Genomic DNA, 70,503 nt, shown 5'->3' on the forward strand with positions numbered 1-70,503 from the left:
TACACACAAACACAGATTCAAACATACCATACACACACACACACACACACACACTGACTTTTTCCATATTAAACCTATAGAGGGCACTGTACAACTACATTATACTGAGTCACAGGATTATGTATCAAAAATGATCAGTCATGGCACATTTGCACCACAGTAGTTTGATGACTTATGCCTGCATTTCTGTTTAGACAAAGACTTTTATAAGGACATCCATCCTCAGGTGTAATGCTGACTGAAAATTACTGCATAGTAATTTATTTATTCTCCACCAGAGGGCAGGACTCATCTCAAAATCAGATGCAGAAACTTCAAAACAGCTTTTGAAGCATCAGTCTTTCCTCATCTCCTACATTTTCTGCCACTTTTGATCCAGCTAAAACATTTTTTCCCACACACACAAAACAGCTTGTCAAATGAATACCTGAAACATGAGTTAACTATACTCTAGGTTTTCTGCTCTGGCATTAAGTGATCGAACAGAACAAGCTTTTGTTTAAGAATGTAATGCTTGATAAACACTGTTGGTGTATATACAATACCATCACCACTTTGAAGGATGGAAATGTAGTTCATAAACTTTGCATTTAAATGTTAATGCTACATACACATTCAAGCATCACCCAACCAGACCTTTTTCCATATCAAAGTTTATTGCTGACATGCATGTAGAGATTTTATGAAGTACAAAAATATGTCTTTTATACAAATTTGTCTTTATCTCTGTACAATTACCCAGTTTCTTCTTTGATATCAATCCAGCCAAGCAGCTTACACCACCAAGTTTTACGCTTTAAACAAATTTTCCCATCATCTCTTTCTATACCAATTTTATTTTCCAGTTAGTAAAATATGCAAATGTCTATATGACAGGACAAGAAAATCAAATTTTCCTAACAAAAATAATTGACTTCAAAACGAAATCTCCCAATTTAATCGCCGCCGAGTTTTCTTTTTAGTGTGTTATCAGTTGGACTACGAATTTCGTCTTTGCAACACCAACAGCCATCCAAATGTTCTGGTATGTTAATTGCAAAGATCTTGTGGCACATCTTGCAAGTCTGACTCATGCATTAATTACTTTTAAGTGTACAAACAACATAGCTCAACAACATACACATCTCATGCTGCCAATACAGCTTGGCCATCTGTTGCCAAGGGCAAAAAAGGAAAAAAAAAAGTGGGAAAAAAAAATAGGGAGAGAGTGTCTATGCAGGGAGCGATCCTGTTCAGACATTTAAATGGGGCATTGAACAGCAATAAAGACCTTAATGTATTTCTTCTAGGTTAGGGTACCGACTACACAATCACACCATCAACGGTCACATTGTAAACCTACAGATTTACGATGAGAAGATGGCGCTAAATCACTACTTCACCCTGCTGCTAATGAACAATGGGGTACTCGTGTTTTAAGAGAGGGATTTAGTACTTACAATTCTCTCTCAAATAATTCTCTCATACAAGCACACAAGCATTTTTCTCACACATGCCACCTACTACAATACTGCATTATACCCAAAAAATATTCACATTGAGGTGGGAGTAGACTAATGCTTACAATGGTGGCAGGCAACGTTACTCTGAGAAGTACTCATCTCGTGTTAAAGCACTGATGTACTCTAAGATGACAGCTTACTCATTTTTGCACTACAGATACAACACTCGCCATCAAGATGGTATTTACACACTGGCCAGTGTGGTGTTGTATTAAACTTGTAGGATAAACTCTACATTTCTAAATGTCATTTTAATGTTTGATATAATTTAGTCTGCTTAAAAATAGAGCTATGCAAAGTCAGTCTTGTTATTAATGTAGCTTAATCAACCATCAGGATTGTGTCAACAATTGCTAAAGAAAGAAAAATAAATCAAAAATAATCAAATGAAAGAAAAAACCTTCACTAGGGGTTCAAGGGGAAAGAGATCCCAGCGATATCCTTTAGAGCAGTGATGATCTCAGGACACTTCACACCTTAAGAGGACAGAGTTGGAGTTCATATAACAGATGAAAGCAAGACAATTTATACACAGCGAATAAATAAAATGGGGGGGGGGTCAGAAAGTACAAATGAGACAAGCCAGGCAGAATCACTCATGCGGTCAGGGTGCTTAGCCTTTAAGCTGAGAGCGGGGATATTCCAGAATGAGGAGGACAGAGGTGAGAAGATCCGAGAGTACAGTACTGGATTACGTTTCTAAGATTAGTGGGACCAGCCGGGTCCTCACAGACTACGTGTCTGGTTCAGATGCTGAAACAAGACAACCACCTGTTTACTAAGATACACTGGAGCATCGAAGGTTCACCGCTCACTATTAAAATCTCTCAATCTAAGGCAGGACATCAGCTAAGATTTACACAAGTAGCTTAAAAGGGATCAGAACAGAAACAAGATCATAAATGCGTATTTATGACAGTCTAAAATCAACAGAGATGGAGAAATCTACATAAAGAAATTACCTAAATGTTTTGAGAGGGTTATACTAAAATTATTTTTAAATATATGATAAATAATGATAACTCCGTTAAATAAAATGGGGAAACTGGGATTAGGGTTGGTTATACATTCCTGGTCAATGCTGACTGCATCCTGGGTTTTAGTTCTTTAGCGGACGTTGCCTCCTGGACTGAAGTGCAGATGTCATGGCTGCGCTGGTGCGTGTCAGGACGCCCGCAGGCTCCTGGAGGTGCCTGGCCTGGGTCCTGAGACTGGGCCGGCGCCCCACGACAGGCTGCACTCAGCAGGGGCTAAACGCAGCTCGGGAGCCGGCAGGACCGAGGCCTGGGTGGAGCTGCTCCACCACAGCCACACCTGTCGGTGGGCCAAAGCCATGACCTCAAGCTAACAGCCCAAGGAACTTTCACACAAGGAGCTGCACTCAGGAGGCATCGATCTAATGGTGGAGGGTGGGGTGGGGGGTACAGGTGCTTGCCATGAGAGAGATCTTCAACTGGGGTCAGATGTAGATTTTTGGGCCTGTTCAAAAAAAGGGGGGGGGGGGGGGATTCATCGTACCTCACAGGACAGCAGGATGGAAAGAGGTGCCTTTTGCGACGTTCTTGGCAATAAGACTTTTCAGCGCTAGCTGCCTATGAATGCCCTCTGAAGGGAGGAAGGAAAACAGAGTTGTGTTGTAGTATGACTTCAAGTGAGGTTATAGCTGACGAGACTGAACAAACATGAAACAGGGACACAAAATAAAAAAAATGTAAAGTAAAATGCTACCTTTCTAACAGGAGGGGAGGGAGAAAGCTTATTCAGATAATGAGGAAAACCAAGAACTGCTTTTGACATGCCAAAGAGTTCAGCACACTAAATAATGCTCTTCGCCTGTGCTTGTGGCACTACACCCCCCACACTTGGATTCTTGTTTTCAAAAGGATTGAGAGCATAGTTCTAAAATGGACTGAGCGACAGAAACAGAGAGTGTAAGAGGTAGATTTGCATTCATGGATGCAGATGGGACCGACCGAGATCGGTCTGGTTGAGGGGAAAAGGACTGAGGGACAGATGGAGGGGTGACTGTTAAGGTCAGATGATCTGAGATGTTCCCATGGAAAGTGCTGAGGAACAGAAAGGGAGAATGATAGGTTTATGTATGCGTGGGGGTGTGTGTGTGTCCATTTGCTACATGATTCCATCCCGGTATTGCTGATAATGTCTGTAGGTCGAAGGAAGAGGGAGGTGGTGTGGGAGGGGCCAGAGTCCACTTCCTCAGCCAATGAGAGGAGCAGATGGGCTAAAACTGCTCGATACGCCATTTCTGCCTACCCAAGTGCACGCGCGCACACACACACACTCTTCTTACACACACACACACACACACACACACACACACACACACACACACACACACACACACACACACACACACACACACACACACACACACACACACACACACACACACACGGCCGGCTCCATGGTGCATCCCGCTCACAGTGAGCCGCTGGAGGTGGACGGCGGGCCCGGGACGCTACTTCCTCAGGAAGCGCTGGGCCAGTATGGCGGCATCCAGAGGGCTGACGGGCTGGGCGTCCTGGCCCAGGCGCCGCACCGGCGGGACGCTGCCAAACGGCCTCTTGCTCAGGAAGTTCTTGGCCTCGTGGATAGTGTTCTTCTCCTCGGCCAGGAGCAGCTGCTGCCGCATGTAGTTCTCAAACTCGTACTGCGATGACTCCTCCGTCACTTTGGCCTGAAGGGCGTGGAGGGAGAGAGAGAGAGAGAGAGAGAGAGAATGAGAGAGAGAGAGAGAGAGAACGAGAGAGATTACCTCATACAGCAACATGTGCAGGCAGAAAACAGAAAACAGGACGCTCCCATGTTTCTGTGATTCATAATTAGCCCAACTGTTATTAATAGAGCGTGTTCATGCATTTAGAAGAACACTGGTACATGAGCAGTGATGATGTCATTTTCACGTTGAGCAGGTATCTAGGCGCTGACCTCCTGCAGAAGCTCCGGCTGGTTGAGCTGGTCGTCGATGTCCGGCACCACCTGCAGGGGTCCGCTCATGGACGACACCGTTTGCCTAGAAAGCAGAACTCATGAGAGACGGAGGGCGACGTGCCACGTTGAGTCGCATTCGCGCGCCAGTTCCAAGAACACTGCGGGAAGGAGCAGGTCACGAACGTCGGGGCGGGACTCACCAGGACGCGATGATGCCGCTGAGGGCCTCCAGAACCTCGGCCGCCGTCAGCCTCTGCTGGGGATCCAGCACCAACAGCTTCCGGATCAAACACACCGTGTTCTCCGACACGCGGCCGTCCCTGCGCGGGTGCACAAGGCGAGAGGAAGCGTCAGGACCGTCTCCGCTCAGGAGGCGGGAGCAGGACACGCCCTGCGGATGTTTACGAGGGGAAAGCCACGAGGCAAAGGGGCGTGCCTCACTCACTCGGGGATGGTGTACTCTGCAGCTTTGATCTTGCGGAAGAGCTCTTGAGGTATGCTGTCGTAGAAGGGGAACTGGCCGTAGAGCATGGTGAACAGAACCACGCCGAGCGCCCACATGTCGCTGGGCTTGCCACGGTAGGGGCGGCCTGCAACACAGCACCCACATCGGGTCAGATTCCCAGCAGAGCAGCATGGCTCAGCTCCACTGTGGCTCGTGTTCTCCTAGCTAGGAAACGCAAGCAGGTCGACGTGCTTTCAGGAGCACAACGAGAAATCATCAATTGGTTCCTGACATTCAACACAAACACAAATATACAGTTTCATACTCTGCTAGTACCCGGTACATCTAAAATCACTCTCTGCCACAATGGTTAAGAATGAGGTTTTATACTTATATAAGCATAAATATTAACAACAATGACTGAAGGGAGGATACAGTACAGTAGACACACACCAAATCTCTGACTCATCTCATCAGAAAGCTACAGCTATACCGACGTCCACGTGTACCGTGGGCTACACACACAGGCATTATAGGGGCTTGGCCAGCGCAGTACGGGCAGGGCGACTGCAAGATTCCTCCATAAACATAAATCCAAGTCAAATCCAAACAAGAAACACAGAGCAAAAAATGAAAGACAAATAAAGAAGTGGGAAGAGAGACAAAAGGAGGAGGGGCCGTGTCTCTGCGCACCTCACGCTGATGACTCATCCACACTTCACTGCTCTATTGTCACGTTCCGCTAATCTGGCTCCAAGTTTTGGTTTTTTTTTTTTTTTTTTTTTTTGCTTTTACGAGAACGAAGAGCAAACAAATGCTGAGCCAATCCGTTCCCAGACACATACCACACGACTAATCTGCCTCGAGATCTGCCTCGAAACACAGAGGGAAGAATGAAACCCCGTCTGGTTCGTCTGTGTCTCTGGAAGTGGAAGGTGTTCTTAACCATTTTTGATCGGTTACAAAATGGAAGACAGAGGGCAGGACATATTTACTGCTCTGTGACCTTAGTGTTCCCCGTGACTCACAGGAGACACACACAACGCATGCGACACTCCACAGGCAGCAACAGGGCTTTACGCCCAACTCTGCCACACTGTCGTTCCTCACTGCTGTCGTAATTAGAGCAACATGGGTGGTCGAGTTCATGGGGTTTGATTACAGTGGTGACATGAACGGTGAGTCATAGGCGCATGCATGCACACACACACACACACACTTACCACTGAGGACGTCTGGGCTAATGTAGGCTGGGCTGCCTCTCTGATCTTTCAGAAAATCCTCTTCACTCACCAAATGCTTGCCAAGGCAGAAATTGGTGATGGTGATCCGATGAGTCCTGTAACACACACACACACACACACACACACACACACACGGCACTTCCTTAACAACCACCACTTGTATTTAAAAACCAGATGAGCTCAACTGCTAAACAACACAGCGGATAAAACTGGAAGTTTGGACTGCTACTGAACAAAATAATAATTAAAACACTAATGACTGTAGCAGCAGAACGGAGAGAGAACAGGGGAACAGAAACACACGCACCCACTGCCATGCTGAAACTTTACCCACTGCTGTTAGGTAATCGGTGTTTGTATCTGTATGAACATGTCTGATATTTTAGTATGTGTAATCACAACTAAACTGTCGTAGGTGGCAGTGATCCATAGAGTGCAGCCGCAGTGCCTTCAGAAGGAACAGAACTAAACATGACAGCACACACACAGGCCACACTTTGACAAACAAGTGAGTCAACCTGTGGCTTGGCACCAGAGCTCCGATGACTAACTTCTCACAGTGAAGAGGAGTGATGGGAGATATTCTCACTGCAAGCCACGCACGCATACACAACCACTACTGCTCCCGAAAGCTGCACGCACCAACACGCAGCGCCGCCCTGCTGGACGAGACGTGCGTGGCGAGGGAAAACAGGGTAGTGTGCCTCCAACTGGCTTCCTACCCCCAGGACCCCTCAGCTCAGTCACATGTTTTCTGCTACGGTTTCTCCCATTCTATTTTACTCTCGTGCCTGGACGGTAAGACCAGGATCAGGGCCGTTCCACCAGCCTTCATGGCCTCGCGGGCAGTCCCAGCACGGAGCTCACGAGAGACGACCTCGCCACCCCAGCCACCCCAGCCCCCCCCCCCCCCCGGCAGTCCCAGCCCCCCCCCCACGCGGTCACTCTGCAACTCCTCTTCCTGCACACGGGAGGAAGCCGGACGCACCCTCGCCTATCCCGGAGTCTAAAAACAGCCCCACTGATGGGAAGAGCGGAGGATTTAAAGTCAAGGGGGAAGTGCAGTGGCTGAAATCCTGACACATCTGTCTCTATTCGAAAGTCAACATGGGACTTTCACACAGTATTTCAAATAAAGGAGTTCCTCATCTTGGGCAACCGGGCTGAAACAGGAACCAGACTCGGAGCAATAAACACTACACAAGAGCTTCGCTGGGATGAAATGAGGATGTGTGTGTAGCTGTTGCACACTTTCCCCCTAAAACAAAAACCCCTGAAGTCTAATGAATCGATGAAGCACACACACACACCTTTGCACTACTGTATACAGCGTAGCGCGCGTTGCCTGCACCGTGGGTTGCCACGGCTGCGACAGTGCCAGAAACGAGCCTGCCATTTGCAGTAACTCCTGATTAGAGCTTTACAGCCCCTCCACACCCCGCTCCCTTTGTTGTAGCAGCTCCAAGGACCCCCGGTGACAGGGGAAGTGTGCACGCCCAGCAGGGCGCCAGCGAGGTGTGAAGGGGCGGAGGTAGCCGTGCGAGAGGCGCGAGTGTATCTCCAGCTCCGCGGGGCGCTGGGTCTCCCACAGGGCCGCCGCTGACCCCAAACACCACTTGTTAACCTCTCACTTAGAGCCGAGCTGATGGGCTGGCCAAGCCCATTATTACGTGGACACCGTAACAGCTGTGTTCGACGCCAAACGGGTTTCTTTAGAGACGCTTTACTCAACTGGGCCATCAACGCCGCATGACGTGTTGTGAAAGGACATTTTGCAGAGGATGAACTCAAGTGTGACCGTCATCCGCCGCATCTCAAGTCAACTAAAGCGACCGCTCACGTAACAAAATTCTAACCCCCCCGAAGTAAACACTTCAATATGAAAGTTTTAATCTGGAGAGGATGTCACTACCTGCGAACCAAACCTCCCTTTCAGAGAAGAGGGCTTGGTTCCAGACGGAGCTGCTGATTTTAAAGGACGTCTGTTATGAAGTTCTTCTCTCGTAGATTCCGGTAAGCGCGCAATTTACAATCAGCAGAAAGAACGGGCTGAAAAGACACAAGGGCGGGAGAGGTATGTGGAAAAACTGCAGAGGGACAGTCCTGCCGGGGTGACGTCTGTGCGTGTGTGTGACTCATCTCTCAACTATGGATCCTTTGGCAACGCTGTGTATTGTCTCCAGCTGGGACAGAGTGTTCTGCTCGCCTGCCCAACTGAGCTCGTCTCACCAGAACCCTCCCGTTTCTCACCACCAGGGACATGTGAGTGTGTGCATATGAGAGGGTGAGGGGGGGGGGGGGGGGGGCACAGTGGGCCCATCACTCTTTTACCCTCTCATACTAGAAATGTTTCTGCAGAGTGCTTTTTCATTTAGTGCTGCAAAAAGGACACCTTTTCATAACCTGCATTAAGAACAATTGGTGCCCGAACTTAAAACAACCCCCCCCTCCCAAAAATTTATAAAATAATAAGCAGAAATCTTGCTGCACTCTATGCCTAAAGCTGGCTTTACTCCACACACTCTAGGCATACTCGCATACTACAGACAAAGGCAGAGCAGGTTTGGCCACACACCATGCCAACAACAAGGTCTCCAAACCACGTCATGGATGCATGTCATTCAATGGCCCGATCCGTTCGGCTCTAAAGGCCTGGCGAGCCCGGCATGCTGGGAGAGCCTCTCTGAGCTCGAGCTGCTGCAGTGTGTGAGCGTGCCATCAGACTCACACGCTACAGCTGTGCCACGTCCAGGGTTAGAGTAATGAAGGACAAAGTGCCCAAGAGCAACATGTCCAGAGCTTTACATTTCCATGATTCAATCTACACCTCATTATGTGAAGCCCTGTGACTGTCCCAACACGCACGGTGTTCAGATAACACGGTTCAATGATCTTTCTATTCAGTGCCACATACATCATACTTGAATAAATAGATTTTTTTTTTTAAACACTCAACATGCACACACAGCCGCACCGAGCCATCTGTAGACAGAGAAGTTTGAAATTGCACAGGGCCTATCCAATTCACTGCACTCCCTGACCCCAAAGAACCTCAACCCCCCCACACCCCCCCCCCACCAAACCGCCCTCCACCAAACCGCCTCGACCTGCGGTTTCTCCGCGCGCTCTCCCTCTTCCAGAGAACAAAGCAGGGCACGTTCCACGCCAAATTATTTTCACTGGAAACAGCTCCCTCCTGGCTGGCTAAGGCCGACCACAGGGCTGAATCACACTCCCCCCCCCCTGCAGGGCCCGGGGTGAGCCGCCCTGCGTGAGCAAACACCTGCCCTCCCTGCAGCAGCAGGTCCACGGCCAAAAGGAACCGGCGGCGTGAGTCTCACCTTTTATTCAGCACCATGTTCCCGAGCTTCAAGTCTCTGTGCACGATGTTCTTCTGCGGGAGGGAAGCGTACACAAAACGTTGAGTGGCGGGCACGGCGACGCCCTTCGACCCCGTCACGTTTTATTGCTTCTTACGCTGTGCAGTCACGTGTGATACTAAGTAATAATCGACTAGCTCATGCACGGATGTATGGCGTCCCCAGAGGGGGGGGGGAGTGAGCCAGCGCTGACCTTGTGCAACGCCTCCACCACCCGCACCACGTCGTAGAAGATGACGATGGCCTCCCGCTCGCTCAGTCTCTTCTCCTTGATGACGTAGTGTTGCAGGTTGATGAGGTCGGCCGTCTTGTCGCTGAAGTCGTGGGCACACAGGCAGTCCAGCACCAGGCAGATGCGCTTCTTCAGCCTGCGCACCCGGTTGGCCTCGGCGTCCTCCACCACCTCGTAGGAGCGGTCCTGCCAGGGAGCAGCTTCGTTAGGGGGAAGCAGTGCAGAGAGGCCCGAAGGGGTTCGCACGGAGATCCACGCAAAACGTCCGCTACTTCCTCCGTCTAAAGGACGACCTTTACAAAGCACTGCTCTGCCGGTCTCCGTCGCCGAGCTCTGAAGGGTCAGCGGACCAATTACGCGGCCCACGCCTTCCAGACATCAAACGAGGCGCCGGCTGACTAGCGCGAGCAATACAAACGAGGACGTGGCCGAACTGAAGTGAGATGACTGTTTCTGGGCTTGTGAAGCATTTATGGTGGCATCAGTGAGAAAGGCTCTCGGGTCATTAGAACCGTTTGCACGCTTGGCCTTTCCATCATTAGCACCGTCAGCGTGGGTCAGCGGTGCACACCACGGCGGATCCACTGGGACGGGCCTGCGGTCAAATGGACTCCGTCAGGCCCATCCGTGGCGCTCGTGTGGTAGCGAGGCTCCGCAGAGGGAGGGGGCGGAGCTTGGGTGGCAGCGTCTGTGGCCATGGGGCAGACGAGAGCGTGGGAGAAAAACGCCTGGTTCAAACCGAAACTAAACGAACTCATGACTCATGTCGAGAGTTGCATAGTGACATGCTTCTGTAGAAGTAATGTCAACCCAAAAGAAAGAAAAAAAAGAAAGAAAAATTTGAATAATAAAATTATTAATTCACACAGGAGGAGCCCAATAACTGAACAACCAACAAGTCGAATCCTGTAGCTAAATAAATAAATGACTGTAAGAGAAACATGACAAGACAGACTAATATGCCATTAAAGTCTGAGATGGTTTAGAGCACAAAACGGAGGAGATCTGTCTAGCAAGACCAACACCGGTGACATTTCCACCTTGGGTGTGGCGGTGCGGGTCTTGGCCCTACCTGAATGAGGCCGTGGTGATGGACCACTCCGTCCTGGTTGTGAAGCAGAGACAGCAGGGAGTACTCCGTGTGCAGGAGCATCTTCCCTTGCCTCTCTTCCTGAGTCTCCGAGCCCGCGTCCACACGCTCCTCTAGGGTCAGGATCTAAAAAAGCAGGCCAGAGCTCAGAGGGCACGACCCCAACTGATAGTATTATACGGCGTCCTGAGCTCTTTAATTAACATCCTTATCTTCTCAGGGGTGAGAATTAAGACAATGTCTGATCCTGAGACAACACAGATGACCTGATAAAAACATCTGCTGTGAAGAAAACAAGTTCCTCGCCCTCCATACAAAGTGGTATTAGACCCTCTGCAGAAGAAAAGGGTTGAAAAGGTCACATTCTAGATTCTGAAGTAAGAGTTTAGACTAATTATGTAATGGCACCCCATAAATGAGTGGAATTGCCTGCAGTTGTCAGAACTGATCTGGATCAGGTGAAGCTTTTGTATAAGGTCATAAATGAACAATATGAACATGGTCTGTTCAAGGAAGGTCAAAGGTTCACTCCGAGAAACATATTAGGTCTTTTGCTGTTGTCTGATTGGCTGGGATCACAAGCTAGATGATGTTTTAATAAAACAGGGAGCAAAGGGAAAGCTGACTCACTTTCAGCTGGTAGAAATCATCTGTGCCGTCTTTCCTGGCCAGACACTGCACTATGCTCTGCACAGGAGAGTTGCCCAGCCGGGGCCCTGGTAAACACAGAGGTGGTGGAGGTGAACAGCTGCTAATACACCAAAAGGTTTGGTTTGTGCAATGAGTTGCACTTTCCCCCAGACTTTTTCCCCCCAAACGGTCCTTTAACACCCTGCTCTACTTTATCCTACAGCTCCAGGTGCAACCTAAAGGTGCAAAACAGTCCTTGTGCCAAGAAACACCTTGCTAGTGTCAAATATGAATCACCTAAGTGACAAAGACCATATATATAAAAAATGTGGCATTTCTACTAGGCGACCGAGCAAACACTGCCTACACTAGCATGCACGGATGAAAACAACTCAACTTGCAGGCAGTGCTCTTGGGTCTCTTACCTAAAACAAAAGGACCAGCTCTCTTAGCATTGTTGCCAGATATTCCAGAACAAAGGAGTTTGCTGGCCCTGCCCGAAGACTCCCCTGCCCCTCTGTCTGAAAGACGGCGCTTAGACATTCTAGAAATCTGGAGAAAAAAAAAAGCCAGGTTAGAACAGATTAATAAAATTAATGATTTTTAAGGCATTTGTGGAGACCAACAGACCTCCACTGCAAATAATACACAATGGAGGGCAAAAACAAACAGATACACTGAACACCTCTGCAGAACTGACAAGGGCAGACCGGCTCAGTGCATTCCAAATCTGAAAGAAAACATTGAGTCCAGTGCTACTGAGGACTTCCAGTAGACTGGCAGCAAAGGGTGAGTCACAGGGAAGGGAAAAAAGACATTTATGTGGGGGGATGGGGGTTGGTTTCAGTAAGAGATAGCCTAACCCCTCCCCACCACTTTACGACAATCAGATGATCCGCCAACAGTGCTGGTCCTGAATGAATGGCAGGCCATCACAGATCCATTTGCATCAGCAGAGGATCGCCGCTGGTGTCAATTCTCCTGAGGTGACCTCAGCAACATGATGGGAACACTTGCATAAGTTACACAGTGGACACCAGCACATTCTAAATCAGCAAACACGGGTTCGGCACAGAATGTCCATGCAGAGCGGACGGACCATCATGCAAACATGCACATGCAAGGAAAACGATGCAAAAATTGCCAACAGCTTAATATTGACTTCTGCAGTTTCAATTCACCCCTCCCTGAATGCATAAAGCTCCTAAATCTTCAAAGCTGTGTAGTACAAATAAAATGATTCACAATTCACTGTTTCTTAAAAAACAAAGTCCAACAAATTACTCAAGCATTTTTTTTATATCAGACTAAGGTCAAATACATAAATGCATTTCAAAATGAGAGCATTATAGGATCACACTGTAGTTAATTAATATGCAAATATCTACAGTCATCCATATCAAAGTGAACAGAACCATGCCTTTTTGTTCTGTCTGTAAATTGGTTCTCATAATTTGATGAAACAAACTGTCTAGTTCCTGAAAGAAGGAAGTAAATGTCCAACACTAAAACAAACGTGAATCACAGAGAAGCCCCAGGGTTCTCACTTGGCTGTGATTAGTCAGAAACAGGAAATATTTTTGATACCAATACAGGCATCACACAAATATATCAAAAAACCTGCCACAATGTGGGAAGTGAGAGAACACTTAAGAGAATTTTCAGAGCTTTGGCCAACACCAAGTCACAAATCGATTCAAGATTACCCAGGGCAAGCAAAACAGACAGATTTCGGTCTGTTAAACGTGACTAGCTTCCGATGTAAACTCTAATTAAACAATACGAGGAAGGCAGAAAACAGTCTACGTAAAGCCATTCCACATTAGACATTTAGATCAGTTACGCATTCATATAGCAATAAGGTACCTGGGGCATTCAGCACATGAGGCACAGACAACATTCATGGTTTGTAGCTACTTCTGAATGACAAGGATTTGCATGAAAACATCATTTGATGCCATTCTGCAACTGAACACACAGCTTGTTTAGAGGGAGTAGGAGTTCAATTGGCTGCTACGATACATAAATTCTCACATTCAATGGGGATTCTTTTCTCCAGCTCCAGACTGATGACAGTGCGACAGACTGGAGTGACAGACATGATCACATGGTCATCACCCTTTGAGATGTATTAACAGATTTTCACTCGACAGCTTTGCACAGTGACACCACGTCCGTGCTTAATCTAGCAAGGGTTGGACACTTTTGTAAATCTCTTCTAAATAGGACCTATAGTTTATACCAAGCACAAACAGGAGTAAACTGTACAACGAATTCAATCAGGAGACGCACTGCGCGGGCTGCATCATTAACTGTAGCCTGTGCTTCGTGTTACAGTTTCAGAAAAAGTGCATGTTGTAGTCCACTCAGACATTACACAGAGGATTTGGTGCATCAGACAGGTGCTTGGTCAGTATGTCTTGCAAAGAAACATGGAGCATCTTATTTAATTAGAAAGTCTCATTAGGAAACTAGAAATTCCCATCGCTGTAATCAATAGCATTTCACATCATAAAATGTAAAGATGTCCATTTGTTCTGATGCAAAAGCCTTCAAACTGTGAGTTCAATGAGTGGAAACGTGGAACGGACTTGTAGATAAGATCATGAAGTATATATACATTTCCACTCACCCAGGAATCATGCATTTGTTAATCTACAACAACTAGGTGCTGGGAGTGCGTGTGCACCGCTGCCACAGATAGAGATGATGTGATGCCTGTGTAACGGGTTGTGTCAACAAGCCCATATTATTGTCCAGGCAGCAAGTTTCAGCAATCCGTGTAGTTACTGGGGAACGAGGTCAAAGCCCATGTAGATAGTTTCGTACGTTTTAAACGTTCATCCACTCCCTACATACAGTTAACTGGACAGCATTTAAAGCAGGACCTCGTCCCAGACCAACTGCACGACCTGCAGACGGCCCAAATCCCGAGGTCAAAGGACCGATCCGTGTCCAGCGAGCCTGGCAGACTCGTTCACTTGATCTGCTGCGGAGTGAAAACGGTGAATGTCAAACTCACAGCAGGAACATCAAGACTGAAATCACATCAGTCAAGCAGCCACTGCTCGAGATGAGATTCTTCAGCTGGCTCGTGTCCTGGGTTCGGTTCGGGTGCAGGATTAGGGGGACACACGCCTGTTATTTTAGTAACAAAACCCTTGACAGTTTGGTGGGAACACGCTACGCCCCAAACACACCGACCAAACCAGCCAGCTGGTCGGCTAACGAGCTCCATGACCGAGCGGTCTGTACGTGTGAACACCGGTTCTTCCTCCAGCCAGCGAGCGGACGTGTGCTGGGTCCAGCTACCGCCAGTGGGGACCCGATACGCCCGAGTCTGGCGGACTAGCGCGACTGGAAACAACAACGATGTTATCCTTGCAAAAAAAGTGAATTAGCACAGCAAGCTACCTGCTCACCGGATATAATGGAGTAGCCGACTCTCCAGCTAGCTAGTCGGCTAACTCGGCTAGCCCGGCTAACTCGGCTAGCCCGGCTAACTCGGCTAGCCCGGCTAACTCGGCTAGCCCGGCTAACTCGGCTAGCCCGGCTAACTCGGCTAGCCCGGCTAACTCGGCTAACTCTGCTAGCTCGGCTAGTCCGGCTAGCTCTGCTAGCTTGGCTCTTTAACGGGGGGCTCACAACCTACTGACTGACGTGCCGTTTAACAACTTACCCCGAGCTAAAACCGCTGAGTGGGGGAATATCCTCCGTTGTCTACAAAATTGCCGACATCGTCCACGTATCCGCTCGGGAGTTCCTCCTGGCCGTGAACCGCTCCACCTCTCCAAACGCGAGTTATTTCACAATTACCGAGACGGGCGAGCAGGGAAAAGCCTTCTCGGGACTACTGATCACATCTTTCCATAGCAGCGCCACCTGACAACGGAAATGACGCACGTAGGATGATTGACAGTCCGTCCCAGCCAATAAAACTCGGATGCACGTCCAGGCTTTTGTCTCTTGTTTGAGAGAAAAGAAACAATGTCCCACCTTATCCCAAATGTAGTTTCAATTTGTTAATCTGACATTTTTTCTTAAAATTTAAAATAAGTAGAGCAGTTAAATATCTCAATTTTCCGCTGAATTCCTATATTGGTAAGAATGCCTTAAAAGTTCCTAAATTTGCATTCGTATAACCGGAATAAAGACGAGAAAATTATATAATATCAACTCGTTATTGGAGTATGCCTACTACAGCTCGACTCCTGTTATTAGAGAGCTACTGTACTGAACCAAGCGTTGTCACCATCATTTCACTCTTATACATACACAAGACCCACAGATTGCACCACAAGACCCTATTTCAGTGCACCACCTCTAAACTCCACCCACGCCAGCAGGTTCCCCTTCACAGCAGTGGGCAGGTGAGGAACAGCTTGTCAAACAGAAGTCTTCTTTTAAAGGGACATGACTGAGTTTCCAGCCTTGACTCAGCATAGCTCTTACCTTCAGCCACATGAAACGCTTCATAAGCCTGTGCCTTAACGTTGGCCAGCCCACAGTTTTCGGTGTGGAAACTAACTGAATCATATTTTGAGAGCAGGCTACTCAAGATGATGTAAGCAAAGACCAAATGTTAATAGAATGTGTGACTGAAAAAAAACTTACACTGTTTCATGGTGTTATACAAAATGACTACCAACTTTATTTATTGACATTTCTATAAACAATTAGTCGAAATAAATGTTCCACATTAAAACCTGACACGTGGAATCACAATTTAAAGACCATTGTTTATTTCTGTACACAGGAGTACTACACAGAAGACACCCTACAGCAGCACAGTAAAGAGAAGTACTAAAGTATCTAGTTATATCACCTATTGCCTCAGCATGTTTTGACAGCTTTTTTTCCCATGGCTATTATGAGAGTGCGTGACTGGAAGCTGTGCTGTGGGGGTCTGAAACGTGCCCAGACTGTTCTCGTTTCTCTTTGATGCAATTGCAGGCTGCCCCCCCCCCCCCCCACCCACCACCACCACCATGTCACCTAGTTACAGTCACCATGGTGATTTGAATTGCTGGTCTGTACTACCATTGTAAGTGGACACAGAATAACTGAATGGGAATACTGAAACACTGAGGTTAACAGAGAAACAGAAATGCTGAAACAGCCCTTCATGTCATGGAAGTCAAGGATTATGAGGACTCAGGAGCAGATACACATCCCTGGTACATGACCGGCACTACGGACACACAATTCTTAAGATTAAATGCCATTAGTTGACAGCGATGCTGTGATAAACAGGGAGTGACAAGGTAAAGTGTGATCCCAGTAGAGAATAAATGTGACAGCAATTCATTCATTCATGTGTGGGAGCAGGATACCTCTCCCACGACTATGCGATTGAATAGAGGGGGGTTTCAGAATTGCTTACAAGAAAAAGACATCAAAAGACCAACTGTCTGAGCGCTGAGCAGCGTAGGTGAATGAGAGACTGAGTGGGCAGCAGGACATGATGACTAGCCTTAGCGGTTAGCCAATGATTTGTGTGCACTGTTACACAAATCAACACAATCAGCAGATTGTGCTGTCTGTTGCTCAAGATGGGAGATGACAGGATTGTCAAGAAGAAATTAAAGCAGCAAAGCACATATTTCTGAAGCTGTTAAGCAGTGTTACAACAGCTTACTGTTGTACGAAGACGAATGGTGAAATCATCACAAATATTTGATACATTTAAGAAATACATTACATGAATATATAATACTTAAATGCTTAAAACATTAATAAAAAGCTATTAACTGAATGCATGGTTGGTTACATTTACATATTTCAAGTGAATATTCTTAAACAAAATATTTATATTACTTAGAAGTAGTAAATACATTTAAGAAACTCCCCCACAGGTAATGTTTCGAATACAGATGCAGTTACAAAATAATGGAATGGGTATGCTTAGAACTTCTGATGCTTAGAACTTCTGATGACTTAACTTAACAAAATACAGCCTGCACATGTAGCAGTATGCAGTATTAACCAGCCACCCAAGCCATTCAGGTCCTACTATGAGCGTATCTTTCATAATATATATCTCAATTTCATTTTGCTCTTAGCCAGATGATGACCCAACAACTATAAATTATAAAATCAAATTTAGTGCATGAATTAGGTTACTGTCATAAAGACATAAATAAATGTAGTGCAATCTATGTAACTGTGGCACTATAGCTTGTAAATTTCAATATCTAAAGAGAATCAGGCCAAATATAGAACTTGTTCACATGTACTTGGTGAGTAATTATATATATATATATATATATATATATATATATATATATATATATATATATATATATATATATATATATATATATATATATATATATAATCATATAAAAACATAAGGTTTATTTTGTTATGTTGTTATGTACACTCTAAACCCAGCAGGATCAGTATGCACTGGGTGATATAGGGGAAAAAAAACTTGGCTCTACAAGTATAATGGGGGGCTTATTGGTATCACCATTAATCAGTAGGATTAAATCTTCAACCATATGTATTATGACAGTCTCAGTATTGGTGTTTGTCTGAAAGGAAAACTATATTATAAAGGATCATATTATTCTGAGGATAGCTGTTTAAATATTTTACTCAAGCTTTGCTGAGTTATTCTTAATGTGAAACTGCAAGTGAACTATCACAAACATCATCATTTCAGTGAAGTGATAGTGTAATTCAATATGGTGGCTTGTTCTGAGTGTGTGACTGTGTCTCTTCATGTTCAATAAAAACAGCATGAGTGTGTGTGTGTGTGTGTGTGCACTTCTATGCCCAGTGGTGGATGGTGCTCTGCCACTAGGGTATGTCCTCTCTCCCCTTCCTGTACCCCATTCAGTCCCCCAGGGGCTGTGGGTCCCGGTAGAGAGTACGCTGTGTGCAATTGGCTGCCGCTTCTGTGTGTGATTGGTCATGTAATACTTGTACCTGTATTTAAAGTTGTAATGGGACCTTGGGTATCTTAAAAGGTGCTATATAAATTGAACATTCAGTAGAATCAATGTTCTATTTTAATGCAGCATGTGACATACTATAATTCAGTAGCGCCATCTAGTATTAAACAGAAGTATTAACAACAAGTTTACAACAATCTTTATTTCCCACAAAGCACACTTCTTTGGTTCAGTATTTTTTATTGCAAATTAAACCATTTAATTTCATGTCTGAGTGCACACTGATATTCAACAAAACAACAGATAACACAAATGAACCTCTTCATGCAAGATTACTCACTTAATAACTTTTTTGGTATGTGTATTTGTATTTCCTGCAGTTGTTCCCTGTAAAGCCTAGCCAATTTACTCTGTAACACTAGAATAACACAAACGAAAATCTTTAAGATAACTGTTCTTTTAAATCCTGACAAAACAAGCACAAATCCTATTAAATGATGTGCATTACATAAATCTCACATATTCTATTACACGATCTGCACTAAACAATCTGGACAAGTGCACTTAGGTTTCTGCCATGTGCTTAAACAATTTTTAAAAGTCTTCTATAAATATGTTTCAGTCATCAGAATGTTATATTTTCTACTAGTGGATCTGTTGCAGTTCAGTGAATGCCACTTTCATGGGTTATTCTCAGAGACATCTAAGACAGCAGAAATCCCAGATCATTCTGTCTTCAGATCTAAATGCAACTTGTGGCATCAAAGTCTCAAAAGCTAATGTACACTACAGGTAGAAGAGAACTTGGGAAGAAAAAAAAACATTATTTTTAACATTAATTGCTCATAGATTTTCCCCCTTGTTTGCATTTGTGGAGTCTGAGTATGCAGATTCATACTTGAACTGCGTTTTTAATCAGCCAGGCATCGCTAGCTAGCAATCCATCCAAGATATAACTCAATCAACATGATCTAAGCAATGCAAGCACGAACATGCTTCTACGACATGAACTTCAGTCTCTCGAGTTTACTGTTCTCTTTTATGACAGAAACACTCATGAAACTCATAAAAGTTACACTCGTTACTTCTCACTTCTGAGTGGCATTTTTCTGCATTTGCAAGTCTGTTAAACTTTGCTATGTTGTGATATACACTCATATGTGATGGATTTGTTCTATAATGGATTTGCTTTACATGAGTATTACATATTCTATGGCACAGCAGAAAACCTTGCAAGGTGCTGCTTATTTTTATAACAATGAAATTAAATAGGTGTGGAAAGCCTCCGAATCATGACACATTTCAGAAGCGTTTTCCTTTCATGTTCAGTGTACTCTACAGTGCTGTGTTAGCTAATACATGCACATGAGCATTAGCACTCCAGCATGTCCAAGCTGTGTGGAAAAACAATGGCAAAACCAGCAAATGATGATCAATAAAAGTGAAAGCAGCATTTAGTTGGTTTTGGGTATGTAGTAGTGTTGCCATCAGTTTGACGTTGTGAAATAATGTCCATTTTTAACCAAAAGACTTATTCTTATTTTAATGGTTGCCCAAACCTCACAAGTATATTAGAGATATTTTCAGGAATGTAACGGCCATTAAGACATTACATAGCATTTGTGGCTGGAACAATTGTGAGCTATGCAAACTTCCTCCTCTAATGAAATTAACCAGATTTATACATTCCCATAAAGTTACAGTGCAGTTGCTCAGAATGAAAGAATGTCAGACAATGGGAGGATCCAAACAAGATAGACACTGTCTGACTTTGATAGACTACCAACATAAAAATGTTAGCATCTTTTGCTGTTGGATGAGATTGGGGGAGGGCAGGGGTCTCTTGGCTCTCTGAGTGAGGCACTACACTCTCTGAGCGAGACACTATACTCTGAGTGAGGCACTGCACTCTCTGAGTGAGAACAGCTTTCAGTTCCTTGCTTGCTTGGCAGCAGCCAAACATACTCCACATCACAGGCCATCCATCATGGCCAGCAGGTCATCACCTTTGCTGCAGGAGCACGAGGCAGGCTCTTCAGGTTCACTGAACTCACCCATGATCTTGGTCAGCGTTGCATTTGCCTTTTTATCCTGAAAAACAGGGTGAACGTCCAGCGTGATCAATGATACAGTGAGGACACTTCACTTGTTCCCTCAGAAGCCCCGCTGTAAAAGTGCCACTTTTCATCCTTGAAAGGCAGTTCAAGACTATGATTTCATTGTTCAGTTCAAGATTACTGTTCAGTTCAAGGGTGATTATGTAAAGCTCTGTGTGACCATGTGAGAGTCACATGGTCATTTTTATTCAGGGATTATTTTGCTTTTGAGGAATTAATAATCTGTGCAATTTGTAGAAATAGAACACCACAGAATAATGTGATAATATTTGACTGTAGACAGACTCTAACCTTACCTTGGTCGCTTGTATATTAATAACTTCATAAGACAGCTCCTCTGGTCTTGATGTCAAAGCGTCCCTGTGGGTGAAAATGGCCTTATTAGTAATCCACAGAACCACTGTGGTTTCAACATGACTACATGTATGTTAAATGTTGCACACATGACTCCGACACACACGTTCTGGTGTATAGCACTAAAGAATGAATCCAAATGAAAACGCACTCTTCCTCCTCGTCGGTAGAGAAGAGGTTGACACGGAAACCAGAGTCAGAGTTGCTTGGATTTTGGACCTCCATTCCCCCCATCAGTTTAGCGAGCAGATTGAGCTCCTCCTTTGCCAGGGGGTTTGGTACTGTGTTGACCTACATAAAGATTTGTTCAAAGCAGGAAAGCTTAGTGTTGGGGGTGAAAATAAAAAGGAAAGACAGGTGCAAAATAATTTAGCTCCAGAATAAGAAGTTTTAAATAATAGGTATATACTTTATTCAAAGCCTTTTAATATCTTACCTTGGTATGCTGTGAAGAGTTTTTGGAGGTCCCAGACATGTGTGTCTCCACAGGACGGCTCACACTATACCTGTTGAAGCAATTACAGATTTCACATTCCACTGCAAGAGTGTCAGCCTTGCATAGAAACATAAACTATATATATATAGTTTACCATGCAGTTACCATGCAAGATAATCCTACAGGGCGTAAACTTTGAGGAAAGACTTTGTGGAGGAACCACATTAAATACAGGCATACAGGCAGTTTTACAGATGATTTATGCTCACATGTTTGTGCCCAGTTTAATAACTCTGTCACCAAACAAATCAAAAGATCCCTCACGAAGAGCAGCACTGTAGTTTCCATCATCACGAAACTGTATCCTCTTCACCTCCTCACCATTACAACTAAACATCCTGGGAACCACAGAGAAAACAGAAAGAATTCAACCCTCCAAAGCAACTTTAAGAAGAAAAAGATCAGAAACAAAAGCACCACACTACCTTTTTTATAGTAATGTAAGATACAAATACAATGTGTTTGGCTGTTACAATAGTCATTTTACCTCTACTGAATCTTGCAGACAGTTGCATAGAGAACTATGTTTAAATGCATAGTTTCTAAATTTGTTTCGTTTAATCCTAGATGGTATTTGACGCTAACAATCATAGCAGTACTTGACAAGCTTGTCAGGACAAGCTTTAAGACATTTAACAATTTAAACTTAGAGATACAGTAGGCTAGGTAAGACTGTATGCATATGGCAGTACTTGCAAATTTTAACTAATGTAAGTACAACAGCACCAATTATATATACATATTCACAGATTTTTATTATATTGCAGGAGGCTACTGTTCATGCAAGGTGAGGTTACTAAAAATCGTGACTGCTGAACAGAATCTAAAGGTACCGGACAAGTCCTGGAGTGTGAGTCCCGTATGGAACAGGTCCTGATGTGAGGAGTGCAAATCGTCCATTGGAGTTTTGCACTTTGTCTTTCAGAAATATGGACACCTATGAAATGTTGTTTGTTTAATTTAAAATAAGGTTTTTTATTTTCTCCATAATTCCTCTATTCCCCGAGCCCATCATAAAATGCTTGTATATATTGCAAATGAAAACAAATAATGCTATCCACATAAGCATATTTGAATTCTTCAAATGTAAATGCAAAAGTAGAAAATGCTTACTCTAATGTGCATGTCTTGAAAGAAGATGAGCAGTGTTTGTCTAATTAGTTGAAATTCACCACCACACAAAGGAGTGTACATCTGAAAGGCATACATAAATAGTTTCCATATTATATCATTGATAATGACATTTTTGCCAAATGTGCTTTGCATGAAGTTAGCACGTAGCTCCTCAGCTATAACATTCAGTGATGAAACGGAGTTACTGTACCTCTATGAGCTGCTTGAATGTCTCGTCCACTTGGCTGAGAATAGTGGAGGTGTCCCTTACAAAGTCCTTGATCGCATCCATGTGGTTGAAAGTCACAAGCAGAAGATCTTTAGGTCGTGGGCATAAAAGAACTTGATACTTGAATGCCATGGTCATTAAGTCATAAAGCTGGACAACAGAAAAATACAAAGCAAATACATTAACCAAAGCACTACCGTTTCCAATTTAAAAAACATCACCATGCAGCAGAGGGCGCTATTATGTATATTACACAGGTCAACAAAAAAAATTTTTTTACTGGTGTCCAAAATATTTTAATGAATTTGGGGTATTTTGGGGTGCTGATTCTGAATATGCTATCAGTTTTGCCAAATTGGCTCAAGTTTTTGAGATTTTTGGTATCTTATTTATAGCACTTGTTGGTAAATGTGACGCATCATCTCATTAATTTCTTGGGATTAGTACTTGAACTGAGCAGTTCTCAATATAGTTTTTTGTTAATTAGTGTTCTAAAAGTTTGTTCATAGCTTGATTTTTGCACTAACTTTATGTTGTTGTCTGTTTTCCAGTGAAAAGCATGAACTCATCAAGAAGAAGTTGTCTTAACGATCCAGACACATTCTGTTACATTTGTGGTGAATATACACTGCAAAAACATAGAAGAAACATAAGACTTCATAAAAAAAAGTGTATTTGGCCTATTTAAAATAAAATAAAATAAAATAAAGTTAATGCGCGTGTAGCAAATTACGTCTTTTTTTTTTACACATTTCACAAAAAATCTCAAAAACTTGAGCCAATCTGGCAAAACTGATGACATATTCAGAATCAGCACCCCAAAGTTACCCTAAATTCGTTGAAATATCTTTGGCTCCAAAAATGCTGTTGACCTGTGTTATTATAAGTCTTTGCAATTTAATATGGAGTAAGATCCAGCAGATGTGAATCCAGAGGGAAAAAATATTTTAGTTTAGAACATTTAAGCATGTTTCAAACTTATGATAGGGCAAACTAATAGAGTTTAATGCTGTTTCTGATCTGTAGTTATTTGATATGCACTACAATAAATGTAGCTTCATTAAGCTGGAGTTACTACATGTATGTATTTAAAAAACTAGACAGAATCCAGGAATTCAGTGCTCTTTGTTAGCACTTTAAAGTGTGTTCAAACATAAGTGTAGACATAAGCAGATATTTACTGTGAAAAATGTGTGAATATCATAGCAATGTTAAACTATGAAACAACAAGAAAGAAACAATCACAGGAATCAAAGGAGTCAATATCAAATTCATTCACATCACTTTCATAACTCCATATCACAAGGTTTTTTGCAATGTGCATTTATTTGTGAAATGTGCAAAGCGGACAAAAATGTGCTTTTGTGGAACTGAGTTGGAAGATGTGAGAAGCAAGTTGCTGTTGTCACCTTGTCCATACTAGCTTGGTTAAGCCTCATAATAGAGGCATGGGCAAGTCGATCAAAGACCGTTCTCAACGCCTTCTTGGAGTATAGTTCTTGGGGCTTGAACAACTCTTCCAGAAACTTCTTGTTGAACATAGTGGTAATGATGTCATTCATGACTGCCACAACATAGCACACAAGCAACATACATTAAGAGCCCATAACAGCTTGATATTTTTTTAGGTCGACACATAAGCAAGCACAATGCAATCTAAAACTTACACACAAACAGAGATTGCTGGTGTGGCTCTTCAGGGAACTTGACTGTGTACTAATATAAAGGCAGCAAATGCTGAGATGTCCTGCACAAATTCGTATGTCTCATTATTCTATCATGGTACAAGTTAGTTAGGCTTTCCAGAAGAGTGAAATTTAGCCAGCACCTGGTCCATAGCCAACTCATGTCTATCAGCATGCTACTGCTACTTTGCCATACAACCACCAGCAAAGCAAAGCAACAATACCTCTTCTTCTGTCCTCCTCTATCCAGTCTGTTACAATGGCTATAAAGATTGCAAAAGCACATATTTAAAAATGAACTATCTAGCTGTCACCTACGAAAAACTACACGTTATCACATCTAGATACACACTGTCCCCGTCCACAAATTCATACACATATTCACCTTTGTATTTTTTAATACAGGCTAGTTTATAATTCAAAACCATCATAGCTAATAATAATAATAATAATAATAATAATGAGATTACAGCATACTCAAGACTTTTCTAAGGATGTGATTTGCTAAATGTCGCATTTGAAATGGCAGGACAAGATACCAACGTGTTTTTGAATATATATGGATTCCCTATATGGAACCATCTAGGTCAGCTAGCATGGTTTTGATTTAAAACAACTGGCATGTACTTAATGTAAATAATGAATGTACGACTTCAGTGATGTACGAATTCATTAATGTACGACTTCAGTGATGTACGAATTTCGCCCATTTCAGGTCTGCACTGATACAGTCGCGCGAGCGAGGCGGCTAACGCTAACTACGCTAGCTCACCTTTCTTAGCCTTGTCCGTCGGAATATTCTGAGCACGTAAGCGTTGGTCGAGGATGTACAGCATTTCTCCGCCGAGATTGATGAAAAGAAGAGGTAGGGTTCTCGTCGACATCTCCCCTTAACGCGTAGTGCCAGTCTACAAGTGTGTGTTTGAGTAACTGCGGCTAGCTGGTTAGCTACCTTAGCTAACAGATGAAGTGTGGGACGGATGAACGCGCCTCTGTAAACTCTCAGTTGGTTGCCAGGTCACGGCCAACAAGGACCAATCAGAAACAGCGTTACTAACCTATGGTGAACTCGAATCTGCGCAGCATTTTTTTGTACTTTATTGAACATTTTCCATATACAACAATCAAAGAATAGTAAATAATTATGATCAGAGTACAGAACAATAAGTAATTGATTAATTAAAGTGATTCATTCAAGTATAAATGTGGAATGTTCCATCAGGCTACCAGTGGTTTGGTACATGTGTTTTAAGTTACCAAAGATTTTGCACGCCACTGCCTCTGATAGGCCTAAAACTCAGAACACATCCCCTTTACAGCGCCACATGCAACTTGGATAAGTATTTATTTATTTAGTAAATGTTGTAAACAGAAAACCAACTGTTTTATCTCCTTAATTATGAAGTCATTATTACTTGCTTTATTGCATATATATTTTTTTTCTATTTTAGGAATTACACCAAATATATATGATTGAAAATTAACTGAAATTAAGGATTAAAAAAGCAAAAAAGTGTATTGCTTGAAGTGAACAGGGTACTTTGCTACAAAGTAGTCTCACAGTAGTAACACATGATTAGGCTTCTCCATTCCTAATACGAATTTCTCTCATCATACGACATGTCTCAAATATTCCACAGCAACAGGTCATCAGGGCATCGTTGCATATTGTACCCTATAGGAAAGAAGAAAATTAAATAACACAGTGGAAATATATCACAAATAAGTGGCCAGAATTCCATTTATCACTAAGAGATTAATCACAGTCACCAGTGAGCATATAATCTAATGATATAAGGCCAGTCACCTGGATGCCATAGGTTAGTCTCATGTGTGTCCTCATGGCAGCCATGCCTCCAGGAACACATGCAAGACACGGGTTCTCTCCATACTTGCTAGCTGTGTAGCAGCTCAATGCAATAGGACAAATGAATCCAAGGCCACCTAGAAGGATTTTGAACAACCTCATGAATGAGTAAAGTCTATAAAGTTCAAATTTCTCAAAGCATAAATACTGAATAGAATAACAGGGCTAATTTTATACACAGCAACTTAAAAGCACTTAAAAACTATCAAAAGCCACGATCACCTAACAGGATATAGTTAAGGCAGTGTTCAAGTTTGGCTCAGGTTTAGAGTCTTTCTAGTACTCACAGACTAGCAGGTCACTGCAGCAGGAACAGAGACCAGTGCTCCACTCTCCTGTTTGCACGTTAGTTCCATATGAAGCTGCCCCTGGCTGAGTAATCACTGGGTTTGACATATCAGCTGGAGGGGTCTGTGCAGGCCTGACAGGTTTCCGTTTTAGAAAAACAAGCAAAATGAGAGGAAATGTGAGTTTATATAAGATCAGTGGTAGCAGAAAACTTCAACAATATTTGTTAAAGTAGAAATAACCGGATTTAAAATTACTCATTTGATTAATATTACTCATATTACTCATAGCTGATTAAAATATATTCGAGTATCAAGAGTAAAGGTTTATGTTAAATGCAGAGTAGGGGCAAAAATCTCAAATTATTTAACTACAAAATAAGAATTGGGTTTAAATATAAAATACTAAAAGCTTGTATTTCATATACTAAATATGAAGTCTGCCACAAAAAAGAGAATGAAACAGTAGCATAATATTCAGAATATTTCTTATATGAATTATAAAATACTGAAAATATTACTTACCTTCTCTACTCTTATGATCCTCTCGATCTGGGTCTTTACGAGAGGAAGTTATGACACTACTGCAAAGTGCAACACTACTGCAACATTTCCGACCTCCCCACAGACGTGATCATATGAAAGGGACAGGCCAGAATTGCACACTGCAGAAGAGTCATGTGACTGAAGTTCAACGCCATTTCATTAGGCAAAACAAAAACCATTTACACACCCAAAGTGTTTACTGGGTTACTTCACTAAAACTTTGGATCTGAATCACATACATATTTCTTCTAACAGCACAGACAGAACTAAGCCATACTGCGTCTTTAACCACAACCACAAATGCATCACATTGCATATCTCACTGCCTTAAGTCTGCATTAGACTTTGTATCAGATAAACTGATTGCAATAAATGAAGTTTTTAACGCAATAAAGTACATTAGACAAAGATTAATCACAAACTGTTTATTTCGTAATGCGAACAGATGGACAAGATTAACGCCTTTCATAAATGCATGAACATGTCTGCCATTGGAACATGTAAAATCCCCGGTTGTCATAGGGCAGCAAACTTTTTCTTGATGGTGTTTAGCTGAAGTTACTTTGCATGGCCGATGCTTTATTATACTGCGGTTCCTTGGCCATCTGTCGGGGTACTGGAGGAACCCTGAACTTTCTCCTGAGCCTCAATTTTATTTCTCTGCTCTGCTTTCTGCTTCTGGACCGCTTTGAAGACCTAAGATGGATACAGAGAAACACAGCGATATGGAAAACAAAATAAAAACTACACTATATTTACTATATAAATCACCACATTTTTGAGTAGCCTTTATTTATTTGAAACACTCTGAAGATACACAGAGACTACAGTCTCTGCATCTGTTTGTACAGTTCCGACAACCTTCTTCCAACCCATCAATGGTTATGGTAGCAGTAGAATAGGCTGCTGACAATACTTTTTGCAGGGTGGTCCACACAGCAGTGACATTAATGCACATACAAATTCTAGCAACATTAATGCTGTTGGTACAGTTACCACGATGTTGCTAGTATGTCACAGATGTCTAGAAGCCTGCCAAATAATATGTAGTTGGTTAGAGTCTCATAGCCACCAAATGACCAGTAATGACCATGGCAGAGAGTTGCTGACAAATCAAGCTGCAATAGGCTGTGACTGTGAACCTATAAAAGAGCCTTTATGTTATAGCTAATAAATAAGCAATGTGTACGTATGTGTTCTCATCAAGTGAATGGTAAGAGTAAAGCATTGAGTATTAAGTAAAGTACTGAGTAAAGTATTAAGCTCCATGGGTAATCACAGTGGCTATGAAGAATGAAAACTGATACTGTGACTTTGTACGACTTTTACAACAATATAAGGAAGTGAGACCCAGCCATAATTCAAAGGAAAAGTCAGATTTGTGCAATACCTTGATACAGAGAGCTTTCTTAGCCAACCAGCGGCGTGTGGCCTTTCTATAGTACTCTGGAGGGAACGTGTATGTGATGCCCAGCTCTTGGCAGACCTTCTCAAACGCATCATAGCGGGTCCTTCTCAGCAGTGTTAGCATTTTCTTCCTGCGGTCAATACTCATCAGCATCCACCGTTTGTTGGCCTTGTCCTGACACAATAAGCAACAAATACATCAATGAGTGATGACTACGAGTATGACCATGAACAAGAAAATTATTCCTTCCATTATCTGCTTTAAATACTTGAGAGATTAAATCAGCTTTGGAGAAACAAAGAAAAGGCTGCCTAAATATTTTGCTGAACACCCTCAGAGCACCAGTTAAGGCAATGTAGTTTCTAGCAAAAAGGCATTGTAATACTAATGGACACTGTGTTAATCACGTATCCATTTTCACTACCACTTGATGGCACAGCAGCAATGAAGTTAGGAATCTTAAAAGAACTCCATGGAATGAACATGATTTAAACATCTACTTTTTCTAATATAAACTGGTTACTCCTAGAAATTCACATTGCACTTTGACTGCTTAGCTTTAAGACCTCTGGCTGAAATGTCCTATTTTGAATCTCTGTCTATCTGTACATCAGTACACAGACAATCTCTCTCTATTTCACATACACTACCAGTCAAATGTTTGGACAAACCTACTCTCTTTATTTTTATTCAACATTACAAAAACAGGGAAGATGCCAATGAAAGACAACATGATGTTATGCTCCTACGAGACCCCGTGATGCTTTTCATAGGGAAACATTCTCACATGTGCAGAGCAAGGAAATACAGTTCTGAAATAAAGCTGTTTGCTGAGGGTGCATTTAAAATTGTATGTGTGTGTGTGTGTGTGTGTGCGCGCGCGCGCGCTGAGAATTAATTCATATAGAACACATTGAAATGTCTTTTTTAATATTAAGAACATGCATTTAGTCAGGTGTTTTCAAACATTTGACTGGTACTGGTACATGTTCTCTGAGCATCCTGTGAGAGTGAGGAAATCCTGTGAGAGTACGAAGGGGAGGGCCTGTGTTCTCTCACCTTTAATACATGTGTAATACACAGAGAGAAAAGATCGCACTTGTTCTCAGTCACATACCTTAGGATGCTTGTGCAAGTGCTCCTGGAAGTTACGAATTCGTGCTGTCAAAAGAGCCACTGCAAAGCCAGCCAAAAAAAGTTAACAACAAGGTCAGACTGAGATTGCAAAGAGGTTAACACTAGGTTATCTGAAGGACAAAAAAGAGGAACACACCCTTGACTTCTGTTGAGGTGCGGTCATTTTCATCCCGTTGGACCTTTGCAATTAGCTGTTCCTCTTTCAAATGCAGTTTATCTCTCTGGATATAAAGTAAAAGATTTTTTATTCCATCATCGATAAAGAAACGGTATAAATCATAGGCAAATTAGTCTTATTAGAGTAAAAGAAGGAACCAAAATATGTTATAAACAAAAAAGTCGTACATGGGATCCAAACTCCAGTGATAGAAGTCTTTTGACCACATCATCAACTCTGAAAACATACGACAAATCAGCTATGTGTAAAACAGACAGGAAGTGTGGATTTGGGTACATAAATGACAAAAGTTCTTTCAGATCAGACCCTGGTATTTGTTTTAAATGACAGAATATAATGTTAAGGTCTTGATATTATTCTACACAGAATCCCAACAGAAAATATACAAAAACGATAAATTAATGTACACGTCAAGTACATTTTGGAACTATACACAGCTGTATTTTAAATATGTGTTTATTGACCATGTTTTGTAATGGCATGGTATTTGTCTGTTCCTTTTGCTAAAGCTATTTAAAGTTTTCAATAGTAATTAACAAAACTACCTCTCCTTGCTACTGAAAACATTCCCAGTGGATAATGCGTTAAGCTCTAAACTTTATAACATGGATAAGCTACCTGGTTGGTGTGTAGTGTTTGCTTTGGACAGAGAAGTGTACTAACCAAGATTTACATATTCAGAATATGTTAATCATTTACACCACAGATGTGATAAATTTTAACATAAATAACATGACTTTGTAAAATATATTTTTTATGTTAATTAAAACGAATTACAATTAATTGATTTCATGAATAAATTAATTCATTAATTTTATGGGAAGTTGCCAATTTTCCTTCATTGTAAACACTTTCATTGTAAACACTTTCCACTTTGTAAACCATCATCCAAATTGAAAGTGAGCAGGGAGACCACTAATATGAAGAACTGAGGCTTTGGTCTACAGTCTGACCACCATGATGCATTAGTACCTCAAGCATACAGAATGTACATCAAGATAAATACCCTGTACAGTACTGCAGTGGATATATGAAGAGGAAACGTACGTGTGCGCAAGTGGAACGGGAGCATACTCAAGTTTCAGCATCGATGGAGGCAGGTCTTGTAGTTGACTCTGAAATTCTACATAATCCAGAAATAATCTAGCACACTAAACACTCCACATGGCATTCACAAACACATTTACAAGAGGTCTACAATTTGCATCAACTGCCAGATTATATGGTACATCTATCTAGCAGGGGGTTGTATCTACAGACAAGAATGAATTCACCTGGATATAGATTCAAGATAAAGGAATGTTGTACCATGTGTAAATGGCAGCATTGCATACTTTACATCTCATCCTAAACATTGCCTGGGTTGATATCTGGGGTCTCTGCATGCCACTGAAGCTATGTAAGGTCAGGACTGAGATGTTTCTGGTAATTCCACCAGAATGATGCAAAAGACACCTGGATTCATCTGCCCAGGTAACTTTTCACCACAACTCACTACTCTAGCTTTGATGCTTCTTCAGACCACTTCTGATTCACAAGCTTTAGTCACTTGTAAAGTTAATTATTGCTAAAACTTGGAATCTACCGAAATGTTTTAGCTATCAAATCATCTAGCAATGCTGATTAATTTAATGGTTTTTGCTTTACCTGGCTTTTTTACTGCACGTGCATAGTGTCTCACTTGCTGAATTGTGAGGGCTTCATTATCTAAAAAAAAAAAAAAAGAATAACAAAAGAATGAAATGCAACATCATTCACAAGCAGACAAAACCTCTTGATGTTTTATTTATAGTATTACCAACATCATGCTGGTGTTTAAGTCTGATAAAATCCTAATAAAACTAGACCAACAGTACAAAATCTAAGCTTAAAAATAAAACATGACAACCATCTCGGAAATAACACTCAAGAAAAAACAGGTCATAAAGGTAGGGGTGGTGGAAATGACTTGATAGCCCACATCCTTTCCGCACACCCCGTGTAAATGTGGCATATCTTTACTGTGAAACTTTCAGATGAACACTGACTAATGAGGACTGCATATCGAGCTACACACATGTACGCACACACACCACTGCTTCACATTTACTACATAGCCAATGCACACATACAGATATTATTATGATATAATATGATATGATAGAAACTGAAATTATATTAAACTACAGTTTACAGTTGGGGGCAAAAACGCAAGCCTACGAACCTATGAGGTTCTAATCTAAAGAGTTTATAATGAAGTGTTAGACCTATTTCTATAGATAGATGTACATGTGTTGTCTTTAGTGGAGCGCCTCCATCATCCTATACATCAGGGGTCACCAAATGGCGGACCGCGGTCCGGATCCGGACCCGAACGCCGTCCTGTCCGGACCCAATCTCAATCCCGATTAACTGGATACGGACCCAAATGCCAAAAATATTTTTTTATTTTTACGGGAGACTAAATTTTAAACCGGAGCATTTATTTCAGGGCTACTGGAAAAACACTCCGTGACGAGTGTTACTTTCGCCCCCCCGCTCAACAACTTACGTTCGCCACCGCCGACCCGGACCTCAGGTCAGAGCTATCTGCCAAAATGAGACCGCGAAAATATATAATTGATTACCCCTGCTATACATAAACACAGAGCCATCTAGTGGCGCACAGCGTTACTACATATACACCATCATATAACGTACAACACAAAGTACAACTTAATTAGGAAGCTCATTTGTACAGATATGTACCTATCTAGCCTAGCTACCCACACACCTACCAAACACTATATCAGCCTCTAAAAACACACGTCTGCAAATTAAATTATACATTATCAAAGGCTAGTCTATGTATGCTGTATTTGCGTAGCCTTACTGCTAACCAGTCATTAAATTAACTGTAGAACACATTAGGTCATTTAATGAACTGTAAAGAGTGAAAGTTTAAATGTTACCACAGTAAATGCGGTAAATGTAACAGCAACGTAGCGTCCACGTACGTTGAACCACACGAGTGTCCGTCCCTGCACACACCACCCTGCCCGAGCAGACGTGCCTCGTCGGCGTGACATTGCCGAGTTTCACGCCTGACAATAGACTCCATGATCGGAGAACCGCCGCTGTTGACTTCAGGGTGTTTTTCAAAAGCATTGTCTTCACAGACATCGGGCTCTTTTATAATTTAAGCCACTCTTGCAGGAGATAACTGGACTCAAAAAACACTTGCCCCTCAATATACGGAGGACGCCATTTTGTCCAGCATTCTTCTGCAGTCTGTTGCGGAGGGTACAGCGGTGTGTACAATACTGCCCCCACCTGTCCGGAGGGTACAGCGGTGTATATAATACTGCCCCCACCTGTCCGGAGGGTACAGCGGTGTATACAATACTGCCCCCACCTGTCCGGAGGGTACAGCGGTGTGTACAATACTGCCCCCACCTGTCCGGAGGGTACAGCGGTGTATATAATACTGCCCACATCTGTCTGGAGAGTACAGCGGTGTATATAATACTGCCCCCACCTGTCCGGAGGGTACAGCGGTGTATATAATACTGCCCACATCTGTCTGGAGGGTACAGCGGTGTATATAATACTGCCCCCACCTGTCCGGAGGGTACAGTGGTGTATATAATACTGCCCCCACCTGTCCGGAGGGTACAGCGGTGTGTACAATACGCACAAATAATTAATTGTAGCTAACCTGAACAGTTCTTGCACATGGACTGATCAGTTCTGTAACATCTGAAATGAAATACTAAAGTTTTATGAACTATAAGCATGCAACTACATTATATATATATATATATATATATATATATATATATATATATATATATATATATATATATATATATATATATATATATATAATATTCACTTGGACAACAATGAGATATAGTCAGCTATATAATCAGAAAGTAGAATTTCTTTATTGCAGCCATTACTAAAAGCCATATTACTAAGTAAATAAGTAAATTTTGTTTATATAGCATATTTAAAGTCAAAGTTATTTACAATAAATGAGCAGGTTTGTCCCACTATCAGTGTAGCTCTCGCCCTCTAAATTCAGAAGACGAATTGGCATCACTACACACAATAAGCATAGCACGTCAATACTTTACAATCACTATTAGTCTTTATCTTAAGCCGAGACCATAGGGCAGTCAGAAATGTGAGGCTGACCTTAAAGATATTGCAGGAGCATATAGGCAAAGCATGTTCATTGTGTGTAGGTGGTGGTCCATTTAATGGCCATTTAATTACATTTAAAAACAATCAAAGCCACCTTGTATTGGATTCTGCAATAAACTGTAAGTCAATATAGGGAGACTAGGTCTAGAGTAATTTGAACTCCTTTCTTTGTATCAGTTTGGATGGCAGTAGTTTGTACTAGCTGACAATGAACAAGATACATTTAACTGAGACTTAGATACAACATTACATTAATCCAATACTGTAATATTTTAACTCAGAGGCAAAATAATCTTGCCAAGATTTTAACTGTGTTTTAACAAAGGATGGTATAGAGCCTAGATTTCCCAGAAAGCTCCCGCAGGCTGTAGGAGGATCAAAAATGAAAAAAAAAAACTTTAATTTTAGTAATTTTAGCTGTTGGCCATCCCATTTTAAATTACATTAACACATTAAGCCTTTTTTCCATATACCGATTTGCAAGTTTTAAGGAATTGCTTTGCACAGCTGATGAAGAACCTCTGCCAGAAACATATGTTAAAATGCACAAGAACATTAATACAAAATATAATACAAAGCAAAGAAAAAATATTACAATCTAGAGTGAACCGGAAATGTAGGAATACATAGTGTTGCTCTGTAGCAAGGCTGGTATAGATTTTGGCTATAGTACACAGCATATAACAAACCTGCTTGCCTCAAAGCAAAATTATGGTGGATGATTTAAAAAATCAAATTATATAGGTCACTGAATGGTCTGATAACCAATCACATGTGACATGCTCCAAATGCAGTGCAGTGTAGGTCCAACTACAGTCAACTACTGCAGTGCCTTACTGTCCACAAGTTACCACAAGTTAATCTACATGTATTTAGGTAATTGCAGTATTAACATCTAAATAACAGCTTGTGCTGTAGTTAGAGACTGTGAGAACACTGCAACCAAAGTTCACGTACAGTTGCAGCATCCGCTTTTCAAAACAAATGACTGAATCTTTAGTGACGTACATAGTCTACAGTTGGAGTAACGTGGTGAACGTGATGTCCAGTGAGTTGCCTCAAAACATCAGCTGGCACACGTTTCAAACATTCTTGCTGCTAATCATGGTGCAACAATAAAGAAAACCAATGTGTTTGTATTTCACAATAATGTCTATATATTGCATAGATTTCCAACATTTCAAATGACTTAAAAGTGATTTATACAGTATTTCATAACTACATGTTCACATATGACAGTGTTAAATCTCTTTTGAATTTACATCTAATTGTGGGTCTCTAAGGATCTGAGCATAGGGAAATCTTCCAAAAGTGAATCTTGTAATTCTTCAGTTTTTAAATTCTCCTGATGCGTAGAAAAGTGGCCAACCGCAGACACATCCATGTGAGCGGACATCTCAAATGGAGAAGGACTGGAAGGTTCCTCCTCCCCCAGGAGAGGCTGTGTGGAGTCGGAGCGCACGTAAGCTGGTGGAGGGCCCGGCTGGCTCCGGTATGCACCAGCAAACACCACCGTAGCATAAGACACAGACTCACTCAGCTGCTCTGAGTTATAGGGTCCTGAATCACGGGAAGAGTCAGTGTGGCCTTCGTCAGCTTTGCCCCTGTCATATGTCCACTTGTTGCTCCTGAGTTTCTCATCTTCCTCCCAAAGCTCACTCTCAGGCAAGCTCAGAAGACTAAAATGGGAGAGATACACCAACACGGGTTCCTTGACTTCTTTAAAGGTGGGCATATCCTTTGGGGGGAAAAACAAGATAGATTATCTATATTATCTAAATATAGGACAATTTCATTTTATTATACAGTAAAGAAATATACTGGTTAGAAATATTCAATCCGTTTGTGAAAAATTCTAGTCCAGTTCAGTTTTCAAAACAGACAAATTAGACCAAATAAATTAGGCAAAAGCTAAAATTAAAGGTCACTCTGACTTCTGGAATCTCATTAACAGTTATTCATTTAGCCACTTGGATTGTGTGCTGATTTGCTAATTACATTTATGACCTTTTTAAAATTATAGAACAATTTACATGATGTAGCGTGATATAGCGTGATATAGTTCTTGGTAATGCCTTTATGCTTATGACAAAAACTAGCAGCAAAATTGAACATACTGTCAGTGAATCAGCAGTCGTCCATTTTTTAATACTGCTGTTGGCTGGATCAGGAATCATTGGCCAAAGGATTTTTTTCAAGCTGTGATAGACCAACAATATTGTATTTTAAAATGGCTCTCGCAATGACAGAACATACAATATCATCAATACATTTTAGTGACTCACCATTTATTATTACTGAGGCAGGAAAATGCACCAATGAAGAGAAGAATCAGTGCGACACATGCTGACACCAGAATCAAGACTAATTCAAAGGAATCTGGGAAACACATGTTTATGGTTTCATGAATATTTGAACAACAAGAGAGAACTAATCTTTTTAAAAAGTAAGTGATAAAAACTAATCAATTAATGTAAAGTAATTAAGCTTAAAATATATTTTAAAATCAGGTACCAATAGCTGGGGCTTGCATTGTGACAATGGATCCATTTAGACTTCCTCCACTTGTACTAGTCATGAGGAGGAATTCATACATAGAGAAAGGACGCAGATCTTTCAAAATAACACTTGTCTTGGTCCCAACGTCTAGAACTTAACGATAAAGACACACCACAGTCAGTGGAAGAGCCATCTTATAGGAAGCAAAAGCAATATACTTTTTTTATACAATATACCTCTGGTGTTGTTCTTTTCATCCCAGTAGAACACTTTATAGCCAGTAATGAATCCATTCCTTTCTTGCAACGGGATTTCATCCCAGAAAAGCTCAATATATGGTCTGAACTCTCTAAACTTCAGGTTTGGAGATACAGAGGGGGCTAAGATCATAGAGAAAACAGATTTAAGCTACTAAAGGAGCTTTTCTATTTTGTAATCATAATAGTGATAATATTCTTCAGAACATTGATGCACACTTTTTTGAATTCACACCAAAACCAGTATTAGGTTACTAAGGGAGCTTATTTTATTTTGTAGTAATAATAACAATAATAACAACATTAATACTCTTCAAATGTATGCATACCTTGCATGAATTCATAGCAAATCAGTATTAAGAAAACTAAAAGAGTTTAAAAAAATTTTGAAAGAGTAATAATGCTATACAGAAAATATACGCACTTTGCATGAATTCATAGCAAGACCAGGGCCACTAGAGGGAAGTATTGTGCCATTAACTAGTTCACCGTACACATTTTACATCAGTTTTGTTTTTTCCCCCATCACAATTTGTAGATGAGACTAACCTTTCTCTCTTGTGTATGCCATGATAGTGGAGTTCTGACAGATCCCTTCTTTATATTTAGTATACAGAGAAAAGTCAAAAGGCTTGTAAGGCTCAAGTCCTAAAATGTAATATCAAAACAATAGCAATGTTTAGCATGTGTAGTTGGTAAACATTAATGAATTATGTTAAAATCATTTGATTTTGTTCTGTACCTGGTACTACCAAGCTAGTCTGATTTTTGTCCAGAATTTCGAAGGAGATGGAATCAGCGGCTTCCTCCCATGAAACTCTCCACTCTAGCACATAACCGGTACAGCCTGTCCATTCTACCAGAGCTGTCTCCTCAGATTGTGGTACCACATGTAAATTACAAGACTGGTCTAGTTCTGGGAAACGGACAAAGGCAGATTAATCAAATCATCAACAAACCAAAATCAGCTTACTCCTATTTGCTCTGGAGATTTACACTTTAGTTAAACACAAATAAAAGAGGGGTAGAAGGCAATGCATCTAAGTGCAACAGCTACCTTTTCTCCTGTACACCGTCACGTGAGTAGAGCTAGATTCTCCTGCTGCGTTCATGGCTGAGAGGTAGACCTTTCTGACACCTACAGGTAGCTGGAAAGTGCAGTGCTGCAGTTCTGTGACACGCACTCTCTCCCTCCTGCTGGGTGTCCTCATGAATGACACGATGTAAGACACATTCATGCTGTTGGCACGGAACTGCAGCGATGGCTGACATAGACAGAGTGTTACATGCCACATGCACAGAGCATTACAGAGCATTGTCACATAATGAGCGGTGGTACATTTTCCTAAGTCGCTTAGAAAATACATGATACTCCACAGAGGTAGCCATGAAATGCACGACACATGTTATGCACGACACAGCTCGTTCTAGACACTGTTATCAGGTTCACTGATTTTCCTAATAATCCAAAATATGAAAACTGAAGAGTTTTCAAGAGATAGATGTCTTTGCTCCATGAACCAGAGCAGCCCTTCTCAAACGCAGCTCTGTGAGGTGTTTTATTTGTTTGGTTCTCACCTTCCACAGCAGCTGCGCTGTGTAATGTTTGTTTACTGGAGGTCCTAGTAGCTTTAGCCATGTGACAAGTCGGCCAGTAGGAGCTGAAAGAGATCAGTCGATTCAACACACATCAGTACTTCAAGGCTTTTAGCATTTATCAAGCACTACAGGTGATTAAGTGGAGCTTTTAGAAACACTATAGTATGGTCTGTTCTCATCACCTCTTAAACTAAATATTTTTATTTAGAGCGATACATTTGGGTTTGATAAAGCCCTGGCATGAGTAAGTACTATGAAAGCATAAGTCATGTGGGCAGTCTAAGATAGATGTGAGCAACATTCATTGATCTCATTTATTTGAGACATGCCTATTGGTATATTCTTGTTTTACAGCAAGTAGCTGCTAAGCAAATTCACAGTATAAAATATCAATATTTTATACTCAAGGACTCAAATAAAAAGGATGATTAAACTGACTCCAAAGCACGTCAACCAACCCAGCCCTGCAGTTTCTTGCTGCTTTTTTAATCTCTCCCTGAGATTTCTGAGGCCGCTTCTATTCGCTAGTCCATATGTCACGCTCTGGTACTGCTGTGCCACATTGATGGGAGAAATTTGACTTTAAATTACATCCAACTGCCAAAGGGTGGTGACTGATTGTTATAATTCAAATTATAAAGCATCCCTTGCTACACAGAAGGTGCTTCAACCTCAGAAGCTGATATGAAGTGTTTCAGGCAACAGCAAGCATGCTTCCTACGAAAACTTCAGACTAAGACTTCACGACTGCCCATCTCTCTCCAACAAACGTAACAAGGATAAAATAATCTGACGCACCTTTCATACGTGTCGTAGCCTTTGTGGGATGGCTCCACTCGCTCCACGGGCCACCGTCATACTTTATCCTCATGCTGGACTGATACATCATCCCATGAAGCAAACCACACACCTCAACTGTGTTACCAGGTCTGGCTTTCCCAGAGATTACCTACAGGAAATAATCAGAACAGCAGAAATCAACATGTACATCTGGCCTTTGCCAGTCATATTTCAAATATCTGCAGTGATTGTAATGTTATTAATCAATATGTTTTTTCAACTATATGGCAAAGTAGATTATTTTTAAACTGCCATTGAGTGTATTATTATGATAAACAATAATTTCTGTGTTTTTGTGATCTCCCTTTGTTGACAGATGGGTAAGTGATATGGCATTACAAAATGTTTGAAGCATGGATGAATTCATAAGCACTTCAAATCTGAATAAACGTCTTTATATATTGATTTATTCATAAGTACAAATAATTCAAGTACTCTTCTTACATAGAAATATCTTTTCATATTTGTTATACAGTGTCACACTTTGGAAGACACCCAGCAGTTAGACCTCCAAGTCACTTCCCAATGCCCAATCTCATTTATTGATTGTGCTCACCTGTTTCCTCTTCCTCCACTATTCATACCCACAAGAGTGTAAAACCTGCACTTAGTTTGTGCTACTCTTCATTAGCTCATGCTTCTACCTGCTTTATGCTGCTTTAATGTTAAAAAAACCTTTGTTGACATAGATATATTAAAACCCATAGAGGATGTGTGAAAATATTTGTGAGGTGTTAGCAAAGATGACCTGCTCGCTGCTTAATCCCTTGTTGTCCAAAGGTGTAAGTTTAATCTCCACATGTAGGGATCTAGTAATCCAGCTCTGACTCTGTGAGAGATGCCAGCCTTGTCCTAAGCATCCATACTTTACTGTTCCAACTCCTTGAATTTGTGGAGCATCAAGCTTGGCTATAAAATAAATAAATGACATAAAAGGAGTTTCGTAATATGATCACAACCAAAATTAGGAGTAACATGACAGCAATGCCACTATAGGCCACTATAGGTCACTATAGGTCACTATAGGCCACTATAGGTCACTATAGGCCACTATAGATCAGAATGCTAGTGGAACCTGTTTTCATGGGACATAATTCCTGGGTTTCAGAGGTGACACTGCCATAGGCATTGACCGCCATCACGTAAACTTGCATCGGGTTAAAGAATGTGAAGCCGGCACGTGGAACCCTGCAGAAGTGCTCGTCAGGTGCCGGAACACAGACAAACCTCTCAGAGTCACTGAAAGAAAATGATTAGCTTTATTGTCAATATTTAAACAGCTCTCATTATTCAATATTCTCATTGTTCATTATTATGTAAACATATGAATACAATTTTGGAGAAAGTGACTATATTACGATGACTGATAATAATGATTTTGTATTTTAGAAATGAGGACACAGAAAAGACACAATAATCCAACATAGATACCTGATTTCGATGTGTAGAGTGTAATTTGTTGATATGTCCAGAATTTTCTGACCTGGGTCCCACTTACACAACAGTGTGAATGGTTTAGTTAGATTTAATAGGCACGTCAGGTTCTGCGGGACAGGCGGGGGAGCTTTAAAGATAAATAGAATTGCAAACTGAGATTAGATGGCCATTTTCAAAAAGAAATTCTGTACAACACAAGTGTACTATGTGAGAAACTACTATAACTGCTCTATCAAAGTGTTGGCAGCTTATTCACCAGCTAGTATGACACAACAGAACTATAAAATATATTTCTGTATATTTAGACATGAATACATTAGTACATTAAAAACCCAGCCTGAAGTTCAATGACATTGGGAAATCTCCATGAAGACCAGAATCAAACTAAAGGATGAATGGAATGCTGGCCAGTTTTCTTGGAAAATTAAAGGAAAGTTATTCCATTTTACTCCAAGTAAGAAATATTGTTCTAATGTGCACTTTTTAGATTAATTAGATTCTCTGCATCCCAATGTGTTGTGTATGGAAGTCCTGAGGGGCAATGCAAAAATGTTTGAATGTACTCTGGAATAGGTTCTCCCACATTTGTCTACCTATTCTAGCTGTCCCAAAGGGTAACAAAAAATAATTTCTTGTGTTATGGAGTCAAATTTCTTCCCCTCCCTCTTCTATTCTACCTGCCCTGAAGAGAAAAAACTCTTAGCATGCTAACTGTTAGCCATTAGTTACTCTGTTTTCCCCTTAAACTATGGGCACTCTACAAAACTTTCAAAATTGTCATATAATTTTACTGTTCACACTACACAACTGAGAATCACAAGATGTGCCACTTCCTGAGTCTTTCTGAAAAAAAAACACATTAAGCGATACCATGTGTGAGAGTGATTGCTCTCTCTATAAAATAGTATCTATCTGTCTATAGATATATAGAGATACATATTCGTTTTTTGACAACCAGTCGCAGTTTTCAATTCATGCTTAAAATCTGACAGATTTCTCTTTTGTAACATAAAAAAGATTCAGTCTTTTCTCTCACAGGCAGCTACTCAGGTGCTTGTGCAGTCTCTTGTCATCTCAAAGCTACTACAACTTTCTACTTGCTGATCTTCCTCTATGTGCCATCAGACCTCAAGAACAGACAAGCACGACTAGTCGTCAATCTACCCGAATCTGACGTCACTTCACTGCTGCATTTTCTACATTGGCTTCCTCTAGCTGGCCGCATCAGATATAAAAACTCTGATGCTTGCCTACAAAGCCAAAATTGGACCAGCTCCTCCATACATGATGGTAGTGGTCTAAGCCCAATATGTGTCTTGGATACTTTGAACGTCAAGTATGGCTCAGCTTCAAGACTAATCTCTGTTCTGGCTCCCAGATGGTGGAACAAACTTCCACTGTATGCACAGTGGAGTCCCTTGAAGTCTTCAAATGCAAACTGATGTAAATGTAAAATGTAAAATATATATATATATATATATATATATATATATCTGTCTATAGACTTTACTGTAAAGTTGTGACACCTCTGCATGGTTAAAACTGTAAACAAGTATATAAAGGTCATTCAGATTTTCTTGGCTTTTACTGGAAGGATAAAGGGTAAACTTTTCACAGCTAATGGCTAAAAGTTAGCATGCAAAAAATTTGCCATTTTGTTATTATTATTGTTACCCTTCAGGGCAATTAGAACAGGGAGAAAATAAATTATGGGAAAACTTTGACTGCAGAGCACACTTAATTTTTTATTTGTTTATTTTTTACGTTACTCTTCAGGGCGATTCAATAATTTCATATGCCAGGTTATCCACTGAGTAAACTAACATGAAAACATCCTCACATGATGCTTTGATCTCCAGGGCATCCACTACTTCACACACATCAGATAAGCAGATGCAGCACTCCAGCACTGCTCTTGCGTCTGTGAAGTTGGATATGAGGACTTCATATGTCCTTGTATCCTCATTGGTCATAGTGCTGTGGATAAAAATATTGTTCCTATACAGCTTCACATGAAACTCTCGGCCTTTTGTCAGCGGACATTCTTCTTTGATGTAACAGGAAGCTGTAACTGATGAGCCAAAAGGTACCACTGCTGATGGAGTGTGTACCTCAGCACATGAAGATGCTTGGACATCTTTAAGGAATAGCAGATATGAAAGGCTTAACTTTTAAACAGACAGATAATGTTCAGGTTTATGATTTGAAACAAATGAATGTAGATTTATGAAAGTACATTATTACAGTTAGCCATTAGCCATTCCCCTCCAACCAAGAATTGTGGTATATTCATAGTAACCTATTACATAAATCTTAACAGATTTGTAGATATTACACAAATCTGTGAACTGATGAACTGTGAACTTTGGTGAAATCCATCCAATATACAATACAGGATAAAACACTAGATTGTTCATCACTGTAGTTATGAGTAAAAGGTATCAAGAAAGAAAAACAAAAATTCTCTTACTTTCTTTGAATAAACATACAATTGTCCAGAGCAGAGCATGTACCAAGTTCCAACACAGTGCCATTATAACATTATCTGCAAGCCAGTCAAAATGCATAATGTTATTACATACTGTACACTACAACTTTTTCTCTTTCTACGATCTAAACCCTCCACAAAATTGGATGAAACCCAACAAAATTCAAAAGTACTCTTTATGTTTAGTGGCACAAAAATGCTAGAATATATAAATAACAGAGCCAGAGAAAGAACAAACATATACATGATCAAAAATGACAATATTGAGTGGAAGAAGCATACCATGTGTTAAAGCATTAGTCCTCACAGGGCAGGAACAGATTCTGTGTGTAGGATCCCTACGCTTACATGGCTGGTGTGTACGGTGATCCTCCTGAGAAGAGAGAGCGAGAACTTACAAACTTACTGGTTACTCCTAGGAGAGCACATTCCTCCTGGTTCTCTTTTGTGTGTTTCTCTCTTTCTGTTAGCTGTGTTGTGGTGTACCGTTAGCCCCATCCTAATACCCAGAAGCCAAACAGAGCAGGAAATGTCAGGCCGTTGTGCAACCTACTGGGAGGCACTCATCTCCTCCCCACAACTGTCTGTTGTCCCCCAACCATCCGTCCAGAAGGAGTTCATTAATTCAGTAACTTCACTCTCCATTATATCTTTATTGTTTTGTGGTTTGTATCATGTTTATGAGCAACACAGATTAACAAGGGGCAGGGGATGTGGCAATAGGTTGAGTATCAGATGTTAAATTCCAAATTGGTATTGTCTCACAGTGTGACAACCCTTCCTCAAGTGTGTGTATGTGTGTGTGTGTGTGTGTGTGTGTGTGTGTACAAGGTTGCGTCTCTATACTGTATGTGAGTGTGCATGTGTGTGAATTGTGGAAAGATGACAGTACAGAAGTTATATTCCATTATTTCTTATCAGTAGCTCACATAAAGACCTTCACTTCCCAGCATTCGCTTTTCAGCATTTCACCCTATTGCCGAGGCTAATTGCCTGGAGCTCCTAAATGAGCTTTGCACCCTGCCAGAGAGAGTGGAGTTATTATATTTGTAGTGATTTCTTTTTGTGAGAGCTTGGCATGTTGCTGCAGTACCATGATTTAATGTGCTTGTGAACACAAATGAGACAGGCAATTTCTCATTTTCCATTAACGGACCTCAGTATTGCTTTTGTTTTTTTTTTCCCCTTGATTTGCCTCCATGCATTTATTAACTGAAACGTTATCATATTAATGCAAATATGGCAGAGCATTACAAATGACATATACAGAAGTAGTATTTCAGGATGTCTGCTGCCATAAATTGCTTTGCTTGTTTCCATAAAATGAATTCATAAAAATAACAAGCAATAGGCTACAGAGTATGAAAATAGATGTTCTTTTGTAAATGGTTAGTGTCTACAGTGTGCTGCATGGGTTCACATTTTTTTTCCTGTTTTTGAACAGTTTTACTGTATTTCTCCCAGAAGGTATATGTAACTCATATGTTCTCTCTGTAGGTATATGTAGCCCATATGTTCTCTCTGAAGGTATATGTAACTCACAAGTTCTCTCTGAAGGTATATGTAACTCACAAGTTCTCTCTGAAGGTATATGTAACACATATGTTCTCTCTGAAGGTATATGTAGCCCATATGTTCTCTCTGAAGGTATATGTAACCCATATGTTCTCTCTGAAGGTATATATATCCTATATGTTCTCTCTGAAGGTATATGTAACTTATATGTTCTCTCTGAAGGTATATGTAACCCATATGTTCTCTCTGAAGGTATATGTAGCCCATATGTTTTCTCTGAAGGTATATGTAACCCATATGTTCTCTCTGAAGGTATATATATCCTATATGTTCTCTCTGAAGGTATATGTAGCCCATATGTTCTCTTTGAAGGTATATGTAACTCACAAGTTCTCTCTGAAGGTATATGTAACACATATGTTCTCTCTGAAGGTATATGTAGCCCATATGTTCTCTCTGAAGGTGTATATATCCTATATGTTCTCTCTGAAGGTATATGTAACTCATATGTTCTCTCTGAAGGTATATGTAACTCATATATTCTCTCTGAAGGTATATGTAACTCAAATGTTCTCTCTGAAGGTATTTTCTAACCCATAAATTCTTTCTGAAGGTATATGTAACACATATGTTCTCTCTGAAGGTATATGTAGCCCATATGTTCTCTCTGAAGGTATATATATCCTATATGTTCTCTCTGAAGGTATATGTTGCCCATATGTTCTCTCTGAAGGTATATGTAACTCATATGTTCTCTCTGAAGTTATTTTCTAACCCATAAATTCTTTCTGAAGGTGTATGTAACTCATATGTTCTCTCTGAAGGTACATATATCCTATATGTTCTCTCTGAAGGTATTTTCTAACCCATACGTTCTTTCTGAAGGTATATGTAACACATATGTTCTCTCTGAAGGTATATGTAGCCCATATGTTCTCTCTGAAGGTATATATATCCTATATGTTCTCTCTGAAGGTATATGTAACTTATATGTTCTTCCTGAAGGTATATGTAACTCATATATTCTCTCTGAAGGTATATGTAACTCATATGTTTTCTCTGAAGGTATATGTAACCATTATTTTCTCTGAAGGTATTTTCTAATCCATAAATTCTTTCTGAAGGTTTAAGTAAATCATATGTTCTCTCTGAAGGTATATATATCCTATATGTTCTCTCTGAATGTATTTTCTAATCCATAAGTTCTCTCTGAAGGTATATGTAGCCCATATGTTTTCTCTGAAGGTATATGTAGTCCATATGTTCTCTCTGAAGGTATATATATCCTATATGTTCTCTCTGAAGGTATATGTAACCCATATGTTCTCTCTGAAGGTATATGCAGTGTTGTATAAAGTATTCGAGACCCATACTTGAGTAAAAGTACAAGTACTCTATCACAACATTGACTTGAGTAGAAGTTGAAGTATTCTTTAAAAACTTTACTCAAGTAGAAGTACAGAAGTATTCAGCATTTTTTGTACTTAAGTATTGCAAGTAGTTTAGTCTAAAATTTATTACTCAAGTACTGAAAGTAAAAAGTACAAGTATTGTGTTTTGAATTAATTAAAGAGAGCCATCAAAGTTTGATTATCAATTCTTTTTATATATCACTTACAAATCAAAGATGTCAAAGATCACAAATACAAGTGTACAAGTGCAGATCACAAAGATCACAAATACAAGTGTACAAGTGCACAAATACTGTATGTACTTTAAAAACTGGGGTTAACACTTCGTACACAAAAAACAGATAACCTATGTCCCGCTACGTTGTAGGTTTGACGCAGAAGTACAAATTCGCCTTCATTTAGCTGAGAAAACGAGGTGTATTTTGGACGTAAAATCCGTCCGTCGGATTCTAAGGGTGAGCCTACTGCCCTGCGTTTACCCTCAATAAATGCCCATACCCTATAAAAACACTACACTATAAAAATGGACACATTAGTCAGCACGTCGCCTTCATTGCCAGCCAGGGCCGGCGCCACGGGGGGGCGAATGGGGGCCTTGCCCCCTCAGGCGAGGTGTCCCGCCCCCTCGATGTAAAAAATAAGACCCATTTTACAACAATCGCTACATGGTGCCCCCTCGGCCGCTCGACAATCGTTACACGCACCCACCCACCCCCCCGCTCAACAACAACTTACGTTCGCCCCCCCCCCCCCCTCCCCGCTCAATAACTTACGTTCGCCCCCCCGAAATTTTCTGACGCCCCCTCACTGTATATGTTCTGGCGCCGGCCCTGTTGCCAGCTAATGTTAAGTGAATTCTGCAGCACGCCATGAACATAATTAGGTTAGTTAGCTAAGATATCTAACCTAACTAGTGCTTACTGCGCTCTTCTGCTGTTACCAAACACGGTACCATTTCTTTTAATGAGATAAAAAGTGAATTATTTGGAATAATTTCGAATATATGTGTATTTGTATAAATATGTAAATTAAGCTGAAGGTGCTGGAAAATACTGAAAATGTACCTTCAAAGTGCCGTACAAGTGTATGAATTCCACCTTGTAACTTCACACGCACAAAACCGTGGTCAACGCGCATGGGGGGAGCCACCGCGATTGCGTCATTTTTGCCGCGCGGGCTCTTGCGCCAGTCACGACGTGTCAAGTGAACCTAGATTACGAAGCTCAAGTGTTCAGTGAAGGCAGCAGCAGAGTAAACGAGACGCGACCGGAGCATTCGCAGTTTTCTCATAAGACAGCCTGATCGCTTGACCCGGTGACAGCGCCAGCTAACATGTTTATAATTGTAACGAGTAACTATACAGCACGTAAAAAAATGTATCGGAGTAAAAGTATTAAACTGATGGAAAATATGTAGTGAAGTAAAAGTGGAAGTAGGAGAAAAAATAATACTCCAGTAAAGTACAGATACAGCATTTTAGTACTTAAGTACAGTAGCGAAGTCGTTTTACTTCGTTACTATACAACTCTGGGTATATGTAGCCCATATGTTTTCTCTGAAGGTATATATAACCTATATGTTCTCTCTGAAGATATATGTAGCCCATATGTTCTCTATGAAGGTATATGTAACCCATATGTTCTCTCTGAGGGTATATATAACCTATATGTTCTCTCTGAAGGTATATGTAGCCCATATGTTCTCTCTGAAGGTATATGTAACCCATTTGTTCTCTCTGAAGGTATATGTAGCCCTTTGTTTTTAACTACAAGAATGGCCTTAAGGTTTTTCCTTATATTAAGAAATTATATTACAGGAAACTTTCTCTGTTGTTCTCTTCCTTTCCTATCAACCCCCACTCTCAATGTTGCCTGCATTTTTGTAACCCACAAAAAATTACAAAATATTTGCTAGGCCTCGCTGTCCTATTTTAGAATCTAGGTCTAGTAGTGTGTGATTACTCAGTCACTGACGAAGAAGCACTACAAAATAATTCTTTTTTATATCCTCATTTCTGAGACAGCATGTTAGATTTTTCATTGCAGAATAAACAAAATGTGTATTATACTATACTACAGTCAGAAACACAGGAGTTTCTAAAAATAAGATAATGATGCTAAACACTCTTGGTATTATAGTAATAGTATTTAACAATTCAGTTCTCAGTGTTTGAATCAAATGTGTGGCAATTTACAAAAGCAAACCAGTCACTCTAAATAAAATAGTGAACATCCACAAACTAAAACTAAAAATAGTGTGGTGCATGTTATATCACATCACATCATGTCACAACAAGGCATAACATACATCTATCATTATTTGAATGAATCTGGAATACCACGAATGCAACTAAAAACAACATTGTATAAAATCGGATTGACAGATGTATATGTAATCACAGAAAACACTCACCACTTAAAGCACCAAGGCCTGGGAGTGTTTTCATTGTCTCTACGAACACACAGAGATGCTCCAGCTGTACTTCTGTATCCAGTGTAGCTTAAATTGCTGTTCAGTTGTCTGGAGAGATCACATGACTGTAAACTCCAGGAGAATAGAAGAAGAGGAAGCTGGTCTAAGATTGGGCTAACTAACATCACAAACAATGAAAAACTTTAGAAAAGACAATTTGATAATGAACTATATATTAAACGAAAACTATAATATAGAGTGTAGTGTCTAAATGGTAGGGAAACAACTTTTTAGATTTAAACAAAATGTTTTTTTATATATAAATAACTGTTACGATTAATTGTTAAATAAAATGTAATTAAACCTTCATTGCTGTATAGTTGATTGTAAAGAGAAGTACAAATTGGTTCTCAATGAATAATCATAGTACCTCCATTACATATTTGTTTTTTATTTCTTACGGCTCCTAAAGTACTACGTTTTAGAGCAAATTAAAGTTAGAGGCTATAGGAACTGTATTCATTATGTGCTATTAGTTTGCCATCCAGTGTCAACCATAGATGATTTGTTTCCCCTTCTGAGCCCTGGTTCCTCTCAAGGTTTCTTCTTCTTGCTCTCAGGGAGTTTTTCCTTGCGTGTCCTTGGTTTGCTCATTAAGGGCCTGGACCCAGAATTGCTAGAGTTGTAAAGCTGCTTTGTCAGTGAGTTGTAAAATGTGATATAGAAATAAATTTGAATTTGATTTAACTTTGTTAAAAATACCTTGTAGGTGTACATATATAACCTCTGCATTTCACGTTTTGTATTAGCTATTATTTGAACATTATTACTTGAAGAAGAAGTGTCTTACAAGAAATGTCAACTCTGAAAAGAAGAAGTGAGCTAAACTACTTAACAAACACAGGAAATGTTGTAAGTTCTGGGATGTTACATTGTTACAGCAGACACAGGGCGAGAGCATAAATCTTGGGTGTGAAAATAAATCTTAAATCTTAGTAAACGGTGCATTTGCTCTTCAGGGTATGACAGTCCGCTCATTAAATTCAGTTTATTAGCTCATTCAATTATGAAATGATTTTGTGTCAAGTTGTCTTATTTAAACAAATAAACTCGCCCACTAAACTGCCTGTTTTATAAGGAAAACATAACTGAAAGATTTGCTCTATGCTAATAAAATGCTAATCTAAAATGTGATTTGATTTTCCTGGGTGCTGGATGGAATGCTTTAAATGGTATATTACTTTGTGTACTTGGGCACTAGAGCTAACATAATACTAGCTGTATGTAAAATGTGACATTATTTTTCACTAGAGACAGTCATTTAGTTTCCTAAATACTGTATTTTGTTCGTAACTGTTCTCTCTGACAATCTTTCATTACCAGAGTGAGAGTTCTCCAAAATAACTTATATTTTTAGCCTTGTCTGAAGAATGTTTTTTTTACTAAAGACAGCTCAACATAACTTTGCAACTGATCTTCAACCTCTTGTTTATTTACTTGTTTGTTTCTTAGACTTTAAAGGCATGCATTGCCTTCATAGACCTTCCACATAAGATCCCACCCAGGGTAAAACACCAGGGCCTAAAGTGTGTTTCAATTAGAAGAGTTAAATGCGGAGCTGCTGGGAAGTGAGTAGTACTATGCTGCAATTGTGGGTAAAAGCTATAATAGGACACTGGTTCTGTTGACTTCACAGCTGCTTCAAAGAGAGCAGAGCAGTGTGGGAGGAATATGTGTGTACCTCTGTGTGTGTGTGTGTGTGTGTGTGTGTGTGTGTGTGTGTGTGTGTGTGTGTGTGTGTGTGTGTGTTTGTTAGGAGGAGAGGTTGGTGGGTGCCAGACATGCTCACACTCCTGCTCCTTACAAGCATCCAATGCACTCCTATCTAGTAGCTGTCACAGACAGGCTGCAAAATGGAATTGACTATTGATTTCCCTCTTAGCGCAGGTCAGCGGGACTGACAGGCCTGTATGCTGGAAGCCCAGAGAGAATGAGAGTGAGGACATGCGGGGGGCAGGGGGGGTGGGGGGGGGGGCAGGGGGGAGACAAAAACAAAACCACACGGTCATTAACCACACCGGCCGTCCTGGGCATTCAGAGGAAATTCCAGAGAGATGTGAACAAGCAATGGGGTTTGGTGTGAGAATATCATAAACAGTGTGGAGATTCATTCATGACATTCAGTGACACAGTTCTGTTAACTCCACTGGATATACTGATATTGCAGTACAATTACAGACATTGGTTTTGAGGCCTGTGTTCACATTATTCCATACTAGAATAATGTATCTCAGGAGAAAATGCCAACATAAGTATCAGTTAAGTTGTTTTTTTTTTCTGAGAGTAATATCTGGAATCATGTACCCTTGCTTTAATACCCATACCATCAAGCAAAAAACAACAACATGCATTTGACTGTAAATAAGGACATTCATAAATCAGCATGAAATAAAAATGTCATCATGCGAGTGCGATTTAGAATGTATGTATGAAAAACCTGCATTTATCAAATAGCTAAATGTGTCAGGGCTGGCTCGGATGCCGTGCCGTCCACGTCCGCTAGGGGCACCCGAACCAGTCCTAGACTCCAGCAGCGCAATCAGCAATGATCTGTCTCACCTGTTGCCATGGCTTCATAAGGAAGCGTTTGGAGACAGATCATTGCTGATTCGTTTTGGTCTCATGCCGTCTCGTACTCAGCCTTCTCTCTCTTGTCTCGCTCCTAAGGTGTCTCGCCACCTTACTCTTGCTTTTTCTAGCCCTCTCTTGTCTCTATCTTTTACCTTTACTTATTCCTACCTCCTGCGCCATGTCTGGCCCATCTCAAGTTTTCCACCAACCTTATCTCTTCCTGTCAGTTACTCTTTTGTTTTTGGGAAGGGTTTTTGTTTTGTTGCGGCGTACGCCTCTGGCCAGCCACTTCCCCTGGGTTCCTTAGTTCGTTTTACGCGTTGACTTTTTCCGCGTTCTTTCAGTTACCTTTATTTTCCTACCGTGTCTTCACGGTTTTAGTATTGCATTTCTACGCGTTGAGTTTTCCGCGTCCTGGTGAGTTTCGTTTTACTTCTGAGTGTATGCGGAGTGGTATTCTGTTGTGTTTTCTGTTTGTTCGCGCGTGTCTATGTGATAAGCACTTCTCCCTATTTGTTCCTAACGGCATTTGGGTTCTATTCTCCCTTCGTTTTCTTACGCGTGTGTACCGGTCTGTACACCCCGCGTTACAGAACGAATCAGCCTAAACATGAACCCAGCCGAATCTCACGACACCGCAGTATTAAAAGCTGCAGTTGTAAGCCAGGAGCAAATACTAAATAACCATGATCAAATACTCCGCCAGATCATGAAGCAAGTTACTAACATCACAGCTACATTGCAAACCGTGCGCAACTCACCTCCTGTGTCTCGCAATCCACCCCCCGTTAATTCGGTCACAGCACCCGCTGCCGCGAGTCATTATGAGCCAATATTACCGCCTCCAGCTCGATACTCGGGGAATCCTGATGGGTGTCGAGGTTTTCTTTTACAGTGTTCTCTCATATTTGAACAACAACCCTCGCGTTTCCCAACAGAACGTTCCAAGACCGCTTATGTTGTGGCACTACTATCTGACAAAGCATTAGCTTGGGCCACGCCCCTTTGGGAGAAGCAGACAGAGACCTGTTCTTCATATGAACGTTTTTCTAACGCCATAAAAAGCGCTTTCTATCACCCATCGTCAGGAGGAGTTATTGGTCCGCGTTTATTGAGGCTCCGTCAAGGAAAACAGTCAGTCGCTGAGTATTCTCTGGAATTCAGAACGCTGGCCGCTGAGAGTGGGTGGGGTCCAGAGGCACTTATGGCCATATACCAGGAGGGGTTATGCGAAGAATTGAAAGATGAGCTAACACTCCGTGACCCTCCGGCTGATCTCGACACACTGATAACACACACAGTGCGTCTTGACAACCGTTGCCGCGAACGCAGACACACGAAACAACAACAACAACATTATCGTGACAACACACCAGCAGTAACGCAGTCACGTATATTTGAAATCTGCAAATCCGGTACTGACCCTCAACCCATGCAGATAGGTCATACACGATTATCACGTCAAGAGAGACAGGCACGTCTCCAGGAAGGCAGGTGGTTATACTGTGGTGGAGAGGGTCATCAAAGGTCCAAATGTCCTGAGCTACAGGGAAAAGGGCAAACCCGCCAGTGAGTACGGAGGCACTGGCGGGTTCGATGTCGAATCCTCCTGGTAATGGGCTGTTTCTTCACGTTTCTCTGTCATGGAGGGGGTCAGAGAGAAAACGCTTGATGGCTTTCATTGACTCAGGGGCTGCTGCGAGCTTCATTGACGCTTCTCTCGTCAAAGAGTTAGGCATACCCCTGATAGACCTAGATAAATCTCTCACTGTGGCCGCTGTGGATGGGCGGAGTTTGAGTTCGGGCGAAGTGGCCAAACAAACTGTGCCCATCGACATGAGTATAGGAGGGCATCGCGAGCAGCTCACATTTTATGTTATCAGTGCTCCTCAAATGCGGCTTATCTTAGGATTTCCCTGGTTACAACGTCATAACCCGGAAGTCGATTGGTTATCTCGCTCTGTGAGAAACTGGAGTCAGATATGCAAAGAGACCTGTTTAAAGACGAGGCTTGGGTCTCCTACTAACTCCCCGCATGAACATGTAGTTCTTACACAGGTCCCCACTGAATATCATGACCTTGCTGAGGTTTTCAGTAAGCAAAAGGCAGGCTTCCTTCCCCCTCACAGAGCTTATGACATGGCCATAGACTTGCTTCCCGGAGCGAGCCCTCCCAGGGGCCGTCTCTTCTCTCTGGCTGTCCCGGAACGCAAGGCTATGGAAGAATATATCAAGGAGGCGCTTGCTGCAGGGTTTATTCGTCCCTCCACTTCACCCGCCGGTGCTGGCTTCTTCTTTGTAGGGAAGAAAGACGGTGGGTTGAGGCCATGTATAGATTACCGTGGTCTCAACAAGGTGACGATCAAGGATCGCCACCCATTACCCCTCATGGCTACTGCATTTGAAGCGTTACAAAAGGCCACTATATTCACAAAGCTAGACCTTCGTAGTGCTTACAATCTGGTGAGGATCAGAGAAGGTGACGAGTGAAAGACCGCCTTTATTACCCCGTCAGGCCATTACGAATATTTAGTTATGCCGTTTGGTTTAATGAATGCCCCTGCAGTGTTTCAGCGATTCATAAATGAAGTGCTCAGAGAAGCCCTTGATAGGTACACTTTCGTCTACCTGGACGATATCCTCATATATAGCAACTCTCTGTCGGAACTAGGGTTGCAACGGTATGAGATTTTCACGGTATGATAACCGTCTCAGAAAATACCGCGGTATCACGGTTATCACGGTATCACAGTTAGTTTGTATATTATTAAAAGATACACTGACCCTTAAAGAAATTACAAGTTTTTTTTGTTCAATTAACTATTTATTGTAGAAACCTGGAACTATTGTATACAAAATGTCTCCTTTAAAAAAATAAGCTGTACACATGTTTAAATAAATACTGCAAAATTAGATAAACCTAAATCATGGATTTCAGTACAATTATTTAAGTTTAAATTATTTAATATCTGATAAACTCAACCTGGGTCAGTGTCTGATCAACAACTGTTGTAAACGTCCGTTGTACTGCCAAGTTAGAATATAACCAGATACTGCAGAAAGAGAGGATTTATTTCTGACATGACCCTCACAATAGAGATTTCTATTTTAAGGCTTTCACACCGAGTCTGGTTTTAACATATGAAAAACAGGCACGTAAAATTTTGAAAATGAACGCATGTAAATTAATGGCATCTTTCACATCCAGTGAAAGCAAGGACCTTAAAAATCTATGGATTTACACTTTCACTAGTGACCGTAGCGCGCGACTCGGCACAGTTCTTTTGTATTACGTTAACAAATACGAGCCTCTTGTAATTCCAGGACGAAACACGAGAGAACGTGAAGACGTTAAGATTGGGCGTTTTGAAAATAAACAACCATTAAATAATTTAATAAAAAGCGAATTATTTTGAGTATATGTATAAATATTTAACTTAATTAAGTTTAAGGTGCTGGGAAATATTGAAACGGACCTTTAAAGTTACGTACAAGTGCTTTAATTCCACCTTATAAAGGTGTATGAACCCTGCAAACATGACTTTGTTCATTGCGCTGAGGCGCGACGCGCGCAAAGTTACAAAATTCGAGACGTGCACGACCTCGCGAATCGACAGCGCGCGAGACCCGCGCTCACCGGCGGAGCCACCGCGATTACGTCATTTTCGCCGCTGATTTTAGTTAAGCTTTTTTTTTGTTAAAAAATTTGTTAAGTCTAATGCACTTTCTGCCATTCTCACTGCTGTGTGCTGAGTAGCTGAACCGGAGCGGAGTTGCGCATGCGCGGGTCAGTTTCTCCGCTGGCTTGCTTTTTACCGGTAATAAGCAAACGCACACGGTATGATAACCGTGCATTTTAATACCGTGGTATACCGTGAAACCGGTTACCGCTGCAACCCTAGTCGGAACATATCAAACATGTAAGGCGGATCCTCCAACTCTTGCACGAGAACCACCTATACGTTAAATTGGAGAAATCACTCTTTCATATTCAGGAAGTAGCCTTCTTAGGATACAGAATAGCCCCTAACACTCTTGCTATGGATCCGTCGAAGATTCGGGCAGTCACCCAGTGGCCGACTCCCTCTTCACTACGGCAAGTCCAGCGGTTCCTGGGTTTTGCTAATTTTTATCGCCGCTTCATCAAGGGTTTCAGTACTCTGGCAGCCCCGCTCATTAATCTCACCAAGAAAACCCCAGGTCCCTTTGTGTGGTCTCCGGAGGCCCAGGAGTCCTTTGATAAACTAAAAAAGCAGTTCACCTCCGAGCCTGTTCTGCGAATGCCGGACCCTGACCTGCCGTTTATTGTTGAGGTAGACGCCTCCGATTACGGAGTAGGAGCCATCCTCTCTCAACGGTCAGGTATTCCCCAGAAACTTCATCCGTGTGCTTATTTTTCACACCGCATGACACCTGCCGAGAGAAATTATGACGTTGGTGACAAGGAATTGTTGGCAGTGAAGCTGGCGCTAGAGGAATGGAGGCATTGGTTGGAGGGTGCCAAAGAACCGTTTCTGGTGTGGACGGATCATAAAAATTTGGCCTACCTACAACAGGCCAAGCGTCTTAACCCTAGACAGGCCAGGTGGTCACTTTTCTTTAGTCGGTTCAATTTTACGCTCTCCTATCGGCCTGGCACCAAAAACGTCAAACCCGATGCACTGTCTCGCCAGTGGGAGGTGCCCTCCGATTCAGTTGAGCCCAGCACAGTCATACCTTCATCCAAGATAGTGGCTCCCATTCAGTGGGACGTCGAGGCTGCTGTAAAACGGTCACTTGCCCGTAATCCTGGTCCTAGTGGAGTCCCTTCTGGCCGTCTTTTTGTGCACCCGTCTATGAGGAAGACGGTGATGGAGTGGGGTCATAGCTCTCCCTTCGCTGCTCACCCGGGAGCACGTCGCACCCTTGAGCTCATTAAGCGACGGTTCTGGTGGTCAGGGATGGACCAAGAGGTGGGGAATTTTGTTTCAACTTGTGGGACGTGCGCCCGTAATAAGGTCTCTCACGCCAAACCGTCCGGTCTGCTGCGTCCTCTCCCCATCCCGTCTAGGCCTTGGACTCATGTGGCCCTAGATTTTGTCACTGGGTTACCCCCCTCTCGGGGTAACACCACTATCCTGGTTATTGTGGACCGTTTCTCTAAAGTAGCAAGGTTCCTGGCCCTGCCTAAACTCCCCTCCGCTCGTGACACGGCCACCTTATTCCTCCATAACATCGTCAGGCACCACGGTTTCCCATCTGACGTGGTGTCCGATAGGGGGCCACAATTCACAAGTCGGTTCTGGGGTGCTTTTTTGAATCTTCTGGGCGCCAAGGCCAGTCTTTCTTCAGGATTTCACCCACAAACTAATGGTCAGACTGAGAGGACCAATCAGGACCTTGAGCAAACGCTCAGGTGTTTGGCCTCATCTAATCCGTCCTCCTGGTCTGACCAGCTCTTGTGGGCTGAGTACGCCCACAACACTTTGTGGCATTCTGCTCTCGGCATGTCGCCTTATGAGTGCCTCTATGGGTACGCGCTTCCCATGTTTGCTGACCAGGAAAAAGATGTGGCGGTTCCGGGAGCTCGAGCCTTGGTGCGGCGGTGTCGGTTGGCATGGCGTAAGGCTCGCAAAGCTCTGTTGTCCGCCTCTGCTGGGTACCGCCGCAGTGCGGATAAGCACCGTCTCCCGGCCTTGTCCTTCCGTCCCGGGCAGCGGGTGTGGTTGTCCGCCAAGGATCTGCCAGTTCGGGGTGGGACCAGGAAGTTGGCCCCCCGGTATCTGGGTCCCTTTAAGGTTGACAGGCGGATAAATCCGGTTTCTTACCGGCTGTTGCTTCCCCCTTCCATGCGGGTCCATCCTGTGTTCCACGTGTCGCGCCTCCGCCCTGTTCTGTGTCACATGCCCCGTGCTCCGGCCCCGCCGCCCCCCCGCATGGTTGCTGGTGGCCCGGTATACACTGTGAGCCGGTTGTTGGACCACCGCCGTGTTCGGGGTCGGGACCAGTACCTCGTAGACTGGACTGGTTACGGGCCCGAGGAACGTTCCTGGGTTCCCGCTTCTCGCATAGTCGACCGGTCCCTCATTCGTGACTTCCGTCGTGACAGGGCTGTCGCTCTGGGCCCGCGAGGTCTCGGGCCTAGAGGGGGGGGCTCTGTCAGGGCTGGCTCGGATGCCGTGCCGTCCACGTCCGCTAGGGGCACCCGAACCAGTCCTAGACTCCAGCAGCGCAATCAGCAATGATCTGTCTCACCTGTTGCCATGGCTTCATAAGGAAGCGTTTGGAGACAGATCATTGCTGATTCGTTTTGGTCTCATGCCGTCTCGTACTCAGCCTTCTCTCTCTTGTCTCGCTCCTAAGGTGTCTCGCCACCTTACTCTTGCTTTTTCTAGCCCTCTCTTGTCTCTATCTTTTACCTTTACTTATTCCTACCTCCTGCGCCACGTCTGGCCCATCTCAAGTTTTCCACCAACCTTATCTCTTCCTGTCAGTTACTCTTTTGTTTTTGGGAAGGGTTTTTGTTTTGTTGCGGCGTACGCCTCTGGCCAGCCACTTCCCCTGGGTTCCTTAGTTCGTTTTACGCGTTGACTTTTTCCGCGTTCTTTCAGTTACCTTTATTTTCCTACCGTGTCTTCACGGTTTTAGTATTGCATTTCTACGCGTTGAGTTTTCCGCGTCCTGGTGAGTTTCGTTTTACTTCTGAGTGTATGCGGAGTGGTATTCTGTTGTGTTTTCTGTTTGTTCGCGCGTGTCTATGTGATAAGCACTTCTCCCTATTTGTTCCTAACGGCATTTGGGTTCTATTCTCCCTTCGTTTTCTTACACGTGTGTACCGGTCTGTACACCCCGCGTTACAAAATGACTCATTCACACACCAGTAATGATAAATAATGACTGCAACCTTTGGGCATAAACATTTTGGAATCACCTGCATGATAATAAAACATTAATTTAAATGGCTAAGAGGAAATATTCAGCTGTAAGGGCTGAGAAGATTTTTTTAATCTGATATCTACACTAAACACAAATTATGTTTAGTTCTCTCAGGCCCTGTCCATACTGTCTGCCTCTCTACATTATATTTTAAGCCACTATAGGCCTTTTGAACACATTCCTTATTTTGTGAGCTTTGGAGTCATGTTTTATTCATTAGCCATCTAGTAATATGTTTTAATGAAATTATATTGAATATTCTGTAATCCTATTTAACACTTTAGAATAATTTGTACAGAAATGTTAAAATGACTGTATTTTGATGTGTTTTGACTTTGGAAAAATGTAATTCAATACTATGCAACTACTTCTGCAACACCTGGGTACAAAACCAAATGAAATGTTCAACTGGACATGAGAAGATAGTTGAGGTACTTTAGTGGCCTACCTAGAGTTACCAGGGTTACATGTCCAGGAACATGGAGTGAATTCATCGTCTAAGAGTAATGGTCTGTTTCAGAGAATAATTTGTATACTACTATACAGTTGTGATAAAAAAAAAAAAACAAAACATATGAGTGAGTGTACCAAATGTTGAACCAAACATGTTCTCACATTTTGCAAAACAATAAACAGAGAAACAAAACTGTACCAGATAATTGAATACAATTGTTTTACTTAGCTCAGCAAGACAAAACGATATGATCTCTCTTTGGTGAACCATACCAATGAATCACCTCGCATCAAAGACGTTTAGCTGTTAGCTGGCGCTTACAACTGCAGGTGTGCTCCCTTGCTGCTGTCTGCTTGTTGATATCTTATCCCTCCCACCCAATGTGCTCTCCCAGCCAGCACTTATTTGACAAATGATGAATAGTCGTGCCTTTCCATATTCCCTCTTTTAAGAAAACACAGTTAATTGCCTCACTTTGTTCTGTCACTTATTCTTATTGAAAGGTGTTTAAAGTCAGCTTCCTTTTCAGTGGGATTGATTTATGGGCCACTCAGTGTAACAATTTTTCATCTCCTAGTTTTAGCTCTGGAAGGTCTTTTCAGGTGGAGATGAAAATGACATGAGGTCCGTGCACGGTGAAGAAAAGAAAGACCTGCGTTAATTAATCAAACCCATGTTGAACCCTATTGTGCTCTATTCATTCGCCATTGTATGGTGGGATAACTGACTCCTGTTTGCACTAGGAGCTTAGTGCAGTTGTGGAATAACTTACACCCCCATCACATAACATATCTTGATATTTTGATTGCAGTCCAAAAATAATTATATGTCCTTATTAATTGGAATGACCAATTAGAACCTACTGCCATGGAGTGTCCCAAATAATTAAAATTCATGCCAATAGAAGCAATTGCCCGGTGCAGGCATCTTAGCAAGTCTTGCAAAACTAGGAAATAGAATCATCAAATAATCTGTATAATAATTATTGTCAATAATTAATAATCTGACTGTTCCGAGAAAGAGAACTTTTCTAGTAACGGCTAGGCGACCTCTGGGGAGTGGAGTTTAGACTTGGGACAACCATATCCAGGATTATAGTTTTTCAGTCTTTTTTCTTCCTGTAGAGACTGAGACATTACCAATAAGCATATCAGGGACATTCTTCACCTGAACTTAGTATCAATGCTTTGGAATATCTCCATTCCATGCTTGGATGAGTCACAGAGCCACAGTTAAAAGCCAGAGTATAGCACTTTAGTTCAACCTGAGCATAGTGTGTCCAAGAACATCTGTGGAATTGAGTTTCATTATGGTAGTGTTTCAATCCAACAGCTGCATCTCATTTCCAATGGCTTAGTGGGATCCCTGGATTATCATAATCTGAAACAAATGACTAATGATTAATTATACAAAGTGGTAAAAAGGTAAAAAAAAAAACAGACTACAACTTGCTTTTTGTGTACACTCTGCACCTCCACAAAATAGTAATGAAAGATAAATTTCCCTTGAATCCATGATAAGAAACAACTGTCAGAGGATCAAATGCAAATAGAGAAAATAAAAATCAAAGCAATGAATTCAAAATCTTATTAAAAGGCTCAAATTACATAAAGATCAAATCAAAGATCAAATGCATAATTGTGACCAAGTCAACAGGCAGAACATGTATTTCTAAATCATGACAAAACTCTCTCACTGTTTACCGACAGGTGGTTACTAATTCACCACTCAAGTTTTTCATGAAAAGTTGGATTTTTCACTTTCACTTTTCAAATGTGACATTAATAATTTTCATCTCCACTCTTTTCCTAAATCAAATAGAGCTTCTCCTTTTGTCCCTAGCACAGAAGTAGAAGAATGTGACACAATGTGTGTGTGTTTTTATAAGAACTGACTTGAAATGCATTTGTCGACCAGAACTTTTCAACTGAAGCTGTAGTCCTTGTCAAAGTCCTTATAGGCCTGTACACCCACGGTCAGAGGGCCCCAGAGTGCTTCAGAGGCCATCTCAGCAGCCATCCAGAGGACTCCAGAGGCCGCCTGGCCTGCCTGCCAGAGGCCTCCAGAGGCTGCCCAGCAGCCCCCCCCGCCCCCATATGAGTTCTCAGACTTGTTACGTGTTTTGTCCCTGTTGCGTTGTCTGTAATCCTTAAAGTACTGGCCTCTCTCACCCTCACTGCTAGTCCTGATTCCCATGTTTTCCCTTCCTGTTTTCTGGAGTTTGTTTCTGTTCCAGTATCTCTGGTGTCTAAGACCTGTCCTGTCTTTTTGTCCAGCTCCCAGTTCTGGTATCCTGTCCTTCGTCCAGTATTGATCTTGGTTCCGTGTTCTTCTGTCTCTGCTCCCAGTCCAACTGCTTCCCCAACCCCAGTGTCTAAGCCTGTTTCAGGTTGTGTGTCTCTTTGTGTAGCCCCTGTCTCTGCCTCAGTGTGTAGCCCGGCTGTGCCTGTTTCTACCTCCATGCCTGTTCCTCGTTCTGTTCCTGACTAGCGTCTTGTTGTCCAGTGTGCTCCGCCTGCTCCTGCCCCTCATTTCCTGTCCAGTCTCCCAAGGTCCAGCATCCTGTTTTGTCCACCCATGACCCTCAATCTGTTTCTGTTCCTGATTCATATGTGTTTCCTCCATGTTCTCTTGGTCCTGTGTCTTCTTCTTTTGCTTTGTCTGTTCCTCTGCCTGTTTAATGTTTTGGTTTTGTTTTTGCGCACAGGGAGCCATGATCACCCCCCTCATTGGGAACCGCAATGTCCGTCTTTGTTTTGATTTTACTACCTGGTTTTTGTTTCCCATGCACTTTCTGTTTACATGCATTGTCATATGAAACTCCACCCCTCATTACTGGTTACATCTGTGTCTAGTTTAGTTCCCTGTGTATCCATGTATCTAAATTCTGTCTTCTTTGTCTTCCTGTCGCTAGTTCAAGATTATCCAGTTGTTTAGTTTCTAAGTCCACGTCTCCTTTTCTTGATATGTCAGTGTTTTCAGTTCGTCTTTGTTCAATGTGTTCATCTTATTCGTATTTTGTTTGTTCTAGTACTTAACCACTTAAATATTCACTTTTGCATGCAGCCCCCACAACCCTGTTGTTACATTAGTTACAAAGTTATTCTCACTTTATCGCTAGAGGGGGTAGGCAGGATACTGAGACGTGCAGACATACAAATTGTTTTTATTATGAAATGCTGAGCAGTTGAAGCTTTAGCATACAAGAAACAACACAAAATGGTGATTTAAGAAATATTGAGTAACAACTCATCATAAAGACATCTCTTTAAATTTGTGAGGGTAACGGAAGAGCAGAGTTCATTACTACACCACACCTTTCAGATGATACTGAAAGGAAGATGTGGGCTGTCGAAACAAATGAACAATCAACTGAAAGCTCCACACAGCACATTAGAACAATCATCTGGCATGCAATGTGCTTTGTTCAAAATTTGCTGGTCACAGTAAGAAGTAATGATTACCAGAGGTGGGACCAAGTCAGTGTTTTGCAAGTCTCAAGTAAGTCCAAGTCTTTATCCTCAAGTCCCAAGTCAAGTCTCAAGCAAAGACAGTCAACTCAAGTCAAGTCTCGAGTCAAGACAGGCAACCGTCAAGTCAAGTCCCAAGTCTGAAACTTGGAATTTCAAGTCTTTTCGAGTCTTTTTTTTTATAGGCACCAACGCTTTACGAATGCTACGCTGATGCGTTTCTTTACTCGTTTTGTTGGTGTCCGCCAGCCAAAAGATGACAGATCATTTACATTTTATCTTCTCTTAATTACATAAATGTACTTAAACAAGAATGTTTCGTTACATCATTTTACACGAAAATAGCAAGCTTCATCGTAAGCAAGATGCTGTCATTATGAATGGTTATTCTAAACATTTGGATAAATATAGACTAATAAAAGGTTAGGGTTATTTTTTCATTGTTTTCTGTTATTGTGGGGTCACGGTGTACTATTGTTACCTGGAGATTCAGTGGGGTCACATATTCTGATGGCGGCCGTCAGAATTGGTGACCCCAGTTAAAAAGGCTCACCTGTACATCCCATTAATGATTTCTTTGTTGGCTGCAATGGTGAGGGGATGGTAAATCTTGTTTAAGTACATTTATGTAATTAAGAGACGATAAAATGTAAATATAAACATCTGTCATATTTTGGCTCGTGGACACCAACAAAACGAGTAAAGAAAGTGCATCAGCGTAGTTTACGTAACATTCGTAAAGCGTTTGTGCCTCTGAACAGAAACTGAAATAGCGCCCCCGGTGGTCACAAAACTCGACGGTCACAGAATCTGGTGTAACACCGGTCTGCATCAGAAGGACGGAAATGAAATTAATGGGGCGCACTTTATAAATATTAATATGCGTTTTAATATTTACCCCAAATCTAAAATTTTGATTTGGGGTAAAAAAAATCAAGTCTTTGCAAGTATACAGGTTCAAGACCAATTCAAGTCCCAAGTTATTGGTGTAAAAGTCCAAGTCAAGTCTAAGTCTCTGAATATTTTTTCAAGTCAAGTCAAAAGTCTTAATATTAATGACTCGAGTCTGACTCGAGTCCAAGTCATGTGACTCGAGTCCCCACCTCTGATGATTACTGCTATCTCCCAGCTATTTTGGAATAATCACAATGTACTGGAAACAATTCCTGTCCTTATTTTAAAACTAAAATCAACTTATGCATGAAAAGGCTATTGAATGAATCTATACAGTATTTCATTTCTACATTAAATTAAGTCAGGGATGTCAAAGTCAAATACACCGAGGGCCAAAAAAACTAATTTGTTACAAGCCGAGGGCCGGACTGGTTCAATGTTTATTAAAACATATTAAAATGATTGCACATAGCCTACTGAATCAAGACCTAACACAGTGTATATTATTTAATGCTTAAATGAATAAAGCAATATTTTCTTATGCATCTGTCAGTAATTTCAAGTGAAAATATTTTTCAACAAGCAAACATGAATAAAGTAATAAAGGTTTGAAAAGTGCTGGAATTTAAGCTAAAGTACTTGAAAATGCTTGAAATTGTAACTACTTAATTTCACAACAAATAGCTATCTGACTGAACAGTTCTCTTTTATTATGTTAACAAATACGAGCCTCTTGTAATTCCAGGACGAAACATGAGAGAACGTGAAGACGTTAAGATTGGGCGTTTTGAAAATAAACCACCATTAAATAATGTGAATAAAAAGCGAATTATTTCGAATCATTTCGAGTATATGTATAAATATTTAACTTAATTAAGTTTAACGTGCTGGGAAATATTGAAATGGACCTTGAAGGTGACGTACAAGTGCTCGAATTCCACCTTGTAAAGGTGCATGAACCCTGCAAACATGACTTTGTTCATTGCGCTGAGGCGCGGCGCGCGCAAAGTACAAAATTCGAGAGATGCACGACCTCGTGAATCGACAGCGCGCGAGACGGTCTCGCACGAGCTAAACCACTGCGATTACGTTATTTTCGCCGCGCTGACCCTCGCCGCTTGTGCGCGCTGCAGTGACTTTGCGGGCTACCGTTGCATTGTGGGGAATGTAGTGCTTGTGCGTGCAAAACACCAGCGGGCAGCTGTGGCCTGCGGGCCGGTTCTAATAGTAATTAAATATCATCCAGGGGACCATAGATAATCAATTCACGGGCCGGATCTGGCCCGCGGGCCGTGACTTTGACATATGTGAATTAAGTATTGCATTTCTAATTGACAATATTTTCCCTAAACCTCTGTCCATCAAATACTGTATGCAATCATATTTGAAATGTGCCAGATATTCTTTGTAGATTTTATTTTATCCAGTATTTTAGATATCATAAATGAATCTTGTCTTTCAAAGAGCATTTCAGTAGCATGGAAACCATAACAAAGTTACAGATTTACATTGTCATTCAAAAATTGAGAGTTTACAGACTAGTGAGGAGTATATACTCCTAATGTACATGAGACAGCTCCTGTAACTCTGTAAAGCTCCTCCTCTTCCTCTGATGCCCATATGCCCCTTTAACCATAAAATGATCTACATGAGAGATGCTTCAGTACAGAATCACTGCCTCACAAATGCTACGCACACTAGGGCCACAACTGAACAGTCCTACGTCATTTGTGCTCATACTGGTAGTTATACTGCAAGCTGCATCAATGTTTTCTTTTTTTTTCAGGATGAATTTAATAGTTAATGCTACTTATTCTGACATGACTTGAACATAGCATAAACTTCCATGCCAAACATGTTTCATAAACATCTGAGATGTCCTTATTCAGTTGAACACAGGTATGGGCACTGGACGCTGATCCAATTTGCTGTCAAAACCACCAGTGAAAACATAAACATAAAAATAACAAACATGACGAACATAAACATGACAGATGCACTCCCTAAATGTGGGTTATCAGATTCAGAGTTCAGCCTCCGTTTCACTGCCTCATAGAGTACCTTTTTTCCTATTAAAAATCCAGAAATGTTTATCTATGAATATGTGATAGTATGGCATAATTACTCTGTCTCATAATCCAAACAAGATGTTATAGACATCACAGATTGCAAGAATGTCCAAAACCTGCTGAAATGCAGCTAATAGTTTTACTTAAGTAGGAAGAAAATGGCCATTCTCATGCTGAAAACTGGACAATTCACTATATTGCTGTGGAGGTCTTTAATAATTCACTAAAATTATTTCTGTCAGCACTGACAAGCTAAACGGTGACTTGATTTAATCCTGTAATTGCACAAGCACCTTTTGGCCTGAGCCCATACTTTGGTAATTAATAAGCCCTTCCTTTTTTTTTTAAAGTGGCACAGTAACTAATGGAATTCATATTGAAAGTGATGTGAAGCTGAGGATGTGCAGGGCAGCAAAGTGGAGCTACTCACCTTTTAATGGGCCTGGAGTTCTGGAGAAGAGGGCTGACATAAAGGGCCAGCGTTACCCAGTCTGTAAAGACAGCACGGATGGGCAGGCAGGAACATGATGCAGCATATCTTGACCTTAGTCAGCTATAGTAAAGTTATTGTACAGCACAAGGTGAAGGTTAGTGAGACGCTATCTTGAGGCTTATTAACCATCTGCTGGTTTGTAAACAAGGCAGCTGAGGCAATGGGGCCCTAGCAGGCATATGACCCTTCACCTTTCGAAATGATTCTGCATGCAGCACTGACCTATAGGCATGAACCAGTTGATAGTCAGGCTACGCACCAATCAGAATCTTCATTTCATCTTGGTTCTTCCAAAAGAAAATAGGTGCAGCAGGATGGTAAGTGCTGCAGTTCACATGTCTGGTAAACATTTTGCCGTGAAGCAAGTTATGTTTAAGTTATGTTTATTTAGCTTTTTACTTTTTATGTACCCTGTGGTGGGTTCTTCGCTTTGTGGTATGTGGACTGTAGATGTTAATATTCTGTAGATGCTAATATTTTTCAGTAATTGACTTGATTCCTGAGACATCTTAACCAAAAGCTTATAGCTGGAGAGGTAAATGTAGTGCATTTATGTTTCCCCAGTTATGGTCTTTGTAGTGCTTTCTCTGCTGATGCTTAGATTCCCTTTTGTCCCTTGAAACATTGGCTGCAACACCCCACTTTGTGCAGGGAGCAGCATAAATTTTTCAGTATAAACCATAAAGGGGGGGGGGGGCTGTTTTATTTTTGTTGTTTCAGTTTTGTCTTCATCTTCATCCTGTTATTATTATTATTATTATTATTATTATTTGTAGTAGTAATAGTAGTAGTAGTAGATATAAAAAGTAGTAGTAGTAGATATATAGTAGTTTTCTTTGAAACTAAATATTTCTATTAGGTACTGTGATGACTCCTAATGCTCACTTGTCCATGTATTTATTAATACTAAAAGAGGACATTTATTGTACATTTGTTGGTCACTACTATAGAAAATGTTTATCAGTCAGAAAAAGATGATAGACCAGTCTACTGAGGAGATCTGGAGAGGTGCAGTAGGTTAGTGTTATATCTGCACAATGCAAGAGACAGACGCTAGAGAGTAAAAAAAATGTTTAATGATGGGGATCATACAAATAAACAGGAGTGATGAAACAGGCAGAGGTCAAGAATCCGAAGGGCATCAGACAAAACAAGATGTAATCACGACCAAACCAGAGGGGTAAGACAGAGGCATAAACTAGAAACAGGCAGGACTCTATAACCGCAAGAGACTAAAAGATACAAAAGGCTTGGTAAGCACACAACTCAAGAGAAATGGCAACACTTCACAAGGATAGGATGGGTGGTAAGGCAATATATTGGTGAGTGTAAGGTGAGTTCAATATTCTCAATAATAATTTCAATAATGAAGCTCACCGTAACACTTAATTAAGCTGCCGTATTTAGGCCAAAAATATTATCAGAGAAGGAAACGTGTTGAACGTGATAATTATTACCTGGACACTCCTCTCAGCCTCTTGTCTGTTAAAAGGACTCCTCCTTGGTGACTACAACCTACCATCAGAAAACATCTGCAGCCATCCGGTCTTCTTCTGCTGCTCTCTTCATTTGATCTCAACCTGTCTGCTCTAATTCACGGAGCAGACATTCTCCACCCCATCACTCCTCAGATCGCTGCTTTGTCTTCACTTTCCCGCACTCTTCCCTTCTTGTCCACACCGTACCCACACAAGCTTCCTCCGCTCAATTGAAACCTTCACCCCATTTCTCCCTCCACAGCGACTGCTTTCCTTCACTCTCCGTGGAATCCACTACACATGCCTCCTCCTCTCCTCACTAACCTTCAATGTCCTTGCTCCTCTTGGCCATCCAGATTTGACCCACCCCCTCCATGGCTGACTGATGTCCTGCAGAGCAACCAGTGGGAACTAAGAAAGAGGAGGTGGAGGAAATCTCACTGATGTTCTATATTCTGTTCTTTAAAGTCTCTTCTTTCCAATACATACATCCAATACACACAAACTCTTTAACACCTTTTCTTCCCTCTTCAGTCCTCCCCCTACACCTGTCCCTCTAACCCCAAAGGATTTTGCCACCTTTTTTTGAGGAGAAAGTTAACAGAGTCCATCACTTTTTCTCATGTTTCCATTCCTCCCACATCGTCTTCTTGCTCTTAATTTTCTATCATATTTCTATCCCCTCTCTACAGAAATGCCACACTGAGTGAAATTCAGTAACCCAATTACTTGCCCACTTGACCCCATCCGATCCACATTACTTCTCTTTCCCTGGATGGTCTCCCATTCGTCACTCCTATCAATCATATATATCATCTTTCTATCAAGTCGAGTTCCATCTGACTACCAAATTGCTAGGGTGGAACCCATACTGAAGACACCCACCATATTAGACAGCTCTGATGTCAGCAAAAACTGACCAATATCTTCTGTCTTTTCTCTCAAAGATTCTTGATTGTGTTGTCTATAATCAGTTATCTCTCTTGTTCACCCAGAATCTGCTCGAGGATCCCAATCAGTATGACTTCAACCTGGTGCACTCTACAAAATCTGCCTTACGTGCAGTGATGAAGGAGCTTGATGTGGATAGAACAGCCACACTGTAATTTTTTCAGATTTTGTCAGACCAATGTGCTGTTTTCAAACTGGCAAAGTACATGATTCTCCCATCAGTCCATCTTGACCTAGGAATTGCTAGCTCAATGTGGAAATGGCTTGAGTCCTACCTCAGGGGATGCTCTTATCAGGGAACATGGATGGGATCCACATCATCTCTGTGTAAACTCTCCACCAGTGTCCCACAGGGCTCAGTTCTGGGTCCTCTTCTCTTTTCTCTCTACACTTGCTCTCATGGTGATATAATCTCTAATGGATTCAACCACCATTTCCACACCAAAGATATCCAACTAATTCAATCCTTTCCACATTCAACAATGCAGCTATTGTTGTGCAATAATTATTGTACTGTATCATATGCATATACTGTACTGTATTAATGTATATACTCTGTGCTGTATCATATGCATATACTGCACTATATTTCCTCTGTAAATACAGATTCTCTACATGTAGTTTTAGTTCAATAATTTACTTTACTTCACGTATAATGTGTCTAGTCTAAAGTGCAATTGTCTAATATTATACTTTGGAGTGTAGAGAAATGTGATTTTGTTGTAAACAAATTCTCCTATTGTATAGTCTGAATGACATTAAAGATAACTTTGACTTTTACTTTGAAATTGACATTCTGACATCACAGCTGATGCTTGCCTACAAGGCTAAATAGGGATCTGCTTCCTCCTACGTGATCACTATGATCAAACCTGATCAAACATGATCCTGATCCATACACCTGATTCATACATCAAGCCCTGTCAGTTTCAGCTTGACCCACCATTATTCACCACCATCTTGACTAAACAATGTTGTCTCTCCTAATCTTTAAATGCTAGCTGAACACTTATCTTTTTGAAAAGCAACTTAATAAAACAAACTTAATATTATTTGCACTTATTTTCCTTATTGCACTTATAATCAATCAATCCTGATTTTATTTTAATTAAAAAAATCAATCATTTATTAATCAATCTTGGCTTGTACCATATTCTGTAATATTGTATTGTAACTCTTATTCTAGCTTTCAACACTGACCCTTGGTTCTGGCAGTCTTGGCTTTTGTGCTTATTGAGCTTATATATAAGCTTGCCTATAAAATAAACTTGAACAAACCCGACTATAAAAGTCAATTGTTGCTATTAAATATTCACAGTAATTATTTAATGGACTAAGATTGGACTACGCTGAGATAAACAGATATATATATGGATATGTGTATCTTATTTCACACCTACATGTATTACAAGAGTCCTGCCTTATGTCACAGAGTAATGCGTCAATATCAGGTCAGTGGTTGTGGGCACAGTACACTACTCTCTGACCTTTTTCTGTAATTTCACAGAACATCCTCAGCACACAGAGGGTTTCAACTTCTTTTGCATGAGGAGGTTTTCATGGGCTTTTGTATTGAATGTCAAAATCTATCAGCTGCTTTCCTTTATCCTGTATTCATCTCTAGCCAAACAGAATAAATGAAAAGATGTGGCTGAGAGCACCCATTCAGAAAAAAGAATACAAAAGGCTTTTGTTTTGTAGACATAGTTATTGAATATAGCATGTCACTGTAGAAAGCACAGAATGTGTAGACAACCCTGACATATGCATAATGTTGCCTTAGCTTGTCGACTTAAAAAAGAAAAAAGTCATTATATGATTTGAGCAGTCTGAGGCAGGCATAATAATGGTTTCCATGATTTATGTAACTTAAAGTATTTAAAATAAAATTCACTTGACTTAAAACATTCATCACCAGTGCATGGAATCTATTGCACTATTATAGGTTATTTATTGTTAGCCTGCAATTTGGCTTGTTGTTTGCACAATCGACAGTCTTGTTGTCTGTCATCAAAAATACAAAAATAAATGTCCGAGGAAAAAAGAAAGTGAAAATACTTTTTAGTAAGACTCCATAAACATGAGGTTTGGTTAGAAAATTCTGTGGAGCATCGCACTACTGAATAATCTGGCTCACTGTATTAAAGGAGCTGAAGAGTGTAAGTTCACATACAATCACTCGCAAATCCCAGTTAACCATTATTGTTATCATTAAGAAAAAAGTTATTTTTAAGTTTTCAAAGTGCAATACAAATTTGACCTAAAATAGCACATACAGTACCAAAGATGCCAGGGTTACTGGCAGAAGCAGAGCTACAGTTGTGATCAAATTTATTCAACCCCCACTAAAATAAAGTGTTTTGGCCAGTTTGACATTGATTTTGATCATTTCAGTCATCTTATTTACAATTATATCAAAGAGGCACTTATAAATTAGACAAACATAACATAATATTTATGATGGAATAACCACAAATGTCTTTACTGTGCTCACATCATTATCAGTTTTATTCAACCCCCTAGTGACATTATTTTTTAGTACTTAGTACAACATCCTTTTCCAGTTATGACAGCTTTCAAGCGTGAAGCATAGCTTGACACAAGTGTCTTGCAGCGACCTATGGGTATCTTAGCCCATTCTTCATGGGCAAAAGCCTCCAGTTCAGTCACATTCTTAGGCTTGCGCACTGCAACTGCCTTCTTTAGGTCCCACCAGAGGTTCTCAATTGGA

General features: G+C 41.3%; 5 protein-coding genes across 10 annotated transcripts; all 5 read right to left on the bottom strand.

The window, feature by feature from the left end:
* Nucleotides 1-635: 635 nt before the first annotated feature.
* On the bottom strand, nucleotides 636-15,749 carry stk40 (serine/threonine kinase 40). Of its 3 annotated transcripts, XM_076971780.1 has the most exons (12): nucleotides 15,155-15,749; nucleotides 11,901-12,027; nucleotides 11,476-11,561; nucleotides 10,828-10,971; nucleotides 9,717-9,941; nucleotides 9,485-9,537; nucleotides 6,123-6,238; nucleotides 4,900-5,044; nucleotides 4,655-4,774; nucleotides 4,452-4,536; nucleotides 3,946-4,200; nucleotides 636-3,107 (listed from the first exon to the last, which is right to left on the bottom strand). In XM_076971780.1, the coding sequence occupies exons 2-11, from the start codon at nucleotides 12,016-12,018 to the stop codon at nucleotides 3,982-3,984; spliced, it is 1,311 nt and encodes a 436-aa protein (XP_076827895.1). In that variant the 5' UTR covers nucleotides 12,019-12,027; nucleotides 15,155-15,749; the 3' UTR covers nucleotides 636-3,107; nucleotides 3,946-3,981. The 3 variants fall into 3 exon arrangements, with proteins under 3 accessions (XP_076827895.1, XP_076827894.1, XP_076827896.1); XM_076971779.1 differs by having other exon boundaries at nucleotides 636-4,200; nucleotides 15,155-15,748; XM_076971781.1 differs by lacking the exon at nucleotides 636-3,107 and having other exon boundaries at nucleotides 4,063-4,200; nucleotides 4,401-4,536; nucleotides 15,155-15,748.
* Nucleotides 15,750-18,582: 2,833 nt separating this feature from the next.
* On the bottom strand, nucleotides 18,583-25,360 carry oscp1b (organic solute carrier partner 1b). 2 transcript variants are annotated; one of them, XM_076971784.1, is made up of 11 exons: nucleotides 25,141-25,360; nucleotides 24,593-24,631; nucleotides 24,093-24,247; nucleotides 22,666-22,833; nucleotides 22,455-22,535; nucleotides 22,175-22,278; nucleotides 21,551-21,679; nucleotides 21,282-21,351; nucleotides 20,997-21,136; nucleotides 20,788-20,851; nucleotides 18,583-20,465 (listed from the first exon to the last, which is right to left on the bottom strand). In XM_076971784.1, exons 1-11 carry the CDS (start codon nucleotides 25,250-25,252, stop codon nucleotides 20,346-20,348), a joined length of 1,182 nt encoding a protein of 393 aa, XP_076827899.1. In that variant the 5' UTR covers nucleotides 25,253-25,360; the 3' UTR covers nucleotides 18,583-20,345. The 2 variants fall into 2 exon arrangements, with proteins under 2 accessions (XP_076827899.1, XP_076827900.1); XM_076971785.1 differs by lacking the exon at nucleotides 24,593-24,631.
* An 84-nt stretch (nucleotides 25,361-25,444) lies between these two features.
* Nucleotides 25,445-27,196, bottom strand: LOC143474333 (cornifelin-like). Its single transcript, XM_076971788.1, has 4 exons — nucleotides 27,048-27,196; nucleotides 26,523-26,656; nucleotides 26,176-26,312; nucleotides 25,445-26,043 (listed from the first exon to the last, which is right to left on the bottom strand). Exons 2-4 carry the CDS (start codon nucleotides 26,629-26,631, stop codon nucleotides 25,945-25,947), a joined length of 345 nt encoding a protein of 114 aa, XP_076827903.1. The 5' UTR covers nucleotides 26,632-26,656; nucleotides 27,048-27,196; the 3' UTR covers nucleotides 25,445-25,944.
* Nucleotides 27,197-27,478: 282 nt separating this feature from the next.
* mrps15 (mitochondrial ribosomal protein S15) lies at nucleotides 27,479-33,064 on the bottom strand. 2 transcript variants are annotated; one of them, XM_076971786.1, is made up of 8 exons: nucleotides 32,722-33,064; nucleotides 31,439-31,498; nucleotides 30,839-30,914; nucleotides 29,959-30,007; nucleotides 29,750-29,834; nucleotides 29,594-29,652; nucleotides 28,459-28,650; nucleotides 27,479-27,764 (listed from the first exon to the last, which is right to left on the bottom strand). In XM_076971786.1, the coding sequence occupies exons 1-8, from the start codon at nucleotides 32,930-32,932 to the stop codon at nucleotides 27,651-27,653; spliced, it is 846 nt and encodes a 281-aa protein (XP_076827901.1). In that variant the 5' UTR covers nucleotides 32,933-33,064; the 3' UTR covers nucleotides 27,479-27,650. The 2 variants fall into 2 exon arrangements, with proteins under 2 accessions (XP_076827901.1, XP_076827902.1); XM_076971787.1 differs by having other exon boundaries at nucleotides 32,767-33,057.
* Nucleotides 33,065-33,672: 608 nt separating this feature from the next.
* csf3r (colony stimulating factor 3 receptor) lies at nucleotides 33,673-48,541 on the bottom strand. 2 transcript variants are annotated; one of them, XM_076971783.1, is made up of 17 exons: nucleotides 48,418-48,541; nucleotides 43,361-43,451; nucleotides 43,061-43,135; nucleotides 42,431-42,567; nucleotides 40,585-40,717; nucleotides 40,229-40,392; nucleotides 39,902-40,062; nucleotides 39,112-39,262; nucleotides 38,293-38,375; nucleotides 37,772-37,979; nucleotides 37,457-37,630; nucleotides 37,264-37,362; nucleotides 36,694-36,837; nucleotides 36,473-36,610; nucleotides 36,244-36,337; nucleotides 36,076-36,157; nucleotides 33,673-35,696 (listed from the first exon to the last, which is right to left on the bottom strand). In XM_076971783.1, the coding sequence occupies exons 3-17, from the start codon at nucleotides 43,075-43,077 to the stop codon at nucleotides 35,223-35,225; spliced, it is 2,259 nt and encodes a 752-aa protein (XP_076827898.1). In that variant the 5' UTR covers nucleotides 43,078-43,135; nucleotides 43,361-43,451; nucleotides 48,418-48,541; the 3' UTR covers nucleotides 33,673-35,222. The 2 variants fall into 2 exon arrangements, with proteins under 2 accessions (XP_076827898.1, XP_076827897.1); XM_076971782.1 differs by having other exon boundaries at nucleotides 42,431-42,727.
* Between the last annotated feature and the right edge of the window lie 21,962 nt (nucleotides 48,542-70,503).

The sequence above is a fragment of the Brachyhypopomus gauderio genome, chromosome 13 (assembly GCF_052324685.1).
Source record: "Brachyhypopomus gauderio isolate BG-103 chromosome 13, BGAUD_0.2, whole genome shotgun sequence".
NCBI classification, from domain to species: Eukaryota; Metazoa; Chordata; class Actinopteri; order Gymnotiformes; family Hypopomidae; genus Brachyhypopomus; species Brachyhypopomus gauderio.

Excerpts from the sequence above, each read along its gene's own strand:
- mrps15 (XM_076971786.1), bottom strand. The coding sequence starts at position 32,932 with ATGTCTGTGAAGACAATGCTTTTGAAAAACACCCTGAAGTCAACAGCG. Across the intron at positions 29,835-29,958 it reads CACTGGAGTTTGGATCCCAT|AGAGATAAACTGCATTTGAA; the intron begins GTACGACTTTTT and ends CTTTATATCCAG. Across the intron at positions 29,653-29,749 it reads CACCTCAACAGAAGTCAAGG|TGGCTCTTTTGACAGCACGA; the intron begins GTGTGTTCCTCT and ends CTGGCTTTGCAG.
- oscp1b (XM_076971784.1), bottom strand. The coding sequence starts at position 25,252 with ATGTCGACGAGAACCCTACCTCTTCTTTTCATCAATCTCGGCGGAGAA. Across the intron at positions 22,536-22,665 it reads CATTCAAGCAGCTCATAGAG|ATGTACACTCCTTTGTGTGG; the intron begins GTACAGTAACTC and ends TATGCCTTTCAG. Across the intron at positions 21,352-21,550 it reads ATTAAACTGGGCACAAACAT|GTATAGTGTGAGCCGTCCTG; the intron begins GTGAGCATAAAT and ends TTGCTTCAACAG.
- LOC143474333 (XM_076971788.1), bottom strand. The coding sequence starts at position 26,631 with ATGTCAAACCCAGTGATTACTCAGCCAGGGGCAGCTTCATATGGAACT. Across the intron at positions 26,313-26,522 it reads CTGCAGTGACCTGCTAGTCT|GTGGCCTTGGATTCATTTGT; the intron begins GTGAGTACTAGA and ends AAATCCTTCTAG. Across the intron at positions 26,044-26,175 it reads GACTAACCTATGGCATCCAG|GGTACAATATGCAACGATGC; the intron begins GTGACTGGCCTT and ends TCTTTCCTATAG.
- csf3r (XM_076971782.1), bottom strand. The coding sequence starts at position 43,124 with ATGGCACTGTGTTGGAACTTGGTACATGCTCTGCTCTGGACAATTGTA. Across the intron at positions 36,838-37,263 it reads GGCATACACAAGAGAGAAAG|CCCCCTCTGTATCTCCAAAC; the intron begins GTTAGTCTCATC and ends CTATGATCTTAG. Across the intron at positions 35,697-36,075 it reads CGACTGCTGATTCACTGACA|GATATGCCCACCTTTAAAGA; the intron begins GTATGTTCAATT and ends TTCCCCCCAAAG.
- stk40 (XM_076971780.1), bottom strand. The coding sequence starts at position 12,018 with ATGTCTAAGCGCCGTCTTTCAGACAGAGGGGCAGGGGAGTCTTCGGGC. Across the intron at positions 9,538-9,716 it reads TGGTGGAGGCGTTGCACAAG|AAGAACATCGTGCACAGAGA; the intron begins GTCAGCGCTGGC and ends TCCCTCCCGCAG. Across the intron at positions 5,045-6,122 it reads TAGCCCAGACGTCCTCAGTG|GCCGCCCCTACCGTGGCAAG; the intron begins GTAAGTGTGTGT and ends GCTGTGTTGCAG.